The 72,089-nt window shown below is 36.0% G+C and overlaps 3 protein-coding genes and 3 pseudogenes across 3 annotated transcripts; 4 read left to right on the top strand and 2 right to left on the bottom strand.

Annotated features, from left to right (window-relative positions):
* Positions 1 to 17,702: 17,702 nt before the first annotated feature.
* Positions 17,703 to 23,598, bottom strand: LOC130932523 (uncharacterized; annotated as a pseudogene).
* Positions 19,798 to 22,250, top strand: LOC130932605 (uncharacterized; annotated as a pseudogene).
* Positions 23,599 to 30,979: 7,381 nt separating the features above from the next.
* Positions 30,980 to 31,593, top strand: LOC130979780 (60S acidic ribosomal protein P3-like). Its single transcript, XM_057903327.1, has 2 exons — positions 30,980 to 31,238; positions 31,487 to 31,593. Exons 1-2 carry the CDS (start codon positions 30,980 to 30,982, stop codon positions 31,591 to 31,593), a joined length of 366 nt encoding a protein of 121 aa, XP_057759310.1.
* A 4,899-nt stretch (positions 31,594 to 36,492) lies between these two features.
* LOC130979789 (uncharacterized) lies at positions 36,493 to 36,966 on the top strand. Its single transcript, XM_057903339.1, has one exon. The coding sequence runs from the start codon at positions 36,493 to 36,495 to the stop codon at positions 36,964 to 36,966; it is 474 nt and encodes a 157-aa protein (XP_057759322.1).
* Positions 36,967 to 37,425: 459 nt separating this feature from the next.
* On the bottom strand, positions 37,426 to 42,747 carry LOC130979799 (uncharacterized). The gene is made up of 2 exons (XM_057903350.1): positions 40,248 to 42,747; positions 37,426 to 40,193 (listed from the first exon to the last, which is right to left on the bottom strand). The coding sequence occupies exons 1-2, from the start codon at positions 42,745 to 42,747 to the stop codon at positions 37,426 to 37,428; spliced, it is 5,268 nt and encodes a 1,755-aa protein (XP_057759333.1).
* Positions 42,748 to 46,877: 4,130 nt separating this feature from the next.
* On the top strand, positions 46,878 to 49,330 carry LOC130961038 (uncharacterized; annotated as a pseudogene).
* Positions 49,331 to 72,089: the final 22,759 nt, after the last annotated feature.

Below are 72,089 nucleotides of genomic sequence, written 5' to 3' on the forward strand. Positions count from 1 at the left end.
ATTTTCTGTAAACCTAGGTTACTAGTTTACTATTTAAACAACTTTTAGAGAATTATTTTGTACCTCATGACATTTTCAGATCTAAATTACACACTTTTTGACGGCATGAGTCTCTAAACTCCATTGTTGGGGGTGAGGAGCTCTGCGGCGTCTCGATGATTTAATACAATTCCTTTGTTTTCCATTCAAACACGCTTGTTCTTATCTAAGATGTTCATTCGCGCTTAATTATGGAGAGGGTGATGATCCGTGACACTCATCACCTTTCTCAATCCATGAACGTGTGCCTGACAACCACCTCCGTTCTACATCAGATTGAATGAGTATCTCTTAGATTCCTTAATCAGAATCTTCGTGGTATAAGCCGGATTGATGGCGGCATTCATGAGAATCCGGAAGGTCTAAACCTTGTCTGTGGTATTCCGAGTAGGATTCTGGGATTGAATGACTGTGACGAGCTTCAAACTCCTGAAGGCTGGGCGTTAGTGACAGACGCAAAAGAATCAATGGATTCTATTCCAACCTGATTGAGAACCGACAGATGATTAGCCGTGCTGTGACAGAGCATAGGAACGTTTTCACTGAGAGGATGGGAGGTAGCCATTGACAACGGTGACACCCTACATAGAGCTTGCCATGGAAGGAACCTTGCGTGTGGGAAGAGGATTTCAAGGAAAAGTAGAAATTCAAAGGACAAAGCATCTCCAAAACTCCAACATGTTTCTCATTACTGCATAACAAGTAACACTGTTATTCTCTTTTATTTTTATAATCAAATCTGGTAATTTCACTTTTAATCCTATTGGCCTCCTGACTAAGATTAGTAAAATAAACATTGATTGCTTCAAGCCAATAATCTCCGTGGGATCGACCCTTACTCACGTAAGGTATTACTTGGACGACCCAGTGCACTTGCTGGTTAGTTGTGCGAATCACAAATTCGTGCACCAAGTTTTTGGCGCCGTTGCCGGGGACTATTCGAGTTTGAACAACTAAAAGTTTATTTTATTTCTTAGATTAGGAATAATTTATTTTTATTTTTATTGTTATAGAGTCATTAAATCTTGATAGGATAGTTTCTTTTCAAAATTTTCTTTTCAAAATTTATTATTTTTCTTTTAATTAATTGCTAATTTTCGTGAGTTTAGTGTCTTGTTCTAAGTTTGGTGTCAATTGCATATTTTATATTTTTCTTTAAAATTTTCGACTTGTGTTCTTTGTTCTTCATTGATCTTCAAGTTGTTCTTGTTTATTTTTCTTGTTTGATCTCAAGTTTTTCTTGTTTTGTGTCTTTTCTTGTTTTTCTTGTGCTTTTTTAAAACATTAACTTTCAAGAATTATACTTTTATCCATAAAAATAACACATCTTTAAAATACATTACATTTTTAGCTCAGTTGGGTATAGCGGGGATTTATGTTCTTAACAATTGGGCACTTTCTTTTTAAAATCCTTTTTCAAAAATAATTTTTCTTGATTTAATCTTGTGCCAAACTCTAAGTTTGGTGTTTTCTTGTTGATCTTTCTTTAATTTTCGAAAATTTGTCTTGGTTTTCTAAAAATTTTAAGTTTGGTGTTCTTTCTTTTGTTCTTGGTGTTCTTGTGAATCTTCAAGGTGTTCTTGAGTTATTTTTGTGTCTTGATCTTAAAATTTTTAAGTTTGGTGTTCCTTGGTGTTTTCCCTCCAAAAATTTTCGAAAATAAGGAGCATTAGATCTAAAAATTTTAAGTCTTGTGTCTTTTGTGTGTTTTTCTCTTTCATCATAAAATTCAAAATTCAAAAAAAAAAACTTTATTTTTTAACTAATTTTGAACTATTTTTTTCGAAAATTCTATACAAAAATTCAATTTTCAATTTCAAAATTTTTCCACCTTCTTTTATTTATTTCGATTTTATTTTATTTTATAAAAATTAATTTTTATAAAATAAATAATATCAACATATATACCATCTCTTTTATTCCAACATGGAAGTAAGTATGAATGAACAAGCCAAGAGAACTCTGGGGTCATATGCTAACCCCACTACTGCTTCATATGGGAGTAGTATCTGTATACCCTCCATTGGAGTTAGTAGCTTTGAGTTGAATCCTCAGCTCATTATCATGGTGCAGCAAAACTGCCAGTATTCCGGTCTTCCACATGAAGAACCTACAGAGTTTCTGGCACAATTTTTGCAAATTGCTGACACAGTACATGATAAGAAAGTGGATCAGGATGTCTACAGATTATTACTGTTTCCATTTGCTGTAAAAGATCAAGCTAAGAGGTGGTTAAATAACCAGCCTAAGAACAGCATAAAAACATGGAAGCAGCTGTCAGAAAAATTCCTGAATCACTATTTCCCTCCAAAACGGATGACACAGCTAAGGCTAAGCATCCAAGGCTTCAAACAAGGGGATAATGAATCTCTTTATGATGCCTGGGAGAGATACAGAGAGATGCTAAGAAAATGCCCCTCTGAAATATTTTCAGAATGGGTGCAATTAGACATCTTCTACTATGGGCTTACAGAAAAAGCTCAGATTTCTCTAGACCACTCAGCTGGTGGATCTATACATATGACAAAAACAATTGAAGAGGCTCAAGAGCTTATTGATACAGTTGCCAGAAATCAACATCTGTACCTAAGCAGTGAATCTTCCATGAAAGGAGAAGCTAAAACAGTAACTGCTGAACTCAGTCCGGTGGATCAGGCTAATGAATTCAATCAGCAATTAGACTTTCTAACTCAGCAGCTAGCCGAATTCAAGGAAATATTACAGGAAACAAGAATGGCTAACAGGAACATGGAAGTACAATTAAAGCAGACAGAAAAGCAACTGTCAAAACAAATAACAGAAGAATGCCAAGCAGTTCAATTAAGAAGTGGGAAAACATTAAATACCTCACCTCAAGGCAGCAGGAAACCAAGAAATGAACAGGTGGATACTCAAAATCCCTCTGAGGACAATCAGAGCCCAGAGAGGAATAAAGTTGGCGCTGAACGCCCAGACCATGCTCATTCCTGGCGTTCAACGCCAGAAACAAGCATGAATCCGGCGTTGAACGCCCAAAGGGAGCATGGTTCTGGCGTTCAAACGCCAGTAACAAACAAGGAAGTGGCGTCTAACGCCACTCCAGCTCCCACCACTGGCATTCAAATGCCAGTGGGGAATCAGTCACATACAAGTGCTGATAACAACCCTTCTAAAAAGGCTTCCCAACCCACTTCTGTAGGTAATAAACCTGCAGCAACTAAGGTTGAGGAATACAAAGCCAAAATGCCTTATCCTCAAAAACTCCACCAAGCGGAACAGGATAAGCAATTTGCCCGCTTTGCAGACTATCTCAGGACTCTTGAAATAAAGATTCCGTTTGCAGAAGCACTTGAGCAAATACCCTCTTATGCTAAGTTCATGAAAGAGATCTTAAGCCATAAGAAGGATTGGAGGAAAACTGAAAAAGTTTACCTCACTGAAGAATGCAGTGCAGTCATTCTGAAAAGCTTACCTGAGAAGCTTAAAGATCCTGGGAGCTTTATGATACCATGCACATTAGAGGGTACTTGCACCAAGCAAGCTTTATGTGATCTTGGGGCAAGTATCAACCTAATACCTGCATCTACTATCAGAAAGCTTGGTTTAACTGAAGAAATCAAACCAACCAGGATATATCTTCAACTTGCTGATGGCTCCATTAAATACCCATCAGGTGTGATTGAGGACATGATTGTCAAGGTTGGGCCATTTGCCTTTCCTACTGACTTTGTGGTGTTGGAAATGGAGGAGCACAAGAGTGCAACTCTCATTCTAGGAAGACCTTTCCTAGTAACTGGCCGAACCCTCATTGACGTCCAAAAAGGGGAAGTAACCTTGAGAGTCAATGAGGAGGAGTTCAAGTTGAATGTTGTCAAAGCCATGCAACATCCAGACACCCCAAATGACTGCATGAGTGTTGATATTATTGACTCTCTGGTAAGAGAGGTTAATATGGCTGAGAGTATCGAATCAGAGCTAGAGGACATCTTTAAAGACGTCCAGCCTGATCTGGAGGAGTCAGAGAAAATAGTAGAACCTCTGAAAATCCCTCAGGAAGAGGAGAAACCTCCTAAACCCGAGCTCAAACCATTACCACCTTCCCTAAAATATGCATTCTTGGGAGAAGGTGATACCTTTCCTGTAATCATAAGCTCTACCTTAGAGCCACAGGAAGAGGAAGCACTAATTCAAGTGCTAAGGACACACAAGACAGCTCTTGGGTGGTCTATCAGTGATCTTAAAGGCATTAGCCCAGCTAGATGCATGCACAAGATCTTGCTGGAAGGTGACGCCAAGCCAGTGGTTCAACCACAAAGGCGGCTGAACCCAGCTATGAAGGAAGTAGTGCAGAAAGAGGTCACTAAATTACTAGAGGCTGGGATCATTTATCCTATTTCTGACAGCCCCTGGGTGAGCCCTGTCCAAGTCGTCCCTAAGAAAGGTGGCATGACAGTGGTTCATAATGAAAAAAATGAACTGGTTCCTACAAGAACAGTTACTGGGTGGCGTATGTGTATTGATTACAGAAGGCTCAATACAGCCACCAGAAAGGATCATTTTCCTTTACCATTCATAGACCAGATGCTAGAAAGACTAGCAGGTCATGAATACTACTGCTTCTTGGATGGATATTCAGGTTATAATCAAATTGCAGTAGATCCCCAGGACCAGGAGAAAACGGCGTTCACATGCCCATCTGGAGTATTTGCATACAGAAGGATGCCATTTGGCCTGTGCAATGCACCGGCAACCTTTCAGAGGTGCATGCTCTCAATTTTCTCTGATATGGTGGAAAAATTCCTGGAAGTCTTCATGGATGACTTTTCAGTATTTGGAGACTCATTCAGCTCCTGCCTTAACCATTTAGCACTTGTTCTGAAAAGATGCCAAGAGACTAACCTGGTTTTAAACTGGGAAAAATGTCACTTTATGGTGACTGAAGGAATTGTCCTTGGGCACAAAATTTCGAACAAGGGGATAGAGGTGGACCAAGCTAAGGTAGAAGTAATTGAAAAATTGCCACCACCTGCTAATGTTAAGGCAATCAGAAGCTTTCTGGGGCATGCAGGATTCTATAGGAGGTTTATAAAGGATTTTTCAAAAATCTCCAAACCTCTGAGCAACCTGCTAGCTGCTGACACGCCATTTATCTTTGATAAAGAGTGTCTGCAGGCATTTGAGACTCTGAAAGCTAAATTGGTTACAGCACCAATCATCTCTGCACCAGACTGGACTTTACCATTTGAGTTGATGTGTGATGCCAGTGACCATGCCATTGGTGCAGTGTTGGGACAAAGGCATGACAAGCTTCTGCACGTCATTTATTATGCTAGCCGTGTTCTAAATGACGCACAGAAGAACTACACAACCACAGAAAAAGAACTACTTGCAGTGGTTTACACCATTGACAAATTCAGATCCTATTTAGTAGGATCAAAAGTGATTGTGTACACTGATCATGCTGCTCTTAAATATCTACTCACAAAGCAGGATTCAAAACCCAGACTCATCAGATGGGTGTTGCTTCTGCAAGAGTTTGATATAGAAATAAGAGACAGAAAAGGGACAGAAAATCAAGTGGCAGATCACCTGTCCCGAATAGAACCAGTGGAAGGGGCATCCCTCCCTCTCACTGAGATCTCTGAAACCTTTCCGGATGAGCAACTGTTTGCCATCCAGGAAGTGCCATGGTTTGCAGACATTGCAAACTACAAGGCAGTGAAATTCATACCCAAAGAGTACAGTAGGGTGCAATCAAAGAAATTAATCACAGATGCAAAGTATTATCTTTGGGATGAACCATATCTCTTCAAGAGATGTACAGACGGAGTAATCCGTAGATGTGTGCCTAAAGAAGAAGCACAGAAGATCCTTTGGCATTGCCATGGATCACAGTATGGAGGACATTTTGGAAGTGAACGAACAGCCACAAGAGTCCTCCAAAGTGGCTTCTACTGGCCTACTCTCTATAAAGATTCCCGAGCGTTTGTGCTTAATTATGACAGTTGCCAAAGATCCGGCAATCTACCTCACAGTTATGCCATGCCTCAACAAGGGATCTTGGAGATTGAGTTGTTTGATGTATGGGGCATTGACTTCATGGGACCTTTCCCACCATCATACTCAAACACTTATATTCTGGTGGCAGTGGATTATGTATCCAAATGGGTGGAGGCTATTGCAACACCCACTAATGACACTAAAACAGTGTTAAAATTCCTCCAGAAACATATCTTTAGCAGATTTGGTATCCCTAGAGTATTAATCAGTGATGGGGGCACTCATTTCTGCAATAAACAGCTTTACTCTGCTCTGGTACGTTATGGAGTCAGCCACAGGGTAGCTACTCCATATCACCCACAAACTAATGGGCAAGCTGAAGTCTCAAATAGAGAACTTAAAAGAATCCTGGAACGGACTGTAATTAACCGTAGAAGGGATTGGGCAAGAAGCTTAGATGATGCTCTGTGGGCATACAGAACAGCATTCAAGACCCCCATAGGGACCTCTCCATACCAGCTTGTGTATGGAAAGGCGTGTCACTTGCCAGTGGAACTGGAACACAAGGCCTACTGGGCAACCAGGTTCCTGAACCTTGATGCCAAGTTAGCTGGAGAAAGACGATTGCTCCAGTTAAATGAGCTAGAGGAATTTAGACTCAATGCTTTCGAGAATGCAAAAATTTACAAGGAGAAAGCAAAAAGATGGCATGATAAGAAATTGTCATCCAGAGTCTTTGAGCCAGGACAGAAAGTTCTGCTATTTAATTCAAGGCTCAAATTATTCCCTGGGAAATTAAAATCCCGGTGGAGAGGTCCATATGTCATTACAAGTGTATCCCCATATGGATACATAGAGCTTCAGGATAATGACTCTAACAAAAAGTTCATTGTTAATGGACAGAGAGTTAAACATTATCTTGAAGGTAATTTCGAGCAAGAATGCTCAAGACTGAGACTTAATTGAAGATCAGTAATAGTCCAGCTAATGACATTAAAGAAGCGCTTGCTGGGAGGCAACCCAGCCAATCACAAAATTTAATTTTATTCGTATTAATTAGTTAATTGATTTTTACAGGTATATGTCAAGGTATCTTCAAGGTAAAATAGCAATTGGTTGGATTCACAGAGTTATAAGGGAAATTGGAAGCTCACTGGCGTGAAAAAGCCAGTAAGAAACATTTTGGGCGTTGAACGCCCAAAAGAAGCACCCACTGGGCATTCAACGCCAGTAAGGGTAGCCATCTGGGCGTTAAACGCCAGAAAGGAGCATCTTCTGGGCGTTAAACGCCAGAAAGAAGCACCTTCTGGGCGTTTAACGCCAGATTGACAGCATCTTGGGCGTTCAAAAAAACGCCCAGTGACAAAGGACTTCCTGGCGTTCAACGCCAGAAAGATGCATCAGTTGGGCGTTGAACGCCCAGGAGAAGCAACATTTGGGCGTTAAACGCCCAAAACATGCAGCGTTTGGGCGTTTAACGCCAGGATGGTGGGGAGGAGGTAAAATTCGTTTTTCTTCACAAATTTTCTAATTTTTATGTTTTAATTCATGATTTCTTGCATAAACATGTTTCAAAATATCATCCTTCAATTCTAAAAATTTTAATCCTAATTTCTAAAAACCCTAATTTCTAAAATCCCTTTTTCAAAAATATCAAATGTATCTTAATTTATAAACACAAATCTTTTTCCAATCCAATTCTTTTTCAAATCTTTTTAATTTCTTCTCATATCTTTCTCAACTCATCTTATTATTTTTTTTCGAAACTGCCTCTACTTCTATTCCTCTCCTTTCCTTTCTTTTGCTTGAGGACAAGCAAACCTCTAAGTTTGGTGTGATTTGCCATGATCACTGAGCTAAAACTCATCAAGATCATGGCACCTAAGGGAACAGGAAGAGCAAGGATGTGAACTTAAGGGAGCTGAAACGTCAGAAATTAATTCTTGAAGGCACCCCACAGACTAGAGGAACATCCACTTCCCAAAATAAAGGTCGTTGAGTTCTAATCTTTGCCTTAACTCTGTGATAACTGTTCTTATTAGAAATTTACCTTAGAAGTTATATATTAGTAGTAGTAATTAGTATCTCTACTTTGATTTTAATTCCAATTAAGTTATAATTTATTTTTCTCATCATCATCAAACATGAATAAAATAGTAGATTTTTAGAATAAAGAGGCAATATTTTTTTCGAGTTCTTAATAAGAAAAATTCTAATTATTTATATGTGGTGGCAATACTTTTTGTCTTCTGAATGAATGCCTGAACAGTGCATATTTTTGATATTAAATTTTATGAATGTTAAAATTGTTGGCTCTTGAAAGAATGATGAACAAGAGAAATGTTATTGATGATCTGAAAAATCATGAAATTGATTCTTGAAGCAAGAAAAAGCAGTAAAAAAAAATTTCTTGCGAAAAAAAAAAAAGCAAAAGAGGTAGAAAAAGCCAATAGCCCTTTAAACCAAAAGGCAAGGGTGAAAAGGATCCAAGGCTTTGAGCATCAATGGATAGGAGGGCCCAAGGAAATAAATCCAGGCCTAAGCGGCTAAATCAAGCTGTCCCTAACCATGTGCTTGTGGCATGCAGGTCCAAGTGAAAAGCTTGAGACTGAGTGGTTAAAGTCGTGATCCAAAGCAAAAGTGTGTGCTTAAGAACTCTGGACACCTCTAATTGGGGACTTGAACAAAGCTAAGTCACAATCTGAAAAGGTTCACCCAGTTATGTGTCTGTGGCATTTATGTATCCGGTGGTAATACTGGAAAACAAAGTGCTTAGGGCCACGGCCAAGACTCATTAAGTAGCTGTGTTCAAGAATCAACATACTAAACTAGGAGAATCAATAATACTATCTGAATTCTGAGTTCCTATGGATGCCAATCATTCTGAATTTCAAAGGATAAAGTGAGATGCCAAAACTGTTCAGAAGCAAAAAGCTACTAGCCCCGCTCATCCAATTAGAATCTGAGCTTCACTTAAAAATCTAAAATATTATTGCTTTTTAATTTCTTGTTATCCTATTTTATTCATCTAGTTGCTTGAGGACAAGCAACAGTTTAAGTTTGGTGTTGTGATGAGCGGATATTTTATACGCTTTTTGGGGGTAATTTCATGTAGATTTTAGCATGTTTTAATTGGTTTTTAGTTAAATATTATTATTTTTTAGGCAAAAATCATATTTCTGGACTTTACTATGAGTGTGTGTATTTTTCTGTGATTTCAGGTATTTTCTGGCTGAAATTGAGGAAGCTGAGCAAAAATCTGACTTAGGCTGAAAAAGGACTGCTGATGCTGTTGGATCCTGACCTCCCTGCACTCAAAATGGATTTTCTGGAGCTTCAGGAGTCCAATTGGCGCGCTCTCAACGGCGTTGGAAAGTAGACATCCAGGGCTTTCCAGCAATATATAATAGTCCATACTTTGCACGAGAATAGACGACGTAACTTGGCGTTGAACGCCAAGTACATGTTGCTGTCTAGAGTTAAACGCCAGAAAAACGTCATGATCCGGAGTTGAACGCCCAAAACACGTCATAACCTGGAGTTTAACGCCAAGAAAGGCCTCTACTCGTGGATAGCTTTAGTCTCAGCCCCAGCACACACCAAGTGGGCCCCAAAAGTGGATTTCTGCACCAATTATCTTAGCTTACTCATTTTCTGTAAACCTAGGTTACTAGTTTACTATTTAAACAACTTTTAGAGAATTATTTTGTACCTCATGACATTTTCAGATCTAAATTACACACTTTTTGACGGCATGAGTCTCTAAACTCCATTGTTGGGGGTGAGGAGCTCTGCGGCGTCTCGATGATTTAATACAATTCCTTTGTTTTCCATTCAAACACGCTTGTTCTTATCTAAGATGTTCATTCGCGCTTAATTATGGAGAGGGTGATGATCCGTGACACTCATCACCTTTCTCAATCCATGAACGTGTGCCTGACAACCACCTCCGTTCTACATCAGATTGAATGAGTATCTCTTAGATTCCTTAATCAGAATCTTCGTGGTATAAGCCGGATTGATGGCGGCATTCATGAGAATCCGGAAGGTCTAAACCTTGTCTGTGGTATTCCGAGTAGGATTCTGGGATTGAATGACTGTGATGAGCTTCAAACTCCTGAAGGCTGGGCGTTAGTGACAGACGCAAAAGAATCAATGGATTCTATTCCAACCTGATTGAGAACCGACAGATGATTAGCCGTGCTGTGACAGAGCATAGGAACGTTTTCACTGAGAGGATGGGAGGTAGCCATTGACAACGGTGACACCCTACATAGAGCTTGCCATGGAAGGAACCTTGCGTGTGGGAAGAGGATTTCAAGGAAAAGTAGAAATTCAAAGGACAAAGCATCTCCAAAACTCCAACATGTTTCTCATTACTGCATAACAAGTAACACTGTTATTCTCTTTTATTTTTATAATCAAATCTGGTAATTTCACTTTTAATCCTATTGGCCTCCTGACTAAGATTAGTAAAATAAACATTGATTGCTTCAAGCCAATAATCTCCGTGGGATCGACCCTTACTCACGTAAGGTATTACTTGGACGACCCAGTGCACTTGCTGGTTAGTTGTGCGAATCACAAATTCGTGCACCACGTAGCTTGGATCTTGATGCCATGCATGAACTGGAATTCTCCGAATATGCAAACATAGGTATGTGATGAGGGAATAATACGTTTTTCTTAATTTATATTTTGGATGGATCAATGAGTGACGATTTCTGTTTTGTGTAGGTGTTTCTGATCCCGAGGATGAAGAGTTCAGGATCGGAATGGAATATAGTACTAGAAAATCTATCGTCGCAGCAATTAGAAGTTACACTATCTTTAGAGGAGTCGACTACAATGTTTATGAGTTCAAGTCACAGACGTTCTATGCAAAATGCAAGATGTATGGGCGTGGGTGCAAATGGCTTATTCGAGCCATCTTGATACAGAAAAAAAATTGTTAGGAGATATGGAGATACAACGGTAGGCACACGTGCACTATGGGAACGATTTCACAGGATCATTTCAAGTTGGACTCGGACACAGTTGGTGAGGCTATAAGGCCATTGGTTGAGACCGACCCGTCCATCAAGGTAAAATCTATGATTGCGGAAGGTCAGTCAAGGTTCAATTATACCATCAGTTACCAAAAGGCTTGGTTGGCAAAGCAAAAGTCCATAACCAAAGTTTTCGATGGTTTGGAGGATTCTTACTAGGCTTTGCCATGGGAGTTCTCAGTCATGGTTTAGAAGATGTCTGGCTCAATTGTCCAGATAGAAACACGACCCCAGTATAACGGAAGTGAGAAGGCGGACGGTGTCAGGATATTTCACCGCGTATTTTGGAGTTTCAATCTATGCATTAGGGCGTTCAAGCATTGGAAACCTCTAGTTCAGGTTGATGGCACACATCTTGACGACAAAATACAAAAGTACACTTTTGATTGCTCTTGCATAAGATGGGAACCAAAACATTGTGCCTATTACTTTTACCCTCGTGGAAGGAGAGACAGCTGATGCGTGGCACTTTTTTCTCAGAAATTTACAAAGACATGTTGTTAGAAGAGACGGTGTGGATATGATCTCATATTGACATGAGTCCATCCGGGCAGCAGTAAATCGTTCCGGAGGTGATTGGCAACCTCCAAGAGCATGGTGGATGTTTTGTATAAGGCACATTGGTAGCAACTTTTTAAGGGCATTCAAAGTCCCGCACTTGCAAAAGCTTATTGTCAACATAGGGTATTCAAGGACGGTGGAAGAGTAAACCATCAACTATAAGAGGTTGCAAGAGCGAGGCGAGGCATATGCCCCGTGGTGTGATGCCATTGAACTTAGAAACTAGGTATTGGCATTTAACGAGGGACATCGATGGGGCCACATGACGACGAACCTTGTCGAGTGCATTAATTCAGTGTTGAAGGGTGTCCGAAACCTCCCTGTGTTGGCACTCGTCCGAGCAACATATTATCGGTTAAACGAGCTATTTACGCAGAAGAGTGCCGAGGCTCACGATCACAAGCGTGCTAAATTTACTTACTCTGTATTTGCACAACAGCGGATAGAAGTAAATATGCAATGTGCTGGGAATATAGTTGTGCACAGATTTGATAGACGAAATGAGGTGTTTAAGGTGCGTGAAATGTCTAATGAAAAGGTGTTGGCAGTTGATCTTACACGACAGGCGTGTGATTGTGAGCACTTTTAGGTGCAACGACTACCATGTCGCCATGTTATTGCTTGTTGTGCTAACCAGCGTCTCGATTGGCAGCTGTATGTGAATGATGTGTACAAGATGACAGAAATTCGTAAAGTCTACAAATTTGAGTTTGTACCATTAGGTGATCCAGAGACATGGCCTAGTTACCCAGGACCCACATTGGTCGCTAATCCCGACTTGAGGCAAACGTCGAAAGATCATCCCAAATTGACCTGATACCTGAATGAAATGGATTCATGCGAAATGCGTGGTCCTCGGATATGCCATCTCTGTGGTAGACAGGGTCATAATCAGAGTCGATGTCCTCAGCGTGCTGGACCGAGTGGAGTTGGTGATGATGGTGGTCCTTAGATCTTTGTTGGTCTCTGTGTTTGTATTTTTAGGTTAATGTTTGGTGATGATGTTCGTTGTGTTTGTATGTTTAAGTTAAAATTATCAACTAATATTTTTTATGTTCGTCGTGTTTGTATTTTTAAGTTAATTTTATCAATTAATGCTATGTGAGTTATTACAGTTGACAATTTTTGAGATGATAATTTAAAATTTGATAAAGTAAACTTACAAAAGATTAATTTAGAAATTATATTAACTTAATTTAAAATTCGATAAATTAAAGTTACAACAGATTAATTAAAAATTCAACTTAATTACTAAACCCATGCTCACTTCTTTTCAGTCATCCAATGCAGTCCCTTGCCCATCATGCCTTGACCGAACCGCGACGGAGTAAACCTATTAGGTGGATTTCTATCTGTCTGTAGGTTATATGGATGACCCCGATCTGAATCACTGACATTCGGAGTGGCAGACCCACCTGCCTCTGTCGGAGCAGATGGACTGGGGTTATACTCATCAACAACCTAAAAAAAGTGCTCGACCCAGAAGGTGGTAGATTGAGACGAGTAGTATCGAATCCTATATGCGGAGCGATGAAACCACTCTGTCAGGAATCACACGACGCCCTCCCTGAGCTGTGATAAGAAGTAGGTGCCTGTCGAAAAGAGGCCATATCTACTGATGCCCGACGTGGATGAGCCAACTCTGACGGTAAAGGGACAATGCTGAAATCTACAAAACCACCCACACCAGTATCAACCCATTGCTGTATATGATCATCCACATCCCCATCAACGGGCATCTGCGTTGGGATTGACAGAAAGTCAACCAATTGCTGTTCGGGATGAATGTGCTGTATGGGCTGAATATGCTGGCTGGACTGACCCTACCAGCTGTGCTGACTGTGACAGTTGTGCTGACTGCGACAGCTGTGACGACTGGGCTCGCTGTGGTCACTAGACTGGCCGTGGTGGCCGTGCTAACTGCGACGGCTGTGACGACTGGGCTTGCCGTGGTCGCTGGACTGGTCGTGGTGGGAATACTAACTGTGGTCTAGTTGTTGTACGAGATAATAAGAAAATTGCTCAAACACTACATACTGTGGTGGTCCCTGATGTGCTAGTAGCTATGGTGCTGGTGGATGAGTTGGATATTGAGGAACTTGCTCCAACAATCTTAGCAGACCTCCGTACAAACCCACGTACCAATCACGATACTCAGCCGACGGTCTAAAGTTCCAAGTCTGAAGGGGGTATAGATCCGGTAACCGAGTGTTACGGCAGTTGTCCTATTCCTCTATCCATTTCGCATGTCAAACTCTCCAGTCATGAAGTTACACTCCACGAAGAGTTATGCAATGCTCTGAATAGACTCCAAAGTGTCCAATGGCTATGCGTCTCTGATACGGCGAACCCATGACAGTTTTATATAAGATTTGGAGGAACTACTCATAACGGGTTCGCAGCCAAAAATCGCGATGCTCTGTCTCTGTAGGAATTCACCATTGCTATTTGTCTAGCCGCTCACCACCTGTCTATCAATGGGTAGGCCATATATATGAGCGACATCTTCCAGTGTCTTGGTAACCTCACCCATCAGCAATACAAAGGTGTGAGTCTCCGACCTCCACCTTTCCACCAGAGCAGATAGTAAATGGTAAAATCCTCTTATCACCCCAATTCTAGAAACGGGGTAGAATCCCGTTGCTTGTAAGGTGTCTTCTACCATCAGATTCCATGTCTCAGGCGGATCCAAAGTACGAACCATAAAATTCCTGTTAAACTGATACAACAAAAATATATTTATTCATTAAATATATTTATTAGTTTAAATGAATGAAGATTATAACAAATAAATATTTATATACTAATTTACATCAACATAAATTTTTTATTACTAATCATAAATAAAAATTATTTATTTATTTAAATATTTATTAAAATACAAGAAAAAATTAATATTTATTAATAATATCTATTAATTAAAATATTTATTTTTAAAATATTCAATAATATTTATTAATAAATATTAACATATTTATTTTTTAAAAATAATAATATTTATTTATTAATATTTAAATTACTTATTAAATGTACAGAAAACTAATCACATTATAACAAAAAATTTATAATTTTCACATTTATATAAAATAAAATAATATTATACTGGACAAATAAAATTATTATTAGAAAATATTGTATTATTTATTAAACTTAATAAATAATAAAAAATACAAATAAAAATAATAATATTAAAATAACAATGTTATATCATTATATGATACTAGCAATAATAAAAATTAAAAAAATTTAAATACATAAAAAAATTGTCAACTTATATAAATTGAATGATCCAAATAATTGTTAATATGTTCTTCAAGTGTCATATAATTACGAACCATTGTTAATTAATACAAACTTACAATATTTTTTTATGTATAAAATCACTTTTTTTTTTCAACACTAATTCTCTTCTTCTTCTTCGTCAGATGTTTCTCCCCAAAATTCCTCTCTTCCTCCCCAAAATCTCTCTCTTGTTTGATGAATGAATGCTTTGGAAGAAGGATTGAACTCAATTTAAAAAGTTTCAACCTTGCATTACTTGTTTTCGGAAGAGGAGATGTCCTCTACATGCCAACAGCTACTCTAACACATTCTCCTCGTGTTGAATAGGGCTCTGCAGCTTCTAAAAATGTGCAAAAATTTTTGTAAAAATTGGATGAAATCTCTACTTAGCACACCCATCCCGTGTTAGTATGGAGCCTCCATATGTGCGTTGCAGTCTGCAAAAGCTGGTGACCATCTATGCTCATCACGTCTCGTGTTGTTCGAAAATTCCACATCGACAAAGACCTTTAGCTTACTCTGATGACTCTTTGCTAACATACCTCCTGCGTGTTTATCTGACTTACAATTTAGCAAAACACCCCAATTGTTAATATTAGACTAAAATACCATTAACGTTTCCATAAGAAAAATAACTTCTGGTAATTACAATAGCGTTAAAGCAATTGTTTATGTAGTTATGCTTTAAATTGAAAAATGTTCACATCTTAAATTCCTTATTCGATAAGGTGCTTTTCTTAGAAATACTAAAAAGATAAAAAACAATCATCTTAAATTTATTTTATTTAATATTTATTTATTATAAAATATATTAAATAAAATTTAAAATAATTCATTTTAGTAGTTTTTAGTTAATATTTTTTTATTATCAAATATTTTTTATAAAATGAAGTTTTATAAATATATACAAAATTTAATATTTTAATATATTTATATATATGTGTTTAATTTTGATGTGTGATTTTTAAGTAATAAATTTAAAATTAATGATTTTAGTAATATATAATATATAATTAATTATTTTTATAAAATTTTTATAAAATTTAAATTTTTTTACATATTTATTAGAATAAAAATTTTAATTTTTTCTAATAATAATAATTTTTCTATATACTCTTAAAAAACGTATTAGTTAAACTCAAGTAAAATAAAAGTAGGTTTTACTTTGTCCAAGGAGTTGTGGCAGCTAAATCTGATAATGTTGATAAAACTGTAGAACCAATAGAATCCGGAGGGGGAGGGTGGTGTTACTCTTTTATCAAGGGTATCTAACCTAAAAAAATAATTGTAAAAATCGAAGTTGGAGCCAAAAAAAAAAAAAAAGCAAGTAAGAACATCGTACTTGAGCAAATAAAAAAATTCTACATGCTATGGTGAAGGAGAAAAATAATGAGAGAATTTTTTCTTTAATACATAATTGAATTATTATTATATGAAATATATTATTTTATTTTTATTTAATTTTTAAATAAAAATAATTAAATAAATACTTTTTTTATTCTATGCATCTAAAAGTCTTTCCGTCATAGAATTTGTCATAAAAAATAAACATAAAAAACAAGACCAAGATTATTAGTAACCTCTCTGTTCTTTCAAGAATAATTATTATTTTAATTTACTTTTTTTAATTTAAATTTTTAATTCTTTTTTTAATATTGATATTTTTAACTTAATTTTTTTTTTATGGTGACTATTCCATTAAAAGGAGTAAAGGACTTCTCTTTCTTAACAAGTCTCAGAAACTAAAATTTTTACTCATTAATTACAAGATTTAAGCCAAAGGACTTTTACACCAAAAAATAAGAATTTTTTTGTCATATCTAACAATCAATAACGGAATATATTCCAAAATCATTAACGCCTTCTTCACAACATCCAATATCAATAGTGAGTTATTCATATCATTCTTGAAGAAATGGGTAAACCTTCCATGGTTAATTAATGGGTTTATTTTCGATTTTTTTAATATGATTATCAGATGCATGTAATGCGAGAAAATGATGGTAGAATAGTGTAATACACAATTATGATGGTTGATAATGGACTATGGTTTAACACATGTTGTTAATTATGATTTAATACAAATCGTAAGTTACGATTTATTTGTAATAAGAATGCTTCACATATACCGTTAGATCTATAATCAACTAATGAAGAAGCATAAACAAATTGGGAGCATTATAATTTAATACAAATCGTAAGTTACGATCTGTGCATGCATGCAAGTGATTGCTATGTGGTTTGTGATTCAAATTTGAAACGTAATAGGTTCTCTCTCTTCTTCTGTCATTTAGATTCTCTTTCTGTCACACACTCTCTCGTATGACATCTCCACTTACTCTCCACATATTCACACACTCTTAAGTCTTAAGCCTCACTCACCACAATTCTCACGCACTTTCTCTTTTACAAGCCACTCACTCAAAACACACACTTTAAAATCTCTGAAAGTGTTTAAAGTTGAAGAAGAAAATTTCATATATATATATATATATATATATATATATCACCTTTTTTGGTACATGAGAATTTATATTTTGGCAAATAAAATTCTTAAACTCCTCGAACGATATTGTAAGGAAAACAAACAAATATATATGAATTATTATACATAAATATTACACATTTAGACAGTGGCGGAGCTTGAACCAAAATTTTGGGCCGAAAATTTAACATAAAAATTTAATAATAATATTTATATCAAAATAAAATTTATAAATATAATTATTCTTTAAGTTTGTTACTAATAAGATAATAAATAAATAATTCTACAGATAAAAAATATAAAATAGTTTATAATGGTTCTCTTCGAGTTTTTAATGACTTAAAATCTTCAATAATTGAGTCAGAACTAAACTTTTCAGCAATTTCTTTCTCAATGTAAATAACCAAACTATCCACAAGAAAGTCGTCCTCCATCTTGTTTCTTAACCTTGTCTTTATTATTTTCATTGCTGAAAATGATCGCTCTGTAGTAGCTGTAGAAACTGGAAGAGTTAATATCAGACGAATCAATCTATCAATCAAGTAATACACTTTTGACTTTTTTGTTTCTGCTAAACATCTACACAGTTCATGAATAGTTGACAAATTCTTCATTTCTGGATGCTGACGAACATCAAGAATAAAATGCTGAAGCTGAAAAGGCAAATTAATCTTCTCTTGTTCAGTAAAGTCTTCGGGATAGTAGCTATCAACAAGAGTAGAAATCTTAGCAATGTCAAAATTTTTGTAAGTATCCTTAGGCATGAGAGTAGAGCTCAGACTTAGTAGATCCATTGCTTGATCATTAAATCTGCTATTTAACTCTTGTAATTGCTTATCAATTGTGACTAAAAATATCTCCACTCTAAAATAATGCTCAACTGTAATATGATCTTTTTGGTGACGCGAGCGTCCTTGCCTTGCAACATAAGAAGCAGTTAAATCAAGAATTAGAATATCATGTTGCTCACAAAATGATTTCACATTTTTCAATAATTCCTCCCATCTGTCATCTCTCATGTTTTGGATAAGTGTTTTTGTAGAATGAACTAGTTGCACAGCATTAACTATGTCTTGAGACTGCTTTTGTAAAGCTTGACAAAGAATATCAGTTATTCCCATCATATCTTTCATCAAATGCAAGATCAATACAAACTCAAATGAGGTCAGGGTATTGTAAGCACTATCTGCATCACCACGCTGAGAATAAGTTGATCCATCAACAATAATCTTTTGTAAAACAGTCAACGTTGCACCATACATATTTATCAAACTACAAACAAAAGAGAAATGAGAACTCTATCGAGTATCACTTGCTCGTTTTAAAGTACCAATTTGATTTGCCCCTTTACCAGTTTCAAGTTCATCAATCTCTAATAAATGGACAATTTCATCTGTCTTGGCAGCATGTAACTCATCATGTTGCTTACTAGAAGAACAAATGATGTTGACGATGAAAGTGAATTTTGAAAAAAACTGATGCACAGGAATAACTTCTCTTGATGCAGCAACTAATGCAAGTTGTAATCGGTGAGCAAAACAGTGGATATAGTAAGCATAAGGACAATCTTTTAAGAATAATGCTTGTAACCAGTGGCGGAGCTTCACTCAGACAAGGGGGGGCTATGGCTCCCCCAAACTTTTTATAAAAAAATTAGTAATACTTCATTAAAAATGAAAAATAGTTCAATTGATTTAAATGCTTTATTATAATTTGAAGTATCCAAGTTCAATTCCCATCTCATACATTTATTGTATAATAATTTTTAGTGAGTGGGCCTTTGTTAACTTCACAACACATCAAAATTAAAAGATAAAATCAAATCAAATCAAAAAAATTATCTTACAAAAAAAAATAAAAATAACAAAAATCATCTAATAATCAAATCAAATAAAAAAAGATCATCTAATAAAATAAAAGATATCTAATAATCAAATCAAATAAAAAAAGATAACTATAAAAACATAAAAGATAACCTTTGCTTCTCAAAACACGCTACTGCTACTACTACTGCCTTTGCTTCTCAAAATAGTGAAACACGCTACTGTTTGCTTCTCAAAATAGTGACGCTACTGCCTTTGCTTCTCAAATAGTGAAACACGCTACTGCCTTGCTTTGCTTCTGTATTCAACAAGCAACACTCCCTTTACCTTTGAGTTCAAATATAAAAAATTAGGTATTTTTTATTTATTTAATTTAATATTATTTTATATTTTACTATTTATTTAATTTAATTTTTTATATGATAAAAGTATTATAATATTTAATAAGTATTGATATTATTGTATTTTGATAAATTCATAAAAAAATTCAATAAATATTATAAATTTTAATATTTATCCTTCTAATTTTTTTTTTATATATTTTACAGAATATATATTCAAATTTTTATACAAAATAATGATGAAAAATAAAAAAATTGATGCATTTTTTAAGAGGAAGGCTAATATTCAAGAAGGGGAACATATAACTTCTACAATATCAACACCTGTAGATAGTTCTTCTACTATAATGAATCACGAAAAAAGTGAGATACAACCTTCAAAAGTTCAAAGAGTTGCATCTGATGAGTTTGACCTTAATTCTTTGGAACGAGACCCTGGAAAACGACTTCAAATTTGGCAATATCACCCAAACCAGAGAGATGAGGTTAGACGAGCTTATCTTAAATGGGGTCCATATCAAAAGCATCTTGACAATTATCCTTTATCTGGTACGAAGCATCCAAGATGATTTCAATATGCTTGGTTTGGTATTTTTTCTTCATGGTTAGAGTATTCACCTTCTGAAGATGCTGCATATTGTTTATTTTGTTATTTGGTTAGCAAAAAACCCAGTGGACGTAATGGGTCAGATATTTTTATTAGTAAAGGGTTTAGAAATTGGAAAAAAGTTAATGATGGAAAGAATTGTGCTTTTCTTAAACATATTGGAGATCCTTGCTCACCACACAATAATGCAGTTGGAGCATGTCTAGATTTATTGAATCAGGCAAGTCACATCCAAAATGTAATTGAGGATCATACTTCTGAGGAAATTCAAAAGAATCGATTGCGTCTAAAATCCTCCATTGATGCAACTCGTTGGCTTACATTTCAAGCTTGTGCTTTCAGAGGCCATGATGAGACTCCAGAATAAAAAATCGAGGTAATTTTCTTGAAATGATAAAACTCATAGCATCTTACAATGATGAAGTTGCAAGAACTGTGTTAGAAAATGCTCCAAATAATGCTAAATATACTTCACATCAAATTCAAAAAGAAATCTTGCATATACTCTCAAACAAGGTGAGAAAACATATTTGTGAAGAAATTGGAGATTCCAAGTTTTGCATTGTAGTAGATGAAGCTCGTGATGAATCCAAAAGAGAACAAATGGCACTTGTTTTGAGATTTGTTGATATACATGATTTTATTCAAGAGCGTTTTCTTGATCTTGTACATGTCAAAGATACTACATCATTAACTCTAAAACAAGAATTGTGCGGTATTCTTTCTCGACATGGTCTTGATGTCTCTAATATTCGTGGTCAAGGATATGATGACGCCAGCAACATGAGAGGAGAATAGAATGGGTTACAAGCATTATTCTTAAAAGATTGTCCTTATGCTTACTATATCCACTGTTTTGCTCACCGATTACAACTTGCATTAGTTGCTGCATCAAGAGAAGTTATTCCTGTGCATCAGTTTTTTTCAAAATTGACTTTCATCGTCAACATCATTTGTTCTTCTAGTAAGCGACATGGTGAGTTACATGCTGCCAAGACAGATGAAATTGTCCATTTATTAGAGATTGATGAACTTGAAACTGGTAAAGGGGCAAATCAAATTGGTACTTTGAAACGAGCAGGTGATACTCGATGGAGTTCTCATTTCTCTTCTGTTTGCAGTTTGATAAATATGTATGGTGCAACGTTGACTATTTTACAAAAGATTATTGTTGATGGATCAACTTATTCTCAGCGTGGTGATGCAGATAGTGCTTACAATACCCTGACCTCATTTGAGTTTGTATTGATCTTGCATTTGATGAAAGATATGATGGGAATAACTGATATTCTTTGTCAAGCTTTACAAAAGCAGTCTCAAGACATAGTTAATGCTGTGCAACTAGTTCATTCTACAAAAACACTTATCCAAAACATGAGAGATGACAGATGGGAGGAATTATTGAAAAATGTGAAATCATTTTGTGAGCAACATGATATTCTAATTCCTGATTTAACTGCTTCTTATGTTGCAAGGCAAGGACGCTCGCGTCACCAAAAAGATCATATTACAGTTGAGCATTATTTTAGAGTGAAGATATTTTTAGTCACAATTGATAAGCAATTACAAGAGTTAAATAGCAGATTTAATGATCAAGCAATGTATCTACTAAGTCTGAGCTCTACTCTCATGCCTAAGGATGCTTACAAAAATTTTGACATTGCTAAGATTTCTACTCTTGTTGATAGCTACTATCCCGAAGACTTTACTGAACAAGAGAAGATTAATTTGCCTTTTCAGCTTCAGCATTTTATTCTTGATGTTCGTCAGCATCCAGAAATGAAGAATTTGTCAGCTATTCATGAACTGTGTAGATGTTTAGCAGAAACAAAAAAGTCAAAAGTGTATTACTTGATTGATAGATTGATTCGTCTGATATTAACTCTTCCAGTTTCTACAGCTACTACAGAGCGATCATTTTCAGCAATAAAAATAATAAAGACAAGGTTAAGAAACAAGATGGAGGACGACTTTCTTGCGGATAGTTTGGTTATTTACATTGAGAAAGAAATTGTTGAAAAGTTTAGTTCTGACTCAATTATTGAAGATTTTAAGTCATTAAAAACTCGAAGAGAACCATTATAAACTATTTTATATTTTTTATCTGTAGAATTATTTATTTATTATCTTATTAGTAACAAACTTATAGAATAATTATATTTATAAATTTTATTTTGATATAAATATTATTATTAAATTTTTATGTTAAATTTTCGGCCCCCCAAATTTTTGGTTCAAGCTCCGCCACTGCTTGTAACCCATTCCGTTCTCCTCTCATGTTGCTGGCGCCATCATATCCTTGACCACGAATATTAGAGACATCAAGACCATGTCGAGAAAGAATACCGCACAATTCTTGTTTTAGAGTTAATGATGTAGTATCTTTGACATGTACAAGATCAAGAAAACGCTGTTGAATAATAAAACCATGTATATCAACAAATCTCAAAACAAGTGCCATTTGTTCTCTTTTGGATTCATCACGAGCTTCATCTACTACAATGCAAAACTTGGAATCTCCAATTTCTTCACAAATATGCTTTCTCACCTTGTTTGAGAGTATATGCAAGATTTCTTTTTGAATTTGATGTGAAGTATATTTAGCATTATATGGAGCATTTTCTAACACAGTTCTTGCAACTTCATCATTGTAAGATGCTATGAGTTTTATCATTTCAAGAAAATTACCTCGATTTTTTGATTCTGGAGTCTCATCATTGCCTCTGAAAGCACAAGCTTGAAATGTAAGCCAACGAGTTGCATCAATGGAGGATTTTAGACGCAATCGATTCTTTTGAATTTCCTCAGAAGTATGATCCTCAATTACATTTTGGATGTGACTTGCCTGATTCAATAAATCTAGACATGCTCCAACTGCATGATTGTGTGGTGAGCAAGGATCTCCAATATGTTTAAGAAAAGCACAATTCTTTCCATCATTAACTTTTTTCCAATTTCTAAACCCTTTACTAATAAAAATATCTGACCCATTACGTCCACTGGGTTTTTTGCTAACCAAATAACAAAATAAACAATATGCAGCATCTTCAGAAGGTGAATACTCTAACCATGAAGAAAAAATACCAAACCAAGCATATTGAAATCGTCTTGGATGCTTCGTACCAGATAGAGGATAATTGTCAAGATGCTTTTGATATAGACCCCATTTAAGATAAGCTCGTCTAACCTCATCTCTCTGGTTTGGGTGATATTGCCAAATTTGAAGCCGTTTTCCAGGGTCTCGTTCCAAAGAATTAAGGTCAAACTCATCAGATGCAACTCTTTGAACTTTTGAAGGTTGTATCTCACTTTTTTCGTGATTCATTATAGTAGAAGAACTATCTACAGGTGTTGATATTGTAGAAGTTATATGTTCCCCTTCTTGAATATTAGCCTTCCTCTTAAAAAATGCATTAATTTTTTTATTTTTCATCATTATTTTGTATAAAAATTTGAATATATATTCTGTAAAATATATAAAAAAAGTTAGAAGGATAAATATTAAAATTTATAATATTTATTGAATTTTTTTATGAATTTATCAAAATACAATAATATCAATACTTATTAAGTATTATAATACTTTTATCATATAAAAAATTAAATTAAATAAATAGTAAAATATAAAATAATATTAAATTAAATAAATAAAAAATACCTAATTTTTTATATTTGAACTCAAAGGTAAAGGGAGTGTTGCTTGTTGAATAGAGAAGCAAAGCAAGGCAGTAGCGTGTTTCACTATTTGAGAAGCAAAGGCAGTAGTGTCACTATTTTGAGAAGCAAACAGTAGCGTGTTTCACTATTTTGAGAAGCAAAGGCAGTAGTAGTAGCATGTGTTGTGAAGTTAACAAAGGCCCACTCACTAAAAATTATTATACAATAAATGTATGAGATGGGAATTGAACTTAGATACTTCAAATTATAATAAAGCATTTAAACCAATTGAACTATTTTTCATTTTGGATGAAGTATTACTAATTTTTTTATAAAATGTTTGGGGGGGCCATGGCCCCCCTTATCTGAGTGAAGCTCCGCCACTGCATTTAGATATTTTTTTATAAAGTTTGACCATTATGATAAATTTTTAAACTAATTTTATTTTTCATTTTTTGCTTAATAAAAAATCAAAATTCTCTTTCAATAAACAAAATGAACAAACTCAATATTATAATGATAAAAAAAATGAAGATACAACTTAGAACAAGAAATGCAATAAATAAGAAAAATAAGAAGAAAGAAGCAAGGAGAAGAGGAGAAACAACATGAGAGAAGACACTCAGACTCACAAACTCTCTTTATATAGGAAAACAATACACAAACCGTTACTAACATTTACAATTAAGAAAATTTCGATTTCTATTTTTCAGAGCTTCCTTCACAAATCGGTAATGCCGATTTCATTTTAGACAAAATTTTGTCCTTTTTTAAAATTGTTAGTCACGTTTTCAATATATTTTTGTCACTACTTCAACTCACATTAACACTACACATCAAGAACATTAAGATAACAAGATTCAAGAACTCAGCTAGTCAAGGGCAGAAAATTGATTTTCTGTTTCTAACCTGTTTTTCTGTCTTACTGTGTAATAGTATTAGAGCAGCCGCAATAAGTATGTGCTATATAAGGAGGGTCACCCATAGTTAAAATGTGGTTTTTGCTGTTGAACAATTGAGTTCTATTCTAGGGTACAAAATTTTGATCACAAACTCTCTCTGTCTTTCTTATTGCTTCTGCAAACTACTCTGATTTCTAGAAGTGTTCATTTTGATGAAACACATTTTTCATATTTTGAATTATTCACTAATAATTTTACTGAAAGGAATGTAGCTCATGCCATGGATAATCATGACTTTGCCTCTTCCTTCACCAAACATACTTTACAGCATATAGCTCATCCTGTTCCTATTGAGAATAACACTTCTAAATCAACGTAACCAGTGCTACTCTACCTTCTCACACTAATTGTTTAGATAATTTTGAGCATGATACTACTAATACAAACCATTGTTCTGATTTACCAGTAAAATCATCCTCAATTCCTATTTCAGGCATAGATATACAACTCCCTCACATAGATACTGATGCTACTGTAGTACATTCACCTTCCATTGAACATTCTGCACTTAATACTAATAGACATTCTATGATTACTAGATCTAAGCCTCAAAACAATACTACCAAAGTTCTAAATTCTATCATTGCAGCCCGTGGTTACACACAACAACCACCAAAATCTGCTAAATTAGTTGTTCCTTTACCTCATTGGCATAGAGCCATCATAAAAGAACATCAAGCCCTTATAAAAGCTAATACCTGGACTGTAGTGCCATCACCACATAATGCCAAAATTATAGGAAGTAAATGGGTTTTTACTATTAAGAAATATCCCGATGGAATTATACAAAAGTATAAAGCACAACTTGTTGCTCAAGGATTTCATCAAGAAGGCTGGTGCACGAATAACCACACTTTCGTACAGCTATACCAACAAGTGCACTGAGTCATCCAAGTAATACGTGAGCGAATCAGAGTCGATCCCATGAGGATTGTGGATTGAAGCAAGCTATGGTTATCTTGCAGGTCTTAGTCAGGCGAATCAACAGGTTGATAGATAAATATTTGTGAGATCTAAACTAAATTGGCATGTAAATAAAGAAAAAAGGTAATCAGTAATAGGAATATAGTTGAGTATTAGAGTTGCTTTGTCTTTCTGAATTAACTCTGGTATTACTGTCTTCTTTTCTTGTGAGTGATTTCTTCAATGGCAGGTTGTATGTAATCAACGCCATGGGTCGTGGTCATTGATCTCCTCTACTACAGATTGAAAACCATTGGCCGTGGTCATCCAATCTGATGAAGGATGAAGCTCTAGCAGTTCATTCTCCTGGCGATCCTACTCAAAACGCCACAAACAATGTCGAATCTTCCGGATCAGAGAATGTTACTTCTTTGGATTCTAGCCTATACCATAGATACCCTAATCTCCCTAGAAATCGGCTGAACTGGTGTCTCGAGAAGTCCCCAACGAAGTCATGGATTAGCCGTATGAGAGATGTATAAACATAGTTGTTGGCTCGCGCTTTCCAGTCACGTATTCACATGAACCCAAGTAGACGCGGGTGTTTGTCAGGCACGCTCGTCTTAGTATGATGAACAGAGTTGATTGTCACTGATCATCCTATTCACCATGTTGAAGAACGAATATACGTCTTAAAAGTAAATCAAACACGGATCGAAGAAGAAACAGTAATACTTTTATTAATTCATAGGACTCAGCAAGGCTCCTACCCTCAACCTAGGAGGTTTAGAAACTCATACTGAAAGGAAATACAATGGTAAAACGAAAATAATGTGTGTTCTCCTTTTGGAGAATGTAAAATAACACTTAAATACTAAACAGATGACTAGTAAGGGTAAAACAGTCTATTTAATGCTAAAATCCACTTTTGGGGTCCACTTGGTGAGTGTTTGGGCTGAGCTCTGATGAGATCCACGTGCTAGGGGACCTCTAGGACATTGAACGCTGGCTAGGGGTCCTCTTTAGGCGTTTAGACGCTAGTTTCTGCTCTTTGGGGCTGGACGCTTGGAAGGGGGTAGGAAGTTGACGTTGGACGCCAGTTTTGAGCCTTCTAATCTGAAGCAAAGTATAAACTATTATACATTTCTGGAAGGCTCTGAAAGTTAGCTTTCCATAACCGTTAAGAACGCTCCATTTGGACTTCTGTAGCTCCAAAAAAGCTCTTCCGAGTGCAGGTAGGTCAGATCCAGACAGTATCATCTGCAGTGTTTTCTCTGTCTCTGAATCAAACTTTTGCTCTAACTCCTCAATTTCAGCCAGAAAATACCTGAAATTGTCCAAAAATATACAAACTCAAAATAAAATCTAAAAATGTGAATTTAACACTAAAACCTATAAAAAACTTAATAAAAACTAAACAAAATATACTAAAAACTACATGAAAATAATGCCAAAAAGTCTATCAAATATCCGCTCATCAAAGATTTTGATTTTGAACAAGTCTTTGGTCCTGTGATCTGGCCAGCTGCAATTCGATTAGTCTTAAGTATAGCTTTATCTAAAAACTGGTCTTAGGCAATTTGATTTAAATAACGTTTTTCTAAATGGTGATTTAAATAAAATCCTATATGTGCAACAACTAGTTGGCTTTGAACAAATTCCTTCCAACTATGTATGCAAATTGCATAAATCCATTTATGGAATAAAACAAGCCCCTAGACAGTGGTTTACAAAATAAGTTCTACACTTCACTCTTTTGGTTTTCATAACACAAAATCTGACACTTCTTTATTTGTTAAGCAAAATTCTGGTTTAATTATTTACCTTTAGTGCTATGTAGGTGATATAATCATTACAGGGAACAATGCTACTGAAGTCCAAACACTAATTACCTCAATGGACAAAGTATTTTCTTTGAAGGACTTAGGCAATTTAAATTACGTTTTGGGCATTGAGATTCAAAGAACCAATTCGGGACAACTGCATCTATCCCAAACAAAGTATATCAATGATTTGTTAACAAAATTGGAGATAGTAGAATCCAGTTCCATGCCAACTCCAATTATTTCTTCTCTTAAACTCCTCTCCACAGGCTCAGAAACCTTTGGAGATCCAAAGCTCTACAGAACAGTGATTGACTCTTTACAATACTTAACTATCACAAGACCTGATGTGACATATGCAGTGAGCAAGATTAGTCAATTTATATATTCACCTCTCTTGCTCACTGGAAGGCAATAAAACGAGTTCTAATATACCTACAAGGAACTGAAGAGCATGGTCTTATGATACATAGATTTCAAGATTATAGATTATAGAATTTTTTGGATTCTGACTAGGCTGCTGATCTGGAAGATCGCAAGTCTATTTATGGTTTTTGTGTATTTTTAGGCACTAATTTGATATATTGGAATTGCAGGAAACAACATACTATTAGCCAATCCTTTACATACAGAGGCAAAAGTTTGAAGCCTTGCATCCTGCGAAGCAGAGTTGGAGTGGCTCAAAAACTTGCTCCTCGAGTTAGACATTCCACTTAAGACAGCTCCTACAATTTTCTGTGACAACATGAGTACAGTTTTTCTCATGGAAAATCCTGTACTACATGATCGAACCAAGCACTTTCAAATGGAGGTGCAATTGATTCGTAACAAAATTCAGAAGCAATTTCTACATGTGGTTCACATCCTTGGCTCTGATCAGATAGTTGATGTGTTGACCAAATCATTATCAGCTACCACTTTTGTAAAGTTGAGAGCCAAACTTCGAGTTTTTCAAGGCCCCACTCGAGTTTGAGAGGGGGGTATTAACACTACACATCAAGAACATTAAGATAGCAAGATTCAAGAACTCAGCTAGTTAAGGGCAGAAAATAGATTTTCTGTTTCTAACCAGTTTTTCTATTTTACTATATAATAGTCTTAGAGCAATTGCAATAAGTATGTGATATATAAGGAGGGTTATCCATAATTAAAATGTGACTTTTTCTATTGAACAATTGAGTTATATTCTAGGACACAAAATTCTAATCACAAACCTTCTCTGTCTTTTTTGTTGGTTCTATAAACTACTCTGATTTCTATTAACTCGTTACAGTCGTTAGTGACGATTGGTTAAGACAATAATTGAATCCCTAGATCAACATATTACTCCAAAATTTACATAACATTATCATATTACACTATTAACTTTACAACAATGCTAGGGAACCAAGATACTAGCCAAAAACCAGCCAAATGCCTCTAGATAAATTTAAAACCTCTACGTAGATGGTATTTATGTTAGGCATTAGGATGTTTCTTCTACTAAGTATTAGAATTTTTTTCCATACTAAATGGATGTTTTTTTATATATTTTTTGAATGATTTACTGCAGCCGTGGAGAGGAAGTGAGTTCCGTAGAGATTTCACCGTGATTCTAGCCAAGAATACCTCAACATATCTCTTCACACTTGAATTTGGCATTAAAACTAATTAATAACAAATATTTTAACATATAAATAAATAAAATTAATTAAAATCATTATAAATAATTAAGTTGTTTAATTTTTGGTTGATCACTCCTTAGTTCCATATAGTTTTCCTTAATTTTATAATATCCAAAAAATATAGCCGTTTATTTTAGTCAAAATTATTTTAAAAGATTATTAATAACCCTTATCATGGAGGGTTACCAATCCTTAGCCAGGAAAAAAGTTTGTAGTAACAAAAAGCAAATGAGAACCTCTTTCATGGGTCATAACTCATAAGATCGGGCGCGAGCGATCATCTGCTTTTGAGGATTTGTTTACACTTTGCTTGGGAGGGAAGCTTCTGACCTTCTGTGCAACTTGGGGGCAGGGGGTGTTGAGTTGGATTGGGCCACACATGTTGTGATCTAAATCTAATATATAGCTTTTACACGTGTTAGGTGAATGGTTTTATTTTTATTAATTATTCTTGCCAAAGTATAAGAATCGTGTTATTGAAAATACAATTAATATCAAAGAATTGTGTTTATTTTTCGTAATTCTGAAAATTGGATCAAACTGAAAAAAGTCGATTTTAAAAGGTAAATTAAAATAAAATTATTTTTAAAATATATTTTTATATATAAATATATTATTTTATTATAGTTAATTTAATTATGATTAAATTTTGATTAAATTTTTAATTTTTTTAATTTTTAATTTCATTGTTAGTTATTTTTTTTGGATATATTTTTTATTTTTCTAAATATTAAATTCAATACAGATGAAAAAAGATTGAAAAATTTATATATCAAAATGATTTTGGTGAAATGTCAAAAATTGGGGCTTGAGGGCAAATTCTGAAATTATGAGTTTTGGCTTAATGAAAAACTAAGGATAAAATGATAATTTGAGGCAAAAAAAATTTGAATAGATTTTTTTTAAAAAAGAATGAGACAGACTGCAACATAATAGGATAAATTGAGATAGACTAAAATAGAATAAGACAAATTTCGACAAAATGAAATGAAATAAGATAGATTGAAAGACAGAATACTTTCTAAAGAATATATAATCCTAAAAGCTTTATGATAAAATGATGACAAGTAAATGTCTCAAAAATGATTCAATGTTCATTTGGCAAGGTTGAGACTTCCGTTCCGTTTACCTAGTGCACGAAGAATTATATGTGTGGATTGTGATTTTATCCCACTTACAAGCTGTTTTATTGAATGCGGAGATGCGATTGACTGCTAATTACTGTTTTTCATTGTGTGTATAATATGACGTTAAATTTTGTAACGATTGTTGGTTGTGACGGACAAATGGTATTCTTAACCATTCGACACATATACACGAATTGACGAAATTGGGAAGCCATATTTTTTGAAATTTGTCTTAAGGTAATGTCGGGTTGCGGATAATAAACTGATACGTGAGTTCATGGTTTGTGTAGGACAAACATACATTATGATTGTTTATAACATACTCTTTGTGATATTGTATTGTACTTGATTCTCTACTATTGTGTTATGTGATTTGTCCGTGTTTTTGATTGTCTGCCGTTATGACTAACTATTATGAAATTAACTACAGTACTAAGCATAAATAAAAACTGTAAAAAAGTATAATAACCGCAAGGAATAATTTTAAAGGAGATTAAGACTAGGAGCTTTCTTGGGTGGGAAAAGTATCTTCTAGACCTTGATGGACTAGGTAATCAAAGAAATTAATAAAAAATTATGAGATCGGTTCACAAATATAAAAAGTAACGTGGGGTAAATTTGGAGAAAATATAATTTGTTATTGTTAGAAACACACACAGAAGCCATCAGCCATCAGTCATGGAAGTATTCACATTCGTTCTCCGCAAATCCGGCGCCGAGTGGACTGTGAAGCAGCACTCTGGCGACATCGAGGACTCCGCCTCCTCCACCTACGACCTTCAACGCAAGCTCGTCAATGCCGCTCGCGCCGCTGATTCCTCCGGCGCCGTTCAGTCCTCTTTCTCTTTCGTTTCTCCCTCCTCTGCTGTCTTCCAAGTGGTTGTGGGTGGTGCAGTCTTCGTTGGAGGTGGTGCTGTTGCTGCTGCTCCTGCTGGCTGTTAACAAAAAAGTCTTTAATCTTCAATGCTATTCATTGTGTTATAATAGTACCATTTTTTGTGTATTGGCTTGCAACAGATTTTGATACTCTTCGATCAAATATTTTTGCTGTGATCCTAATATATTCTAACAGTTATTTACCATATGTCAAAGCTAAACATATCAATTCACAAGCTTTCTGGAGATTATGATCTTCCATTGCAGCAGATATTTCTAGTTCTTACAATTATAAATTGATCTCTATAGATGCTGCTTACTACCATCCTAGACCGGAGGGGACGGCGTGGCTGATGAGGAAGACGGCACGGCACTGCGAAGAAGAAGATTGCGTTGGGGTTTCTTTCCAGTTGTAAATTGGGAGGGTTATATTTGACCCGGGCCTGTTTGGCCATGATTAGAAAAAAAAACATGCTAACTTGCGCAATAATAATAATAATATAAAAATAATTTTTAATAATAATAATAATAATAATAATAATAATAATAATAATAATAATAATAATAATAATATATTATATTATTATTATTATTATTATTATTATTATTATTATTATTTCAATATTTATTTTTGTTAGGAGTTAGATATTAAACAGTATAATTGGTATAATATTGGATGATGATTTGGAGAATTTTTACTCATAATCTGAATGCTCCACAATTTTTATTGATTTTTTGTTTGACTAATTTTTTTATTAGTTTTGTAAAAACAAAGAAAATACTTTTTTATTTTATCAATAATTTGTGTTATATTTTATTTTGTTTATAATTATAAAATATTTTGATAAAAATTATATTGTGTGTTTATTCTGGTTGATACCGAATTTATATACATATTTTTACTACTCACATATTGTTTAATGAATATATATGTTTTGTTAACTAAATATACAAAATATTAATAGTATATCTTTTGTTGTAAAATAAAAATAAAGGGTGAATATAAATTTATATGTAACAAGCCCAAACACAATTATTTTTTAATATTAAATTTTTTTATGGTCCAATATTCATTCAACCCACTAAACCAAACATCAACATTTTTTTCAAAAAAAAAAAAAAAAACCTGTCATAATGTCATCGGTCCAACCAAACCACACAATATACTGGTTTGCAATTAGAGTAAGTATTGAGTCATATGTAACATTATAGAAAATTTATATATAGAATTGATCTGAACCACACATTGAGAATATTTCTACTTGGTCCATTAAGATTCAAAAGATACTTTCCCCACCAAAGACATTCCCTTAAGACTATACTAGACTGAAAAAGGCTAAAGTTGTCCTGGAATGAAAGAAACTAAAATTGTACAGCTTAGGATCGAAATGATCAAGCGTACGAATGTCTTACCGTTAGAGACTTGTCCTAGGACGATTGATATACGAATAAATTTTTCTTCGTTAGTATCCTATTGAAAATCGTAAGTTCTCACCCCTTTTCTCTACTGTCCTTACATGTGAAGCCGAAAATAGCGTCCTTTAGGTAGCGTTTAGTGGAGAAACAGAGACAGAAAGACTGATACTGAGAGACAGAGACTAAGAAACAGGGATTGAAATAAATCTCAGTATTCTGTTTGGTGTAAAATGGGAGACAGAAATTAAAACAAGAATGAAACTCTAATTTAATTTGCACAAAGGGTAAAATTGGAATTAATTAATTGAAATGAAAGTATTTTAGGTATAAAATGTTATTAAAGTTTTAGTCTCTATCTTTAAAAATTTCAGTCCCCTGTGTCCCTACTTTTTGGAGGTACTGAAATACTGAAATTTTAGAGATAGAGACAGAAATTTTAGTACCAGTCTCTGAACTAACAAACATGATACTGTGTCTCAGTCTCTCAGTCTCTGTCTCAGTACTTCAAAACAAACGCTACCTTAAACCGATGAAGTTGTCTTTCCGATTTTTTTTTTTTTTTTTTTTTTGCTTTCAATAGCATTTTGCAATTTACAAAAAGGTTTTTTATTTTATTTTTTATATTTTTTTCTTCTCGCAGTATGCGAAAAAGGATTGAAATCACATATCAACATTTTTCATATGAAAACTATGTATTCTTTTTATTCCATTTTTTTGAATGCCTAGAAATGATTTTGATACGCTACTTTCAAATTAATAGTATAAAAAAGAACAATGCATAGTCCCTCTCTTGAAAGTCAGCAAAGAAGATGGGTTGGATAATTAAATTCTGATTTCAAAAGCTTGCGAATGAAACGTTGCTATCGATACATAATTCGGCCCTGTTTCTAAATTCTTAAAAGAAAAATTCATGGGCAACACACAACTCTACAAAGAAACAAGGTGGTGGTCAATACTGATGGTGATGTATGGTGTGAAATACACATGCATAGCAACAACATCACACACCGCCACGATTTACTTCCTTTATTCGTGCCACCAATTTTCCCTTATTCGTTTTTAACAATTTCTCATATTTTATTTATTTATTTGAGATTAAGTTAGATATCTATTGGATGCATGAAAAAAGTTAGGTACAAACTATTTTTTTTCTAAATTATTATCCTTTTATATAAAATCTAAAAAATATTATATTTTATTATATCTAAAACTTAAACCTAACACTTTCTAAATTAGAGTATAAAACATTTTCCATCTTAGTTAATGCTACATTTGTTAACTTTATACTTATTTAATAAATAAACAGGTGCATATTATTATACTAATAATTTTAATATAAGTTGCCACGATTTTCCGGGGCTATTGGTTAATTTGTATAAATACATATACATACACAAGCAATTAGTCTTTAATTCATTATTAAGAGTAAATTTGTTCGGTTGTCGGGTTCCGGACAGGTCGGGTGTGCAAGTGAGGGGGTGAGGACGCCTTAGCTTGGGTCGCACTGGTTGCGGGTTAGTTGAGCAGACGAGCACTTGTCCTGGAGAGAGGATGAGGGGGGTGCCACCTGCAAAGACACTCCGACGCTCAAGTCAGCGATGTGCAGGCGGGCAGAATAGCGAGGTGAAAGGATATGACGTACCTCGGGGGAAGAGCCAATCTTCCCCTTATATACATGTCAGTAGTGGGCCCCCCCCCTCATGGGGACGGGCCCATATCCTCAAGGACGCTGTCCTATGGCTACGTGTGAGCCGTACGGGACGCGTGTCCGGGTCGGTTGAAGGCTGCGTGACCGGGCCGGGTGGAGTCCGGGCCGGGTTGACCCGCGGGGATCCCGGACCAGGCCGTAACAGTGCCCCCACGCGCCAGTGGTAGTCGTGGGAGCTATCAATGGCGTGTCGTCTCGTATCTCGTTTGTTCTCGTCAGGTCGGCCGCTCGTAGGAAGAATATGCCCCCAACGCGCGTGTCCCTTGGTTGCATAAGCAACCGTTTCATCGCATTGTTTCTTGCGCCGAGCATTGAATGCTCATAATGGGGTGGAAAAACCCTGTTCGAAAAGACTATTCTGCCCCCAGGTGTTTCGCGTTTTTGGGGAAGCAGTTTTTTAAACGATCGGTTTTATGCTTCTGTATTTTTCCACACTCTCCATTTCTCTCCTTCTTCTTCTCTGTTACAAGATTTCGGAGTGTTGCTGCGGTGCCTTCGTTCATCCTTCTTGCATTTTCCCAGCCTTGCAACTCCATCTTCTTTCCATCAATTTAGGTAATTTTCCTAACTTCTTTTCTTCTTTGCTTCGTTTTTGCATGTTTGTTGTCTGGTTTTGTTGCTGTTGTGTGGCCTTCCAATGGCGGTTATACGTGTTAGGGGGGAGTCATTCCAAGGTAGGCTTTTCCCTGTCCACCTCTAGTGTTTTATCCTTAGTTGGGGAGTAGTGGTGTGCTTGAACTGAGCAGCCGATCTACCGATCTCTTAGACTGACTGGATGATCCCCCCGTGTAGGTATGGCTCGCACGGTCTCCCGGGCTTCCGTTAACCCCGCGGCGTATGATCCTTATGCCTGGGTTGTTTCCGACGTGAAGGATTCACCCAACCAAATGGGCGAGGAGGAGCTCACCGAGTTCCGACAAGCCGAGTACTTGTGTGGAGGGACTGACGAGGAAGCCAATTATGACGTTTTTGTCCCGGCCCCTCATGAGCGCTTGTATGAAATCAACTTCCAACCCCGCCAAGTCGCCGACTGGATTTGGTTCTACAAGGCCATGTTCACCCAAGTCGGAGTTCGTATTCCGTTCTCAGCCTTTCAAATGGCGCTTTTAAGTCGAATTTCCGTGGCACCGTCGCAGTTGCATCCGAACAGTTGGGCCTCGATCCGCTGTTTCGAGATGGTTTGTGAATACCTCGAGCTGCCGGTGTCCGTAGATGTTTTTCTCTTCTTTTTCACCCTCACGAACCCTTCAAAGGAGGGGAAGCACAAAAAGGGGTTCATGTCCTTCCGGTCTGCCCAGGGTCGGAGGATTTTTGGTTTGTTTGAAGATTCTTACCATGGGTTTAAGGACAAATATTTCAAGGTCCGCCCTGTCAAAGGTCGTCATCCCTTTTGGTTGTCGTTGGAGGGGGTACGGCTCCTCCCGACCTATTGGAGCTTCGGGGCAGGGTCCAATACCTTTATTAAGGTAACCTATGGGGGCATGTCGTCGGTGGATAGGCAGATTGTCGAGGTGTTGATGGCAGTCTTTGGGAAGAATCAAGTAAATCTCCACCTCCTTATGGGTGACCGGGAGTCCGGTCGTAATTATATTTGTGAGAAACTTTTTCCTTACCCTTTATCTTTTTGCTCTTACTGATATTTTGCAGCGATTAACCGACCTTCTTTGCTTTCCTGCAGTGGAGATGTCTGCGTCGGTGACGGGCCTTCCCGACTTATTTCAAACTTTCCTCTGTGCCAGTGACGACGAAGGGGATAAAGAAAAATCTGTTGCCGAGAAGCCTGCAGTTCCCCCGGAGGACAAGGCTACTTCCGAGCAAGAAGCTGCGGTTGATGGAACCAGGGCCTCGACCCAAGCTCCCCAGGTCGAGGGCGACACAACGGCTCGCACTTCCCCCTTTTGCGAGGTGATAGGCACCGGGGGTTCGACGTCTAACCCGGATGTTGATGACGAAGTGGAAGAGGTCCCTAGCCTCAAGAGGAAGAAGAGGAAGACGTCCTCCAGCCCTGAAGGGGGTTCTTACCGTTATGGAGAGGAATTTTGATGCCGGGAACTTTATAGATTCCCAGCTGATCCTTGGTACTGAGGAGCACTTCCATGAGTCTTCCCTTGCCGGTCAGGCGAGGTGGATGTACCGTACCCTTTTGCGTGGCGCCGTGATAGCCCGGAAGGCCGAGTTTGAGCTATCCGGGATGGGGTCCCTCCGCAGAAGGTTGGAATCTACTGGGAAGGCTAACAATGAGCTAAAAAGTGAAGTTGAAACTCTTCGGGAGCAGTTGACCCAGTCAAATGAGAAACTCGATGCCGCCGAGAAAAAGGCTACTGCTGCCGAGAAGAAAGCCGCCACTGCTGAGGAGAAGTTGAAAGAGTCGGGCGCCACGGTTTCTCGACTTGTCGAGCGTGAGATGACTTTGGAGAGCCAGGTCGGCGCAGCGCAGAAACGGGTGGCCGAGATGGAGAAGGAAAAGCAGGCCGTGGAAGTTGAATTAGCAACGTGGAAGGCCAAGTACAAAGATGTCTTGAAGCAGGGGAAGGGTGCGATTTTGGCGACCGAGGAGGCTCTTAAGGCTCAGGTCAAAGTCATTGCTCCCGAATTTGATACGTCGGCGATTGGTGTTCTCAAAGTCATTCAGGATGGCAAAGTCGTCGACGCCCCCAAGAAGTGAACCCCTGTTTGGAGTTTTTTGTTTAGCCGTTTTGTTTTGGCTTACGAACAATTTTGATTTTGGCCGTTTTATTTTGGGCTTGTGAACAATGACATTTTTAGTCGTTTGCTCGTGTTGTCGTGACAATCTTTTTCTTATTCGTCTGGTCGTGTTATCATTTCTATTAACCGTTTTTGGTTTATTGTCGTCGTTTATGTTAATGGCCCATGGCCTTTCGCGTAGTCGTTATGGCGGGGTTGACAGGTTCCCGGGGTGATCAGTCCCGGGGTCGCGCGTCGTCGCTGGTTGTGACGAGATAGTTTATCTGGAGAATTGAGTGACAAAACAGAAGAGGAAATTTGCACAAGTATATCTTATTCGGTAATCGTATAAAGGACTCGTAAGTCGCTTTGATAAGTTCAAAAGTTAAATTTGCAAATTAACTACTTAGCTAGGCTGGTCGGCTCGTCGTGCCATCCTCTAGGAGTAGAATCTTCTTAGATTGTTCGCGTTCCATGTTCTCGGGACTTCCTTGCCGTCAAGCCTTTCTAACTTGAAGGCTCCTTTTCCCATCACTTTTTTGACCCTGTAAGGGCCTTCCCAGTTTGCCGCTAGCTTGCCTTCTCCAGGAGTCGGCAGGCCGATATCATTTCGCCTCAGGACGAGGTCGTTTGGCTCGAATTCTCTCTTGAGCACTTTGGTGTTGTAGCGCAGAGCCATTCTTTGTTTTAGCGCCGTTTCTGTCAAATGGGCCATTTCCCTGGCTTCATCTATCAGGTCTTTTTCTACGGTTTCCTCCACTCCTTTCAAAAGTAACCGCGGGCTCGGCTCACCGATCTCTACGGGTATTACTGCGTCCACCCCGTACGTTAGTCGGAAGGGGGTTTCCCTAGTGGAGGATTGTTCAGTTGTTCGGTAGGACCAGAGAACCGCTGCTAGTTCATCGGCCCAAGCACCCTTTTTACTGTCCAACCTCTTTTTTAGCCCTGAAAGGATAACCTTGTTGGCGGACTCCACTTGTCCGTTCGTCTGAGGGTGTTCTACCGAAGAGAACCTTTGCCTTATACCCAGGCCATTGAGGAATTCCGTGAACTTTTTGTCAGTAAATTGGGTGCCGTTGTCCGAGATGATGACTTCCGGTATCCCGAATCGCGTTATCACCTGCCTCCACATGAATTTCCTGCAATTGGACGAGGATATGCTAGCTAGCGGTTCGGCTTCTATCCATTTGGTGTAGTAATCAATTGCGACTATGAGGTATTTGACTTGCCCAGGGCCGACTGGGAAGGGCCCTAAGAGGTCGACTCCCCATTGAGAGAATGGCCGGGAGGTCGTTAGCAAGCTTAACTCGGAGGCCGGCGCCCTGGCAAAGTTGGCGTTTTGTTGGCACTTTACGCATTTTTTGACAAACTCTTTGGAGTCCGCCATCATCGACAGCCAATAGTATCCGGCTCGGATTAGTTTCCTCGCTAGGGCCTTGCCTCCGATGTGGTGTCCACAGCAGCCCCCATGGACTTCCCTGAGGACGTAGTCCGTCTGGTCGGGGTGTAGGCACTTCAGTAGGGGTTGGTTGAGCCCTTTTCTGAACAGCTGTCCTTGGATGACGGCGTATTTGGCCGCTTCCCTCCTCAATTTCGCCGCGTCCTTTTCATCACTAGGGAGTTTGCCGTGTTCTAAGAAGTCGGTGACGGGGTCTAGCCATGAAGAACCTAGGCTTGTCATGTGCAGTGTGATCGCTGGTTCTCTCGTCATTCCTTGGATGAGAGACCGGTTCCCCTCTCCCGGCTTTGTGCTGGCTAACTTTGATAGGAGGTCTGCCCGTGTGTTCCTTTCTCTAGGTACGTGGTGGACCGTGACCTCTTCGAACTTTTGGCTCAAGCTTTTAACCTTTTCCAAGTACTTCTGTAGCAAAGGGTCTTTGGCTTGGTAGCTACCGTTTACTTGGGAGGTGACGACTTGGGAATCGCTGCATATTTCTAGTCTTCTTGCGCCGACTTCTGCTGCTAGGGTTAGGCCTCCTATAAGGGCTTCATATTCTGCTTGGTTGTTCGAGATGGGAAACTCGAACCTGACTGACTGTTCGTATACAACCCCAATCGGGCTTTCCAGGATGATCCCGGCACCTCCGAAGGTCTGGTTGGAGGCTCCGTCCACGTGGAGCTTCCACCGTGTACCCACTTCTTCGCTTGGATCCCCCGTTACTTCTACTAGAAAATCCGCCATCGCCTGCGCCTTGATGGCTTGCCGGGGTTCGTATCGTATGTCATACTGGGAGAGTTCGATAGACCAAGTCATCATTCTTCCTGCCAGATCGGGTTTTTGGAGTACTTGTCGGATCCCTTGGTCCGTTCTCACGACAACTTGGTGACTCTGGAAGTACTGCTTTAACCTTCGTGAGGAGGTTAGAAGTGCTAGGGCTAGCTTTTCCAACTTGCTATACCTTAATTCTGCCCCTTGTAAGGCCCTGCTTATGAAATAGACTGGCTGTTGAGCTTTTCCGTCCTCCCGTACTAGAACTGCGGCTAGGGCTTCACCCGTTATGGCGAGGTATAGGTATAGTGGTTCCCCGTCCTTTGGCTTCCCGAGGACGGGTGGCGCCGCCAGGATTTCCTTGAAGTGCCGAAAGGCCTCTTCGCATGCGGGCGTCCATTCAAACGCCATCCCTTTCTTCATGAGGTTAAAGAATGGCAGGGCCTTTGTTGCCGAAGCTCCGAGGAATCGGGATAATGAGGTCAACCGCCCTGCCAACCTTTGGACGTCCTTGATACAACCCGGGCTCTTCATCTGGAGTATTGCCTGGCATTTCTCCGGGTTGGCTTCTACCCCTCTCTGAGTTATCATGAATCCCAGGAACTTGCCAGCTTCCATGGCGAAGGCGCACTTGAGAGGGTTCAACCGCATACCGTGTTGACGGAGGGACGCGAATACCCTTGCCAGGTCGTTCAAGAGGTCGTCAGGTCGTGTTGTTTTTGCCAGGATGTCGTCCACGTAGACTTCGACTGTTTTCCCTATGAGGTCGTGGAATATCCTGTTCATCAGTCTTTGATATGTTGCTCCCGCATTTTTCAGGCCGAATGGCATTACCTTGTAGCAGAAAGTTCCTCCTGGCGTTATGAACGCCGTCTTGCCTTCGTCAGGACGGTGCATCGGTATCTGATTGTAACCCGAGTAGGCGTCCATGAAACTAAGATACCGATATCCCGCCGCGGCATCGACGAGTGCATCTATGTTGGGGAGGGGGAAGCAATCTTTGGGGCATGCTTTGTTAAGGTCAGAATAGTCCACGCACATTCTCCACTTGCCGTTGTGTTTTCTCACCAATACCACATTCGAGAGCCATGTCGAGTAGTCCACTTCCCGTATGAAGCCTGCTTCTAGGAGGCTGGCTGTCTGCCTGGCCACCTCCTCTGCTCTCTCCGCCGACATCTTCCTCCTCCGTTGGGCCACCGGGCGTGCTTCCGTCTTGACGGCTAGATGATGTGAGATGATTTTTGGGTCTATGCCCGGCATGTCGGCTGGGGTCCAGGCGAACAAGTCACTGTTGGCTCTTATCATTTCGATCAAGGGCTCCTTCAACTCATGTGGGAGGTTCTTGTTAACGAATGTGAACTTTTCCACTTCGTCACCGATTCTGAACTTCTCCAGATCCCCTTCTGGTTCTGGCCTCGGCTTGTCGTCCGCTCTGGCATCAAGGTCGGCTAGGAACACACCGGATGCTTCCTTGGACTTCTTTCTAAGGGAGAGGCTGGCGTTGTCACAAGCGACCGCCGTCTCGAGGTCTCCCCTTATGATCCCTATGGATCCGTCATCGGTGACGAACTTCATGACTAGCAGCTTTGTGTTGATTATGGCTTCGAAATCGTTGATTGTTTTTCTTCCCAAGATGATGTTGTAGGCAGTGGAGTCTCGGAGGATTACGAACTCGGCCATCGCCGATCTTCGGCCTTGGGCTTGCCCCACCGAGATTGGCAGGGATATTACTCCGTCCGGTTTGATGAAGTGGTCGCCCAACTCGATAACCCCGTGCTGGTGCGTCGTCAGGTCGGCATCTTTTAGCCCTAGTGCGTCGAACACATTGCGGAACATGATATTTGAATCAGCTCCTGTGTCGACGAGGATCCGTTTGACGAGGCCGGTTCCCACTCTGGCCGTAATGACCATGGGGGGGTTTTCTGGGGCGTCGTTGAACCATTGGTCTTCCGGGCCGAAAGAGATGGAGGGAGGCTTCTTAGAGCTTTGCACCGGCGGGGACGAGACCGTCAAAACTTTAACGTCTTTCCTCTGTGCCGACCGGGATCTTGGCGCGGCGTTTTTGGATGTTACCACGTTTATCACAGTGAGGCCGTGGTCTCTGTCTTCGGGTTCTTGTCGCCGTTTGGCCGAACGGGTTTTGCCTTCTTCGTCTTGATCGCGATAGCGTCTTCTCGGCTCCCTGATAAGGTGGGAGAACGCGGCTAGCTTTCCTTCCCTTATCGCTTGTTCTAGTGCATCCTTCAGGTCAAAACAGTCCTGTGTTTGATGGCCATAACCCTTATGATAATCACAATAGAGGTTCTTATTTCCCCCCGTACGGTCCTTAAGTGGTCGGGGTTTCGGTAGGATTCCCTTCTCCGCTATTTGTTGATAGACCTCTACGATGGGGAGAGTGAGTGGAGTGTAGTTAGTGAATTTCCCGACCCGAGGGAACGGTCGAGGCGCCCTGTTTGATGCCTCCTCCCTGGCTTTTTCCTTTGCTCTCTCTCCGTCGCCTGGTTGTCGGGCTTGGCTGTAACCGGACTGCCGCTTATTGGCAGCCACGACTCGGCTGACTTCCTCGTCGTTTATATACTCCTTGGCTACCGTCTGGATCTCATGCATCGTCCAAACCGGTTTCGTGGTAAGGTGTTTTCGAAAGTTCTCGTTGAGGATGCCGTTTGTTAGGCAAAGACTGGCCACCGAGTCGGTTAAGCCGTCGATTTCCAAGCATTCGTCGTTGAACCGATCTAAGTATCTCCTCGTCGGTTCTCCTTGTCTCTGGGTTACCCCTAGAAGGTTGATAGGGTGCTTGGCCTTCGCGATCCGTGTTGTAAATTGGGCCAGGAATGCACGACTGATATCTGAGAAGCTGTATATGGAGCCTTGTGGGAGGCCGTTAAACCATCTGATCGCTGGCCCTGCTAGGGTTACCGGGAAGGCGCGGCATCTTACTTCGTCCCCCACTCCCTCCAGATTCATCCTGGCCTCAAAGGCCGTGAGGTGTTCTAGAGGGTCTTGAGTTCCGTCGTACCTCATGTCCGTTGGTTTGTCGAAGTGTTTCGGCAGCCGGACCTCGAGGATAGATCGGTGGAACGGGGTGACGCCCATTATCACGGGTTGTCGTGTTCTCTCGGATCTTCCTTCCCCGTCTCCGTGACCTCTTGCCGCTCGGCGGGTTGATCTGCCGCGGGAGTAGATGATCGTGTCATTTCGTCTTCTCATTATGGGTGACTCCTCCCGCGTGCTCTCCGCTTTCGTCCGGGATGCGGATGTACGCCGCGGGCGGCTTCGGTGAGAGTCTTCCTCTTCGCTCCCGGGAGATGGGGTATAACTGGGATCGGTAGACCGTCCATCCCGCTCCCGGTCGGCTAGCTGTCGTTCTAGGTTCTGGACTCTGTGGCGTAGCTCCTGCATTATTATGGCGCTATCGCCGCCCGTTCCCCCGAATGGTCGTGTTCTCGTGTGTTGTTGGGGGGATCTCCGCCCCCCCCTTTGTGAGGCGACGGAGGCTGCCCCCTCCGCTCCGGCTGCTCGAGCTCGGTCGCCGGGACCTAGCGCGACTTCCATTTAGGCAGGAGTCCCCACAGATGGCGCCAATGTTCGGTTGTCGGGTTCCGGACAGGTCGGGTGTGCAAGTGAGGGGGTGAGGACGCCTTAGCTTGGGTCGCACTGGTTGCGGGTTAGTTGAGCAGACGAGCACTTGTCCTGGAGAGAGGATGAGGGGGGTGCCACCTGCAAAGACACTCCGACGCTCAAGTCAGCGATGTGCAAGCGGGCAGAATAGCGAGGTGAAAGGATATGACGTACCTCGGGGGAAGAGCCAATCTTCCCCTTATATACATGTCAGTAGTGGGCCCCCCTCATGGGGACGGGCCCATATCCTCAAGGACGCTGTCCTATGGCTACGTGTGAGCCGTACGGGACGCGTGTCCGGATCGGTTGAAGGCTGCGTGACCGGGCCGGGTTGACCCGCGGGGATCCCGGACCAGGCCGTAACAAAATTTATCCAGGAAAAAAGGAATCATATTGTCATTTATTAATTATTTTTAGTTTATACATAAGATAGATAATGTAGCATTTATGTGCATGTTTTGATATCGATACTTTGATTAGGTGTCCAAATAATTTTTAGTTCTCGTTGTGGTTAAATAATAATAATAATTTCCTCTCAAATGTGTATCGTGAGAAGCAATAACAACAAACATATGCTTGACAACTCATTATAAATATATTTTTCATTGGAAAAAGTTTGGAACCAAAATAATTTATCTATAATTAACCAAAAATTCTTAATTTGACTTTATTTATATAATTTTTTTATATTTTAATTTTTTTATCTCACTTCTTTATCACATTATATTCCTAATTATTAGGATATAATATATTATATATTAATGAGATTTTTTATAATTTGATTTTTATATATATTATTATATTAAAGATTAATCATAATAATATACTTTAAGTATCACTAATGTTAATTGATTTTTTTTATAACCACTAATTTATTTTTTCTTTATTGTTTCAGTGCATGTACATAATATTGTAGAGGTTGGAGTAATCTAAATTTTAATTGCTATTAATTTTAATTAATTTTTTGTGATAACTAATTTATTACTTCACTTACGTAATATTTGTTTTATGTTTATTAAAGTGGAATAATAATTTATTCTGATTTTTTAACATAAATATTTTTAAATTTTATCATAATTGAATTTAGAAAAATATCAAATAGTTAAATTAATTTATTCAATTGACAAATTTATTCATAACATCCATAAGTTCATACATATAACATCCATAATTTTATACATATGATGTCTATAATTAATAAATTTTTATAATTAATATTATCAAATTTTAAATTATGTATCTTATTATATTTTTCAAATTATTATTTCATTTGCACACTAATGGGTCATAATTTTAATTATTTTAATATTTTTTATATAATATTTATATGTATACTTATTTGTTGATTTTAATATAATGAGTTAATAATTATTTTTAAAAATTTATTTTTTAATTTTTTTATATTTTATTTTCTATTTTTATTTTTAATAATCTATATGTAAAATATGAGTTGTATAGTAAAAATTGTTAAAATTTTTTAATTTAACATCCATAATTTTATATATATGTATAATATCTATAATTTTAAATATATAATATCTATAATTAATGAATTGGTGTTAATTTATTTTTTATTATTTTATTTTTTAAATTAAAAACTAATAATTTTAGACCTTTTTAATAAACAAAGACTAATCAAATACAAGATATTTTTATTTTTTATAAAATGTATTGAAATTATTTGAATTTTTTTAATATTAAAAATATTATAATTTAAAATTTTTATTTAAAAAAAATTTATAAAATTATAAATATAATAATAATAAAAAAATATTTTTTAAAATTTAGTTTACATTAAATTTATAATTAATTTTTAATGTAATTAAATGAGAGAAGATAATTATAAAAATATATAATTATGTCAATTAAATTAAAAAATAATTCACACTCTATTATAAATATAAATATTATTAATCATATATTTTTATTTATCATTTATAATATTTTAGCTACCTAACATTATTCTTTTTCATTAAGCCGCATAGTGGATATAATTGGAGTTGGACATCACTGTCTAATCAATTAAGTGAGTGAATGAGTTACGTTAGGTTTAATGTTTATGTAAGAATTTAAAGATTTGAAATACCAATTGCCCAATTAGATAGTTCGGCTTGTCGTCATGGATTTCTTGTGCATTTTATGTTGTGTTGTAACAGGTTGGTTACATTTATACTCGAATTTATTAAAAGAAAAAAAAAATACCAATAATCTTACTATTACACATTTTTGTGTTCTCTTTCCTCACATGTATTCGGCAAGGTATTAGTTAAAAAAAATGTAGTTGATTATTTAACATCTTTGGGTTGTATATATGAATGACCATGTTATATATAAGCTCAGCAATTTAGTAACCAATAACATGTTCAGAAGACTTGTCCTTAGCGTGGCGACGCATTTGGATCGGATTCGAAGAGTAATGCTTAGAGTCGTTATGTTGTTGTTACTTTTATATGTACTTCTTGTTTTCTAATTAGAATTATTATTGGCGATTTCTAGTTGGAATTACTGTTATGTGTACTTCGTGTTTTATCAAATGACTAGTCACGAATATTTAACATGGACCACATAAGTGACATAACTAAATACGTAAAAGTAATTGTAAAGCACAAAATAAATTAAAGAGTCATTTAGATAAAGGCATTTAAAACGTTTTTTTAAATATTTTTTAATAATTAAAATTTAATATATATAATCGATTAGACAGTATTATTTTTGTTATAATTAGGTCAGACAAATTAATTTGACCAAAAAAATAATGAATCAAATTTTAAACTGGTCTAAATTAATGTTATTTTTCATAAAAAATTACTATAATATCCTTATTATAAAAAATGACTAAAATACTTCTATTATATATATTAATTTTAATAATCCTAAATTATAGTCCTTTACTTCTCTATTGTCATAGGGTTAGAATTTAGAGTTTTCGATATATATATATATAATAAGAATATTTTAGTCATTTTTTAAAATAAGAGTATTGTAGTCATCTTTTATAAAAAATAATATTAATTTAGACCGTTCAAAATTTAATTAACTATTTTTTTGGTCAAATTAATTTATCTGGACTAATTTTGACAAAAATAACATACGGTTTAATCGATTATATGTGTTAAATTTTAATTATTAAAAAATATTAAAAAAAATACGTTTTGACGTCTTTATCTTGAGTAACACCCAATTAAGAAACCACAAAATACTTAAGATTACTGAAAAGCCCAAAACATGAAACTAAATGGAAAAACACAAAATACATCAACCCCTGATAATAAGCAAAACATCTATTGCATGCACCTTATCAGGTGGTTCCCCTAGGTGCAGTGGCGGAGCTTCACTCAGACAAGGGGGGGCTATGGCCCCCCAAACTTTTTATAAAAAAATTAGTAATACTTCATCAAAAATGAAAAATAGTTCAATTGATTTAAATGCTTTATTATAATTTGAAGTATCCAAGTTCAATTCCTATCTCATACATTTACTGTATAATAATTTTTAGTGAATGGGCCTTTGTTAACTTCACAACACATCAAAATTAAAAGATAAAATCAAATCAAATCAAAAAAATTATCTTACAAAAAAAAATAAAAATAACAAAAATCATCTAATAATCAAATCAAATAAAAAAAGATCATCTAATAAAATAAAAGATATCTAATAATCAAATCAAATAAAAAAAGATAACTATAAAAACATAAAAGATAACCTTTGCTTCTCAAAACACGCTACTGCTACTACTGCCTTTGCTTCTCAAATAGTGAAACACGCTACTGCCTTGCTTTGCTTCTCTATTCAACAAGCAACACTCCTTTTACCTTTGAGTTCAAATATAAAAAATTAGGTATTTTTTATTTATTTAATTTAATATTATTTTATATTTTACTATTTATTTAATTTAATTTTTTATATGATAAAAGTATTATAATATTTAATAAGTATTGATATTATTGTATTTTGATAAATTCATAAAAAAATTCAATAAATATTATAAATTTTAATATTTATCCTTCTAACTTTTTTTTATATATTTTACAGAATATATATTCAAATTTTTATACAAAATAATGATGAAAAATCAAAAAATTGATGCATTTTTTAAGAGGAAGGCTAATATTCAAGAAGGGGAACATATAACTTCTACAATATCAACACCTGTAGATAGTTCTTCTACTATAATGAATCACGAAAAAAGTGAGATACAACCTTCAAAAGTTCAAAGAGTTGCATCTGATGAGTTTGACCTTAATTCTTTGGAACGAGACCCTGGAAAACGACTTCAAATTTGGCAATATCACCCAAACCAGAGAGATGAGGTTAGACGAGCTTATCTTAAATGGGTCCATATCAAAAGCATCTTGACAATTATCCTCTATCTGGTACGAAGCATCCAAGACGATTTCAATATGCTTGGTTTGGTATTTTTTCTTTATGGTTAGAGTATTCACCTTCTGAAGATGCTGCATATTGTTTATTTTGTTATTTGGTTAGCAAAAAACCCAGTGGACGTAATGGGTCAGATATTTTTATTAGTAAAGGGTTTAGAAATTGGAAAAAAGTTAATGATGGAAAGAATTGTGCTTTTTTTAAACATATTGGAGATCCTTGCTCACCACACAATAATGCAGTTGGAGCATGTCTAGATTTATTGAATCAGGCAAGTCACATCCAAAATGTAATTGAGGATCATACTTCTGAGGAAATTCAAAAGAATCGATTGCGTCTAAAATTCTCCATTGATGCAACTCGTTGGCTTACATTTCAAGCTTGTACTTTCAGAGGCCATGATGAGACTCCAGAATAAAAAAATCGAGATAATTTTCTTGAAATGATAAAACTCATAGCATCTTACAATGATGAAGTTGCAAGAACTGTGTTAGAAAATGCTCCATATAATGCTAAATATACTTCACATCAAATTCAAAAAGAAATCTTGCATATACTCTCAAACAAGGTGAGAAAGCATATTTGTGAAGAAATTGGAGATTCCAAGTTTTGCATTGTAGTAGATGAAGCTCGTGATGAATCCAAAAGAGAACAAATGGCACTTGTTTTGAGATTTGTTGATATACATGGTTTTATTCAAGAGCGTTTTCTTGATCTTGTACATGTCAAAGATACTACATCATTAACTCTAAAACAAGAATTGTGTGGTATTCTTTCTCGACATGGTCTTGATGTCTCTAATATTCGTGGTCAAGGATATGATGACGCCAGCAACATGAGAGGAGAATGGAATGGGTTACAAGCATTATTCTTAAAAGATTGTCCTTATGCTTACTATATCCACTGTTTTGCTCACCGATTACAACTTGCATTAGTTGCTGCATCAAGAGAAGTTATTCCTGTGCATCAGTTTTTTTCAAAATTGACTTTCATCGTCAACATCATTTGTTCTTCTAGTAAGCGACATGATGAGTTACATGCTGCCAAGACAGATGAAATTGTCCATTTATTAGAGATTGATGAACTTGAAACTGGTAAAGGGGCAAATCAAATTGGTACTTTGAAACGAGCAGGTGATACTCGATGGAGTTCTCATTTCTCTTCTGTTTGCAGTTTGATAAATATGTATGGTGCAACGTTGACTATTTTACAAAAGATTATTGTTGATGGATCAACTTATTCTCAGCATGGTGATGCAGATAGTGCTTATAATACCTTGACCTCATTTGAGTTTGTATTGATCTTGCATTTGATGAAAGATATGATGGGAATAACTGATATTCTTTGTCAAGCTTTACAAAAGCAATCTCAAGACATAGTTAATGCTGTGCAACTAGTTCATTCTACAAAAACACTTATCCAAAACATGAGAGATGACAGATGGGAGGAATTATTGAAAAATGTGAAATCATTTTGTGAGCAACATGATATTCTAATTCCTGATTTAACTGCTTCTTATGTTGCAAGGCAAGGACGCTCGCGTCACCAAAAAGATCATATTACAGTTGAGCATTATTTTAGAGTGGAGATATTTTTAGTCACAATTGATAAGCAATTACAAGAGTTAAATAGCAGATTTAATGATCAAGCAATGGATCTACTAAGTCTGAGCTCTACTCTCATGCCTAAGGATGCTTACAAAAATTTTGACATTGCTAAGATTTCTACTCTTGTTGATAGCTACTATCCCGAAGACTTTACTGAACAAGAGAAGATTAATTTGCCTTTTCAGCTTCAGCATTTTATTCTTGATGTTCGTTAGCATCCAGAAATGAAGAATTTGTCAGCTATTCATGAACTGTGTAGATGTTTAGCAGAAACAAAAAAGTCAAAAGTGTATTACTTGATTGATAGATTGATTCGTCTGATATTAACTCTTCCAGTTTCTACAGCTACTACAGAGCGATCATTTTCAGCAATGAAAATAATAAAGACAAGGTTAAGAAACAAGATGGAGGACGACTTTCTTGCGGATAGTTTGGTTATTTACATTGAGAAAGAAATTGCTGAAAAGTTTAGTTCTGACTCAATTATTGAAGATTTTAAGTCATTAAAAACTCGAAGAGAACCATTATAAACTATTTTATATTTTTTATCTGTAGAATTATTTATTTATTATCTTATTAGTAACAAATTTAAAGAATAATTATATTTATAAATTTTATTTTGATATAAATATTATTATTAAATTTTTATGTTAAATTTTCGGCCCCCAAAATTTTAGTTCAAACTCCGCCACTGCCTAGGTGCCCCAGGAATTTTGTGCTCCCAAAACCCATGCCAAATGGCAAGAGACCTGAGGAATTAACAATCTCTTCCTCTACTATCATTTGACATAAGAAAGTCTATGTCAAGAGTCCTATGAAGCCGATATCACACCTCATTAAATTGTGGTATATGTTCGGGCATAAATTTTCACAATATCCTTGTTGAGGATAGTGATGTAATTAGTGCTAAAAGAGTAACTGAGAAACATCGATCATTAGGTAGTAGTAACGAGTGGAGATTAATTTGTTAGTTTTTTGTTATGGTTCAATACTATATATATAAGGCAACCTTGCCTTGTTTCTAGGTTTTGAGAAGTCAATGTATTCTTTCAGTTTTAGTTTTGTAAATCATTCATTCTTTTTTTCTTGGTGTTCTCTACTTTCTGTAGCTAGCTTCATAGAATCTTGACATGGTATCAAGAGCTTTAGGTATATAATCCATGGTCGACTCATCCACTTTTGCTACATCCACCATCAACAAATACTGCAGCATAGTCTTCTTCCCCCAACTCAAAACTTTAGGTGATCTTAATTATTTCTTAGGTGTAGAAATTCAGAAAACTATTACTGGTCAACTACACTTATCTCAAACCAAATAGATTAGTTATCTATTATCAAAATTAGGAACCAACCCCAATGATCTCTTCTTTACAATTGACATCTGCAGGATCGGAAGATTTTAAAGACTCGAAGCCCTACAGGCTACAGATCGGTTGTTGAGAGCCTCCAATATGTGACTATTACAAGACTTGATCAGTCCTTTGCTGTTAGCAAAGTCAGTCAGTATATAAGCCACTTGTGTCCCATTGGAAGGCAGTAAAGAGGTTGCTTCGTTACCTACAAAGCTCAGACTTGTGTTTGTATGGTTTTCTGATGCTGACTTGGCCTCAGACTTGCAAGAATTACAAGTGAATCTTCAAACAGTCCAACTATTTTCTGTGATAACATAAGCACAGTAATACTCACTGCAAATCCTGTCCTCCATGACAAGAACAAGCACTTTCAACTTGACTTACAATTCGTTCGTGAATCAGTCAATGGCAATAGGCTGCATGTAGTTCATATTCTGGGGATAGAACAACTGGCTGACATTATTCTGACTAAATCGCTTTCGTCCTCCACTTTTGAAGGCTTCGACACAAATTTAGTGCTAAGTTTAAAGGGGGGTGTTGAGGATATTGATGTAGTTAGGAGGAGTGCTAGAAGGCAGCACTTTTATTAAATTCTGGCCAGCACTTTATTATAGAGAAATTGAATGATTTTATACTATTAGATATATTCCCACACCATTACAAATATCATTGATGGCTAAAAATCATAATATCTGCTAGTCTCTAGACTTTCTTTTTCTGTTATGATTCAGTACTATATATATAAGGTAATCTTGCTTTGTTTCTAAGTTTTAAGAAGTCAATGTATTCTTTCAATTTTAGTTTTGTGAATCGTTCATTCTTCTTTTCTTGCTATTCTCTACTTTTTGGTAGCTAGCTTCATAGAATCTTGACAATATAATCCTCGCTAAAAATTAAAAAAATGAATAATAATATACTTATTGATATACATGTCAGGAGGAAGTTCAGCAAATAATAACTCATGGAAACAAATCCATGCTGGCTTTCTGCCATACAACAACTATTGAAAGTTTGAAATGCAATCACCCACAGCCTTATTCATACCAGTTACCATATATTAGAAGACTAAACTAATATGCAACCTCCTGTAATGTGACTATCTCTACGTGGCATGTGAAAAGTATGCATCTTTATAAGCCATCATTTAATGAATGCACTAGTAGAAGCCTCGTTGAGCTCAAATTAATGCTCATGAAGGCCAATGACATGGTATAATCGTGCTGTCTAAAGGTAACAGATGATGTGATCATATAAAAGAATTTTCTACCACCTTCTCACACTAGTAAAACAACTAGTAGGCTACAGAAAAAAAAATTTAAATTTTACATTTAAAGTTTTTACATCCATGAAATATTTAAATAGTTTATTCACATTAGTCTATTTACATGAATTTTGCATGTGTGCATTCACACAATTTATGTTGGTTACAATTATATATCTCTCAACCTATGCTATAATCTCAACCAATCATATATACTATACTAATAATCTAACATATCCTTATGCCAAAAGCACCATTATCAACGTAGTATAATATGTTCTATAAATCTAATGAATGTAACAAAACATTATTTACTCGACCAACCTCTTGGTTTATGAATTCCGCTACATGAACAATACCATTTAACCAGTACAATTGATCTATATAATTCATCACTTTGTTTTCATTTCTTTTCTCGTGCTTGTGGTTGTTTTCTTTCTTGGAATCAAATGCTAACTCGTGCCTTTATAATATGATTTTATCATATTTCCTTTATCCTAAATCATGGGAATGCCTTGGGTTTCAGCATTCCTTTACACATACTAAATCGTGATATGTGCTAGGATAAGATCTTAAGAATATTATTTCTGAAAATATCCTTTTCAAATGTGTTGTTTAATTAGTGAACTTATTTTGCGAAACTCTATTTTTATATAAATAAATTTTTAATCTTAATAAAATTTTTTACTTTTTAATTTGATCCCTATAACTTTTTATAGTTTTAGTATTAGTTTAATAAACTTAAAACTTGTCTACTTTAATGGTTGGTTGTTACTTTATTCCATTAAATACTAATACATCAAATTAAAGACTAAAGCTCTAAAGTAGTCATTAAAATTGGTCTCGTCCATTAAAATTATTTTCGACTTTAATTGCATAAAAAATATCTTTGAATTTGGTTGTTGTGATTTGCGTTGCTCCTCAAGGCATTTTTCATTAACGATTTTCTTATGTGCCTTGATGACATAAACTATTAATACATATGTCACATCATAATTTAAGTACATGAAATAATGTGAGGACAAATGAATCAATAACATGTGGCATGCTTATGTGAATAATAACTTTTTATATACTATATTACAATAATAGTTATCTGCGTATTAATTTAATGTGATATGTTACATTATAATCTGTCCACATGTCATTTGATATATCATTATTGTGAGTGTATTAAATTAGTTTTAAACTATACAGTAATAAAGTCTCATTTTAGTATAATTATTGAATAGCGTGAATCAAATTAAATCTGCACCAATTCTTTTATTTTTAAATTTAAAATTTTTAATATTTTTTAAATATAGTTATTTTTTTATTTATTCACTTGTTTAAATACAAGTATTTTTATAAATATTTTTAAGTTTATAGTTTTAATCATACAAATTTCTTTTAAGATAATTAAATATTAATAAATTTTATAATATATAAATTTTTTATTTTAATGAAATAATTATATGATCAATTAAGAAAATAATATTTTAGTCCAAAAGAACACATTTCATAAAAATTGAAAACTTATTTAAACTTTATTTTTTTTGTATCTTAAAAAAAATAAAAAGAACAATTTTAATCTAATGTCAAACTTTAATAATTTAAAAGCTTAGCTAAATTTTCAATAATTTAAATAAAATTAGCTATCTTATTTAAGTTTTCAATAAATTTATTTTGAAAACTATAATTGTTTTATGTCTCGATATGTAGTTATGCATTATACTTGTAGCTAAATTTTCTAATTTTGTTGAAATTAGAACAAAAATTATTGTTTTTATTTTATTATTTTTTATTAAGATAAAAAATAAGGTTTAAATAATTTTTCAGTTCCTATGAGGTATATATTTTTTAGACTAAAAAAATATTTTTAATCAAATATATTTTTTTATTAAAATAAAACAGTTATATTATAAAATTTATCAATATTAAATTATTGTAAAAGATATATATGACTAAAACAAAAAATTTAAAAATATTTATAAATATACTTATATTTGAATAATATGTAAAAACTAGAAGATAAATTAATTAGTACATTAAAAAATATTTAAAATTTTAAATTTATAAAAAATGAAAAATATCTTGTATAAAAACTAATTTGGTTCACACATTTAATTTTAAGAATAGGAACTAATCAGATGTATCTACAATTATGATATTTTAGATAATACATGGATAAATTATGTTATAACACATAATACCAAATAAATACGTAAACAAATAAACAATATTATGATATATGATACTATTATTTTCATCAACATACGATATATTACTGATTGACTCATCATTATATCATTATACATAGTTAAATTATAGTATGACACATGCTATTAATAATGGTCCATTTTATCAAATTAAATCAGTAAGTCGTTATCGAAAAATAAGTGAGAAACTAACATAAATCATATTAGCCAATCTCACACGTTTTTATGGAATTGACATATTAAAAACGCTTTTAGTATGGCGTATCAAATCTTAGAAATACTAATACTAATGTGATAAGTTCAAAGTGTTCAAACATTAACATAACTAAAATGTCACATTATTTTACCTATTATATCGATATTTAGAGAAATAAAAAAATTAAATAAACAAAATTTTAATTTTTTTTTCCAAAAAAAAAATTTTTTATAAAAATTTTAGAACAAAAAATAAATATTTTATGAATTTAGTTAATATGTGCTTTTAAGGCACATGATAAATTTACTACTAATAAAAAATTTTAAATATTTTAATTTAATAAATATAAAATGAATATATTAAAAATTTAAATTTTTTTTTTGTTTTATAATCTTAATATGTATTTTTAGAACACTTATAGATAAATTTATATTTTATAAAAATAAAAAACTTATTTAAGTTTATATTTTTTTTTCCTTCAAAAAAAGACTCTTGACAAACCTATATGGGTGACGGGTGAGCAGTGGTCAACCGCAAGTTAGGCCGGCCAACGGCGAATGGTAATTGGAATTAGGAAGCGGTGGAGTGGGATGGATGGATATAGACGGTGAATATTTGACTTTGTCCTCATGGAATTAAATGTTAGACTCATGTAATACTGTTGCGTAACAAGTAAGCAACTAACTAACGCACTCAAATAAAGTAGGAACACATGGCATGAGGCTGATGATTGTGATGGTATTAATATTATCATTCTGTTTGTGAAGAAGCAGTGGAATGCATGAAACAGTTGTCAAAGCCAATAACCAAACTTACCTTTGACCTTAGGTAAAGACCCAAATCATTGTGTCTATATTCTGTATGCTTTAAATGAAGAAAATATATATTAGACATAGGATTCTCATGACCCTCTCCCCTAGGCCCTAGAGATGCTGTTGCTTGCAGTCTAGTAGTTACTGGGGGCATGCCATGCCATGCATGCACCATCCCAATTCTTTCCTTCTTTCTTTTACAGTTTTCTTCCTTTATTTGGTAACAGAGTCAGTGTCACCCCAGTACTGTTTTACTTTATGCTTCAATGCTTGCATCTTTAAATTTTGAGTAATTGTCCAAATAAGTTTTAAGGATTTTTAAAATTAAATATTTTATTTTTTTTTATATTTTAAGCATATAAAATAGTTTTTAATATTCATTTTTATTAGCTTTTAATTTAATTCGAAAAATAAAGTTTAAAATAATTTATAAAAAATTTAAAAATTTTCAAAACAATTCCTAAAATTTTAAAAAATTTAAAAATAGTTATTTCAATTAAACAATTTAAAATAAAAGGGAACTATATTGTATAATAAAAATAAATATTAAAAATTATTTTATATATTTTCAAACATGAAAGACTAAAGTGTTCGATACGAAAATTTTCAATGACTAATTTAATTAATTACTCTTGAATTTTTTTACTTTAGTCCTTAGGTGACATATTTTATTTTTATTTTCTAAAAATTACATTTTAACTCCATAAATTTTACATATTCATATTACTTTACCTTAAAAAGATTTTATCTCTCATAACTTATTCTGCGGTGGGAGCAAGAACAAATAACAATGTAAATTAAAGGTGATAAAACACTATAATTTCTAAAAATAAAATACATACATATATAACAAGGAGAATATAGCTAAGAGCCTTGAAAGAAAATGGTCCGATCAAAACAAAATCGAAGATGCATCGCTCACGAAAAACGACAAATCAGAAAGCTTATACAAAAAACCAAAAGGCAGATATATATAAAATTTCAACTGATAAGTATAATTAAGTCCTATACTCGACCTGTAAAACAAAGGCCAGCCAGAATATATATATATATATATATATATATATACAACCTAAAAGATAAATACAAGTCCTAATTCTCCAGGTCAACCTCTAGGAGGGACAAATACAAGTTTAATATATATATAAAAGCTAAGTACATAGTATAAAAATCCCATAAAAGTAGATCTTCGCTTCCGAAAGAGTCATCTAACATGCTCAGCAAGGTGCTTCGCATCCTGCATTTAAAAAACAATATGTATGAAATGAGAATAGAAGGTTTTTAGTATGGTAAAGGTGCCCACATAGATAATATATAAGGTCCCAGAAAAGTTAGAGGCATTCATAAAACTATTACACTCATATTCAAATCTAAAACTTATTCTAAACTAGTAATATCGATAATCTATCTAAGAAAATTCTAATTATAAGCTAACACTGCACCTTCTATCTCACCAAACCTCCTATTCACTGGTGGAACTATCCTCAGCGTCACCTCCGTCAGCATAAGGGATCTCTCAGTTGCAAATACACACAAGACAGGAAAAGAAAACACAGATAGGATACAATTACAACAAGTATGAAAATAGCAGATAAACATGGCTAATCAATTAGGCAAACCAAAGTAATGCACACTCAAACAAAACATACAAATGCACATGATGCATGTCTGCCCCATGGTCGATGAGTCTTATCTGTCGATTATCTAGCCAAACCTGACATGTCCGGTAGCTAACCCTAGACAGTCCCTGCGTGCGCGCATCCCTAACCTCAAAAATCATAATCATATAAGTAGCGTTGTGTAGAGGTCTAACGTGTGATTTTTGCTTTTTAGTTGGCTTTTTGAAACATCACAACTCTTCATCTTCACATACAAAAGCAAAAGCCTCTTCATCATCTATATCATAATCTTCACTCAAGTCCCCTTCATATTCTCCCAAATACTTGGTTGGTATAATAGAAATAGTGCTCACCATTTTCTCACCTCCTTCATCAAAGTATTCCTCATCCAAGTCAGCATTTTTTTCTTTAAAATCAACTGGGATTTCAGCACCAGCCTTGCCTTTCCCTAACTTAATTGGGGAAGGAATAATTTTGGGAATAGTTTTCCCATCAGACGAGAAAACCACTTGAGTGTGAACAGACGAAGTTGCCCCCTTGTCCGTCGAAGTTGATGGTCTTTCCTGTATCACCTGACGTACATACCTTCCACCCCGATTTTCTCTAGCTCTTCCTCGAGGATAGGGGCAACGTCCTCGATTATAACCCCGATGACCCCTTTGAGGATTACGCCTATATTGCATATTTCGATTACGGAACTCTTGATAGATTTTTATCTATTGAACTCCCAAGGCTTGCGAGCGACTCATCGAAGGAGCAAAATTCCCTTGACGATTTCAAGAACTCTGTCCTTCCATCCTTCAAGAAGAATTTCTTTGACGAATTTATTCCTTCTTATGAGCCAGCTCTTTCTTTATTCTTTCCTTCTCAGAGATTATTGCGGCCTTAGCATCGAATACAACATTGCATCAAAGACACAAAGAGACATCTCAATCTTTCAATTTTTGCTGTAAAAAAATTCTAACAATCCTTCGCCCACACTGGGATACACTAATCGCACATTGGCCTCGAAATCCTCCAAAGCATAATCAAATCCATAGGAAGTAAAACCAGCCATGTTAACCCCCAAGAACTGAGGCTCAGCAAAATTCGCGCTAGCGTCGAAAGGATCAGTATTGACCTTCGTGTCTTTTTACTATCATCAAACTTTAGTCTACCTTCCATGATCGCTTCTTGAATCATGTCCCTGAAATGAACACAATTATTAGTTGAATGCTAGTTGCTTGATGAAATTTACAATAAGATTTTTCTTTCAAATCTTTATTGAAAGCAATGTGTTGCTTTCTGGCAAAATCAATTATTTATCCTTAAGCAAAACATAAAAAATTTGTTCCGATTTTGAAATATCGAAACTATATTTCTTACTACTCTTATATTTTAAATGACATATTATAAGGTGGGCTTTTCTTTAGTTCAGCCAAATCGACTTCAAGAAAATCATTATTAGATTCTTGACTTGAAAATTCCATTTCAATATATGAGACTTTTTCTTTTCAAGCAAAAGACTTGCCCTTATATTGTTTCTCATTGTTAAACTTCTCCTTTTCTTTTTGAAGGAGTTCTATCTGATGAATCTTTCAGCTAAATGAGCCAAATCAGGTATATGTACATTAAGTAATTTTTGTCGCATATATAAACCCAATCCCATAGTTGCCATTTTTACCACCTCGCTTTCAGGAAGTGAAACATAACAACGACTTTGAACATTTTTAAAGCGAATCATGAAATCATCGATTGATTCTTCATCACCATGCTTTAAAGCAACCAAATCAATAATTGTTACATTCAATTCACCTCTATAAAATTGAGCATGAAAATTAATTTCCAACTGTACCCAAGTCACAATCGAATTAGACATTAAATTTGAAAATCAAGTAAAAGCATTCTTCGTTAAGGAAGAAGCAAAAAATTTCATTTTCAAATTTTCATCATTCGCCAAATTGTCTAATTCGACCATGTATCGGGTAATATGCTTAGTAGTCAATTCTTTAGCTTCCTCTACAAATTTTGTTACTATTTTAGGCTTTTTTACACCTTTGGGTACCGTTGCTGACTGTACTACAGCAGGGAAAGCAAACTCTAAATCTTCTTGATTTTCCCCAATGTTATGTCAATCAGCCTTATCATAATCAATAATTTGAGTGATTCTTTTGACATGTCTAGCTAATCGCTTAAATTTTATTTCATGATCGGTCATTATGGGGTTTAAAATGGTAGTCATTTGTTGAGTTAACAAATTCACCAAGTTATGATAACTTTCCTCGATATATTGTCAAAATTCAGCCATCGAATTCATACTATTCGAAGATGACCTACTTGATAATCTCGAGCAAACTCAGGATTATATGGTGGCTAATTATTAACTGCCCCAGGTGCATTTTCAAATATAATTGGAGGCACAAAACCACTCATTGATGGGGTATAACCAGGAGGAAGGCCATAGGCAGGACAACTAGCGGTTACGGCAAGTTGTGTTGTCGCTTGAAAGATTCGTGGGTGTGTATTACGCCCACTATTTCCACCAGGCACATTACTAGTTGTCACATTTTCTCCAGATCTAACCCCTGGATTCTAAATATTACCCTCTATATGTGACGTTAAATTCGCGGATGAATGTGCAACTATTATCGGGTCGTTATCATTCATAAATGATCCCCCATTAGTATTTGAAACTTCATCTGCCATGTTTATAACCCTTCCACTCCTAAGTTGCATAAACTAAATCATTTGACAATAATCTTTTGACACACTTTAACTCAACTATCCCACCGGGCATGCCAATTTGTTATGCAAATTTTTCTCGAATATGGGTTGGTTCGATATCTATTATTTGGGAGCAAAACCTACTTCTCTTTTGTGAGTACCAATTTTTGAATGTGTATCAAAGATTTTATCACTTAAGTATAATGACAAAGAAAAGATTTGAAAATATAAAATAAAATGACTTAGAAAAGAAAGAAATAGGTGAGATGAAGAAAATTTCAAATACAAATACTAAAATTTTAAAGGAAAGCGAAACAAACTTTGATAAGAAGTAAACTTTTAGAAAAGAAAATATTACAAAAAATTTAAAAGACATGAAAGGAATCCTACAGAAAAGAAAGCTCTTTGCAGACTCAATAAGTCGCTGGGGATATGAGTGTGCTAGAGTATTTTCTGAAGACAAATTCCAACCTTTTTTTCTTCCATCATTTAACTATTTATAAGACATTTCAACCAATCAATTATTTTCCATGTGCGTGAATTCTTGAGTAACTGTTCCCGAGCTTTGAATAATGCTATAATTGCCATTAATTGTCTTTATTTGTCAACTTTTCTACCATTTTGATTACCTCACCTTTCTTCGATGAGTCCTATCGATCGAACCTATCTCTCTTGTTGATAAGTCCTTTCCGATGAGCTTCATTATCTTCAAAGATACCAAATGAGTTCCTGCCTTGATATTCCAAACTTGTTTTATTTTGACTAACAGTTGCATAATCACAAAATTCAGTTTTTAACCCTAAATTTTAAACGCGCATAACTTTTTAATTAAAAATTATTTTTCATCCGTTCTCTGAACGTCATATACTACTCAGACCCGATTTTCATTTAAAACAAGTTTACAAAATTTGAAGGTCCGAGAAACAAGTTACGGCACGTGAAAGTTGGTTAAAAACTGTTTTTTTACCAAATTTAAACCTTTACTCATTTTTATCAAAATCTCAGCTCAATTCAAACCAAACTATAACAATGCCATTTCCAAACATTATAACCCTCATTCATGATTCCACAATCATTCAATACTTAATACACAAGGTCTCAACCAAATAATCCTTATCAATTCAATCAAACCTTTATCACACATACTCATACAACAATATATCACAACCAACTCAACCAATCATCATCATTGCATCAATTTCAACATAATCACTCCACCATTTACCTCTACTTACCAAAAGGGGGACTCCTCACCCCATCACAGCCTCCGGCCCAATATTAACATCAATTAATATCATAACACAATTCAACTTATGTATATACACATTCATACCAATCAATAACCACTCAATTCACAAAATCACAACTAATCAACACAACATCAACCAAATTTCATTCAATCCGAAAGGCCATTAACCTACTCGAAACTAAAACCCGTACCTCTAAGACAATGGTTCTTCCAACACTTTGATTTCTTCTGAGCTACACCAAGGCTATCCTTAGATCTAATTTCGCACCAAATTCCCCGGGCTAGTTCCGTTTCACCCCAAATCTAATATAATCAAGCTCTATGACATCTAATCACATAATTTTACATAATTCAACCTAAATTGATAACTCAAATTTGTGCAAACAATGGAGAAAGGTTTTATTACCATATTTCTCATAGTTTTGGCTTAAAATTCCACTAGAACTCATAATTGGGCCTCCTCTGAACATAAAAAATTCAAGATTTTCTCAAAATCAAAACCAAAAATGCAAAATTGAATAGGGCAAAGAACTGGAGGAGAAATTTCGAGTTCCTTATGGTTTTGTTTAAATACAATCAAAGAGAATTCCAAGACAAATGCGTGGCTATAAACGGCTCGTTGATGAATCCACATTTCAAGATATTTATTTACTCTATTCGGGTGGATTTCATCAACTTTTCTTGCACTTATCCATTGAAATAGCATAGTTTCATGATTTCTTCCTAAATTGTGCTTGAAAGTGAAAATATGCTTTTTAGACCTTTTAATTGTTAAATTTTATTCACTTTAATCCCCTTCAGTGCCTTGATGTATTTGTTAAGTGATTTCAGGTTTCTAAGGCAAGTATGGGTTGAAGAAGTGAGAAAAAGAACTTGCAAAAGAGAAGAAACCATGAAGAAATGGGGTTTGGAAGATTCAGCAGCCGTACGTACGTATAGTAATGCGTGCGTACGCTCAGGTGTGAGCTCATAGCGACGTGTACGTATGACCCACGCGTACGCGTGACCCTTGTCACGTGAGTTCATTAATTGCAAATTCCTGGGGCGAATTCTAGGCCTCCAAAATCCAGTCCAACTCATTTCTGAAGCTATATCAAACCAAAGTGATGCCTTGCTTTTTAGATGATCCTTATAGAAAAAAAAGATTTTTACAAATATATGTTTTTTTTCTAGTTACTTCGTTCTCTATTTCTATTTTAAAGAATCTTTAGGAAATGAATCAAATTTCCATCGAGCAAAAACTTCGAATTGGGAGGGCGATCCTCTCGATGAACTGACCATACCCCAAACCGATACAGGTGAACAAGTAAAGAATGGCTCTTTTGGGTATAAATCTATAGATTTCTATCTGACTGGACAAAGAAATAGGAAGGGATGGTTCTTTCATTGCATTGATAGAAGTCTAACTAGAAAAAGATCTTTCTATTAAGAAGAGAATCGTAGGAAGAGGAATGAATAGGGGAGTAATTAGGTTTAGCTTAGTATAATGTTGTAGGTCATTCTAGAGAGAGAAGCTCCCGCTTCTCTCTAGAAATTAAGGTTATTAGTTTAATTTCTTTGTAATTTCTCTTTTTAATTCTTGTTTTTATCTAGTTTCTTTTACCTTTCTTTGTTCTATTGTCTTAATTTCCTTAGTTTATCTTGTAATTTTCTCAATTTTGCCACTTTTATGTATTTGCACTCTTTGTTAATTTTAATTTTTATTAATACAATTTATGTTTTTATGTTCATTTAATGCTTGTTTGAGTTATTGTCATTATTTTCTTGCTTTTGGTAGTTAGATTTTATTTTATTTTCATGCACACCAAGTGTTTGATAAAATGCTTGGCCTAGTATTTACCTAGTTTTTCTTTACTCTTGGCTTGGAATTGAGGACTTTGATGACCCTTGAGTCATTGATGTCCATTCTTGATTGATATATTAGAGTAGTTAGTTGATTTGATTTCCACTAACTCTAAGTCTTCCATTAATAGAGTTGACTAGGAATTGTGGATTGAAATCAATTAAGCCTATTTGACTTATCCTCGATGTAGGGTTGACTAAGTAGGATTAACGCTTCATAATCATCATGTGTTTGTGGTCAATGGCTAGGATAGGTAACCTTAGCTCTCAATCCTTGCCAAGAGGTTTCTTAGCACTTGAATTTCCCTTTCTTTTGATCAATTGCCTTTAATTGCTTTGAACATTTAGTTATTATTTGCTTTTTGAATTCCATGCATGCTTGTTTTATTTCTTGCTATTTACATTCCTTGCCTCTTGCCATCAAACCCCATTCTCCCTAATAGCCAATAATTGAGCATTTCATTGCAACTCATAGGGAAGACGACCCGGGACTTAAAACTCCCGGTTTATATTTGTTTTGAATTGTGACATCTTTGAATTTAAAATTTGATTGAGAGGACCCATTGCCGATTTGGACTATACTTGCAACGGAAGAAATTCCGTTTTATCTAAATTTCGAATTGGCATAATTCTGCAACTATCAAATTTTTGGCGCCGTTGCCGAGGAGTTACAATGGTGTTCTGTTATTGGCTATTGTAAATATGTTAATATGTAAATAGCTTGCTTTTTGGTTGTCTTTTGTTTTTGTTAATGGTTAGGATTGGGATCCCGGAGGACATTGGAAATTCAAGTATTGGTGGGGAAGTCAAGCACAAGCCAGCATAGTAAGGGCTCTCCCAATTGTCTAACTTAAAGACAATAAATAAAAGTGCTAGGTGGGAGACACCCCCACCTTGGTAATATCTTTCTAACTCTCTCTCCTTTAGCATTTGTTTGTTGAATTTTTGCTTCTTTTAGTTAACTTAGTTTGGTAGAACTTTGGTGTTGATCTTGTATTTTGAGGGTTGAATAAGTTTTGAGGTTGGAAAAGCTATTTTAGATGTCATGTTTGGTGCCTTAGAACACTAATTTTTTTTTAGAAAAACAGAGCATGTGCGCGCGCACACACCTGTGCGTACGCACACCTCCCCAAAATCTGCATTCTATGCGCACGCATCCAAATGTGTGTACGCACACTCCTTTGCACAGCCCCTGTTGGGAGCGCTCGCACACCTTGTGCGTTCGTGTTCCCCTCTTTTTGCCTCTCATGCATACGCACGGACCTGTGTGCGTACACACAGATGGCGAATCAGGCGTTAAATTTTGACGTTTCATATTCTTAAAAAAATTAGAAAAATAAAATAAATAAAATAAAATTTTGACTTTTTTTGCGTGGGCACAGGCCTATGCGTATGTACATTTCAATTCAAGGCCCCTGCCCAAGGCGTTCACACACATAGTACGAACGCACAATCTCTACAATTTTGCCCATCACACGTACGCGTCCCTCACGCGTATGCGTCACCTTCCATTTTCTCGCTTTCAAGCGTACGCTTGCTCCACGCGTACGCGTCGATCTCCATTTTTGCCAAGCACCACGCGCACGCGTCCCCCACAAGTACGCGTGACCCCCTCCCCTTTTTCACACTATTCTTTTCTCCTCTTCTCTCTACTTCTTTTCTTCTTTCCTCTTTCCCTCTCTTCTTTCTCTTCTTCAACCATCATCCACCACTATCATTCATCACCCACTACACTCCCCTTTAGTTGGTTATTTAGTTAGTTATTTAGTTAGATAGTTTAATTTTCTGTTTAATTTTCCATTTTGGTGCTAAGTGTTGGACAATTGAGTTGATTTGTTAATTCTGTTGCGATATTGATGCTGAATTATTGTTGCTAATTACTGTTGGATATCTTTATTGAGGTCATACATTGTTGCTTGGTATTGTGTTCTTGATGGTTAATTTTGTGCATACCAAGTACTCATAACATTGCCTTTTTAAATGTCTTTGGATTTCTAAATTGCATGTTGTAGCTACCATGTAATTTGATTTCATTATCTTTCATTAGGCAATTTGAATGTAGTTGATTGTTAGGTGATGCTTGTTTATGATTGATTTTTATTTAAGTCACCTATTTGATGCATTAACATTAAGAATTGTGAATTGGATCATAAGCTTACCTAGTGACAGTTTTTTTTTTAGCTTTTTAAGTTTTATGGAATATGCTTGCCATGTTGTTCACTTCATGTCAATTAGTTGTTGCAAATAAACTTTTCTCTTTTATCCAATTCACAATTCTTTGATTCTTGCTTGAATAATTTTATGCTTCTTTATTACATGTTTGCTTATCTTAACCTACAAGTCTCTTTTAAGTATTTCAATCACATTAGAATGAGTGAAGTGCATGCTTCTTTGGTGTAATTGTGACCTAGCTTTTCATGTTAGAGTGTGTGTTCTAAATCGTGCACAACTTAGAATTCACACACTTGTTTTCTTCATGTCACAAACTTATTCACTCACTCATTTTAGTGAATATCACCTTATTCCAACAATCTATGCTTCCTTGTTTTGGCATTCACTCATCTTACTATCCTATCTTTTATATTTCATGAGTGATCCACCATAAGCGATAAGGGAAGCGGGAAAAAGCATACGCAGCAGCCAGTTGACCCACCAGCTGAAGGTGGCAACTCGTGAAGTCGCCATACCCCCCTTGGTCACCTTTGAATTCACGGAGGACTGTGCAACCCTTTAAGTGTGGGGAAGTTGTCACTGATCGGCAATTTTGAGTGACAATTTAATATTATTTTATTTTCATGCACACCAAGTGTTTGATAAAATGCTTGGCTTATTATTTACCTAGTTTTTCTTCACTCTTGGCTTGGAATTGAGGACTTTGGTGACCCTTGAGTCATTGATGTCCATTCTTGATTGATATATTAGAGTTGTTAGTTGATTTAGTTTCCACTAACTCTAAGTCTTCCATTAATAGAGTTGACTAGGACTTGTGGATTGAAATCAATTATGCCTATTTAACTTATCCTCGATGTAGGGTTGACTAAGTAGGATTAACTCTTTATAATCATCATGTGTTTGTGGTCAATGACTAGGATAGGTAACCTTAGCTCTCAATCCTTGCCAAGAGGTTTCTTAGCACTTGAATTTCCCTTTCTTTTGATCAATTGCCTTTAATTGCTTTGAACATTTAGTTATTGTTTGCTTCTTGAATTTCATGCATGCTTGTTTCATTTCTTGCTATTTACATTCATTGACTCTTGCCATCAAACCCCATTCCTCCTAATAGCCAATAATTGAGCATTTCATTGTAACTCCTAGGGATGACGACCCGAGACTTAAAACTCCCGGTTTATATTTGTTTTGAATTGTGACATCTTTGAATTTAAAATTTGATTGAAAGGACCCATTGCTGGTTTGGACTATACTTGCAACGGAAGAAATTCCATTTAAGCTAAATTCCAAATTGGCATAATTCTGCAACTATCACTCGTCAACCGAAACTCCGAATCAAAAGTCATGAGTGATTGAAGTTGAAAGTGAATAGTGAGTTAGAGTTCCTCACTTTGTTTCTCTCTTGTAACCATGCCCCTCAGTCTTTCAATGTGAAATTCTGAGTTTTGGTGAAGTGTGTGGGTGTTTATATATGTGGGCTTGAGTTCTTGGGTCCAATATGGGCCCGGTTCAACCGTTTTAGTCCGTTGGCCCAATTTTAGGTCAAAACCTTTAAAATTAGCATTTTAATTTGTATTCTAATTATTTTTACTTCCTCAAATTATAAATTTAAATTTCTTAATATATTTGGCTCATAATTAATTTATTACTCAATTATTTGTTATTTAATTGGGATTTACACCTACACACCTAATTAAAAATTTTGTCCTCAAAATTTCAAGACAACTACCTATAAACAGGTGAGGATAATCCTTCCTCATGTTGGATTCTAGTTCCCATGTATGCTCCTTTATACCGGCTCAATCCAAGCCACTTTTACCAACAAAACTTCCATCTCGTGTAGTTTTTTGATGCTAGCATCATCAATTCTAATCGGAGCAACTTGAAACGTCAAATTTTCTTTCAACTGAACCGACTCGGGTTCAAGAACATGAGTTACATCAGAAGCATACTTTCAAAGCTGCGTGATGAGCGGATATTTTATATGCTTTTTGGCACTGTTTTCATATAGTTCTTAGTATGTTTTGTTTAAGTTTTATTATGTTTTCATAAAATTTTGTGCAAAATTCACATTTTTGGATTCTACTTTGAGTTTGTGTGTTTTCGTGCAATTTTAAGTATTTTCTGGTTGAAATTGAGGAGTTGGAGCAAAAGTCTGATTTAGAGACAGAGAAAGCACTACAGATGTTGTTAGGATCTGACCTCTGTGCACTCAAAGGAGCTTTTCTGGAGCTACAGAAGTTCAAATGGAGCGCTCTAAACGACTATGGAAAGCTAACATCCAGAGATTTTTAGAAATATATAATAGTTCATACTTTATTTTGGAATTGAAGGCCCAAAACTGACGTTCAACGTGAGCCACCAGCCCCATTCTTGGTGTCCAGCACCCACAGGGGAGCAACTGGAGTTCAATGCCCAAAAGGGGTTTCCTAGTCAGCGTTCAACGCCTCTAAGGGACATTAGCACATGGAAAACACTTAAGCTCAGCCCAAACACTCACCATGTGGGCCCTTGAAGTGCATTACCGCACTATCAACTTAGTTTATCATATTCCTGTAATCCTTAGTCATTAGATTAGTATAATATAGGAGAAGCTCACCCATGTTTAGGATCTTCTTCCTTCCTCGTTATTTTCGAACACTATTATGTATAGTATGAGTCACTAACCTCCTAGGTTAAGGTTAGGAGCTCTGCTTTGTTTTATGGATTAATAAAAGCACTACCGTTCTATTTCAATTTGTGTTTGATTCTCTCCTAAGATGTATCTTCGTTCTTCAACCTTATGAATGAGTTGAGCCATCACAAGTTATCTCTATTCTACATGGGTTCAGCAAACATCTTTCATTGGATATCAATGAACCACTAGCTTGAGGATACATCTCTTAGATGGTTAATCCATGACTTCGTTGGAGACTTCTCGAGACATCGGTTCAGCCGAGGTATGGGGAGATTAGGGTCTTTGTGGTAAAGGCTAGAATCAAGGCGCAATATTCTTGTTGCTTAGATTAGGTATTCTTTAGCTTTATTTGCTCTTTTGTTTGTGTCTTTTGTTTTCTTTTCAAAAAATTTTTTAAAATCTTTTCTTTTCTTTAGTAATCTTTGTCTCTTGTTTGAGTCTTGTGTCAGTATTTAAGTTTGTTGTCCCCTATGTTTTTATCTTTTTTTTTTTTAAATTTTTGAAGGTGTTCTTATTTTCCCTTCTTCATATTCGAATTGTTCTAAGTGAATTTTCTCGGTTGATTTTAAAAATTTTCAGTTTTGTGTCTTTTAGTTATTTTCCTTTAATTTTCAAAAATTAGTGTCATTTGATCCTAAAATTTTTAAATTTGGTGTTTCTTTGTGTTTTTCTTTTTTTTTTAATTTTTAAGTTTGGTGTCTTTTTGTGTTTTTCTTCCAAAATTTTTAAAAATTATAGCCTTTAATTTCAAAAATTTTTAAGTTTTGTGTCTTTTAGTGTTTGTCTTTTTAATTTTTCAAATTTCAAAAATTCAAAATTTAAACTTTCTTGTTATCTTTTCAAATCTTTGTTTTATCTTTCTCTTTAAATTCAAAATTTAATCTTATCTTGTTTTAAATTCAAAATCTTTTTCAAATCTTTATCTTATCTTTTTTTATCTTTTTTTGAATTTCAAAAATCCTATCTTATCATTGGTGCACGAAATTGTGATCACTACTTTTTACAACTCAAATAATCCCCGGTAATGAATCCAAAAACTTGGTGCTCAATACCATGGTATAAACATAATTTCACAACTTCGCACAACTAACCAGCAAGTGCACTGGGTCGTCCAAGTAATAAACCTTAGGCGAGTAAGGGTCGATCCCACGGAGATTGTTGGTATGAAGCAAGCTATGGTCACCTTGTAAATCTTAGTCAGGCAGATTCACATGGTCATGAATGATATATGAATAAAGCATAAAGATAGAGATACTTATGTAATTCATTGGTGAGAATTTCAGATAAGCGAATGGAGATGCTTTGTCCCTTCCGTCTCTCTGCTTTCCTACTGTCTTCATCCAATCCTTCTTACTCCTTTCCATGGCAAGCTGTATGTTGGGCATCACCGTTGTCAGTGGCTACAGTCCCGTCCTCTCAGTGAAAATGTTCAACGCACCCTGTCACGGCACGGCTAATCATCTGTCGGTTCTCAATCAGGTTGGAATAGAATCCATTGATTCTTTTGCGTCTGTCACTAACGCCCAGCCTTCAGGAGTTTGAAGCTCGTCACAGTCATTCAATCATTGAATCCTACTCAGAATACCACAGACAAGGTTTAGACCTTTCGGATTCTCTTGAATGCCGCCATCAATTCTAGCTTATACCACGAAGATTCCGATTAAGGAATCCAAGAGATAAACATTCAAGCCTTGTTTGCTTGTAGAACGGGAGTGGTTGTCAGGCACGCGTTCATAAGTGAGAATTATGATGAGCGTCACATAATCATCACATTCATCAAGTTCTTGAGTGCGAATGAATATCTTGGAATAAGAACAAGCTGAATTGAATAGAAGAACAATAGTAATTGCATTAATACTCGAGGTACAGCAGAGCTCCACACCTTAATCTATGGTGTGTAGAAATTCCACCGTTGAAAATACATAAGAACAAGGTCTAGGCATGGCCGAATGGCCAGCCCCATGATCTAAGAACTAGATGTCCAAAGATGAAAATACAATAGTACAAGGTCCTATATGTAGAGAACTAGTAGCCTAGGGTTTATAGAAATGAGTAAATGACATAAAAATCCACTTCCGGGCCCACTTGGTGTGTGCTTGGGCTGAGCATTGAAGCATTTTCGTGTAGAGACTTTTCTTGGAGTTAAACGTCAGCTTTTGTGCCAGTTTGGGCGTTTAACTCCCATTCTTGTGCCAGTTCCGGCGTTTAACGCCGGGCAGTTTTGAGCTGATTTGGAACGCCGGTTTGGGCCATCAAATCTCGGGCAAAGTATGGACTATTATACATTGCTGGAAAGCCCAAAATGTCTACTTTCCAACGCCGTTGAGAGCGCGCCAATTGGGCTTCTGTAGCTCCAGAAAATCCACTTCGAGTGCAGGGAGGTCAGAATCCAACAGCATCTGCAGTCCTTTTCAGTCTCTGAATCAGATTTTTGCTCAGGTCCCTCAATTTCAGCCAGAAAATACCTGAAATCACAGAAAAACACACAAACTCATAGTAAAGTCCAGAAAAGTAAATTTTAACTAAAAACTAATAAAAATATACTAAAAACTAACTAAATCCTACTAGAAACATACTAAAAATAATGCCAAAAGCGTATAAATTATCCGCTCATCACAACACCAAACTTAAATTGTTGCTTGTCCTCAAGCAACTGAAAATCAAATATGATAAAGAGAAGAGAATATGCAATGAATTTCAAAAACATCTATGAAGATCAGTATTAATTAGATGAGCGGGGCTTTTAGCTTTTTGCTTCTGAATAGTTTTGGCATCTCACTCTATCTTTTGAAATTCAGAATGATTGGCTTCTATAGGAACTCAGAATCCAGATAGTGTTATTGATTCTCCTAGTTAAGTATGATGATTCTTGAACACAGCTACTTTATGAGTCTTGGCTGTGGCCCAAAGCACTCTGTCTTCCAGTATTACCACCGGATACATACATGCCACAGACACATAATTGGGTGAACCTTTTCAGATTGTGACTCAGCTTTGCTAGAGTCCCCAATTAGAGGTGTCCAGGGTTCTTAAGCACACTCTTTTTGCCTTGGATCACAACTTTATTCCTTTCTTTTTCTTTCTTTTTCTCTTTCTCTTTTTTTTTTCGTTTTTTTTTCGCTTCTCTTTTTTTTTGTATTCACTGCTTTTTCTTGCTTCAAGAATCATTTTTATGATTTTTCAGATTCTCAGTAACATGTCTCCTTTTTCATCATTCTTTCAAGAGCCAACATTCATGAACAACAAATTCAAAAGACATATGCACTGTTTAAGCATACATTCAGAAAACAAAAGTATTGCCACCACATCAAAATAATTAATTTGTTATAAAATTCAAAATTCATGCAATTCTTCTCTTTTCCAATTAAGAACATTTTTTATTTAAGAAAGGTGATGGATTCATAGGACATTCATAACTTTAAGGCATTGACACTGAGACACTAATGATCATGTAATAAGACACAAACATAGATGAACATAAGCATGATTTTTCAAAAAATAGGAAAATAGAGAACAAGGAAATTAAAGAACGGGTCCACCTTAGTGATGGTGGCTTGTTCTTCCTCTTGAAGATCTTATGGAGTGCTTGAGCTCCTCAATGTCTCTTCCTTGTCTTTGTTGCTCCTCTCTCATGATTTTTCGATCCTCTCTAATTTCATGGAGGAGGATGGAATGTTCTTGGTGCTCCACCCTTAGTTGTCCCATGTTGGAACTCAATTCTCCTAGGGAGGTGTTGATTTGCTCCCAATAGTTTTGTGGAGGAAAGTGCATCCCTTGAGGCATCTCAGGGATTTCATGATGAGTGGGATCTCTTATTTGCTCCATCCTTTTCTTAGTGATGGGCTTGTCCTCATCAATGGGGATGTCTCCCTCTATGTCAACTCCAACTGAATAACAGAGGTGACAAATGAGATGAGGAAAGGCTAACCTTGCCAAGGTAGAGGACTTGTCCGCCACCTTATAAAGTTCTTGGGCTATAGCCTCATGGACTTCTACTTCTTCTCCGATCATGTTACTATGGATCATGATGGCCCGGTCTATAGTAACTTCGGACCGGTTGCTAGTGGGAATGATTGAGCATTGGATAAACTCCAACCATCCCCTAGCCACGGGCTTGAGGTCATGCCTTCTTAGTTGAACTGGCTTTCCTCTTGAATCTCTCTTCCATTGGGCGCCTTCTTCACAGATGTCTATGAGGACTTGGTCCAACCTTTGATCAAAGTTGACCCTTCTAGTGTAAGGGTGTTCATCTCCTTGCATCATGGGCAAGTTGAATGCCAACCTTACATTTTCCGGACTAAAATCTAAGCATTTCCCCCGAACCATTGTAAGCCAATTCTTTGGGTCCGGGTTCACACTTTGATCATGGTTCTTGGTGATCCATGCATTGGCATAGAACTCTTGAACCGTTAAGATTCCGACTTGTTGAATGGGGTTGGTAAGAACTTCCCAACCTCTTCTTCGAATCTCATGTCGGATCTCCGGATATTCACTCTTTTTGAGTTTAAAAGGGACCTCGGGGATCACCTTCTTCAAGGCCACAACTTCATAGAAGTGGTCTTGATGCACCCTTGAGATGAATCTCTCCATCTCCCATGACTCGGAGGTGAAAGCTTTTGCCTTCCCTTTCCTCTTTCTAGAGGTTTCTCCGGCCTTGGATGCCATAAATGGTTATGGAAAAACAAAAAGCAATGCTTTTACCACACCAAACTTAAAAGGTTTGCTCGTCCTCGAGCAAAAGAAGAAAGAAGACAGTAGAAGAAGAAGAAATAGAGGAGATGGAGATGGCTTTGTGGTTCGGCCAAAGGGGGAGAAGTAGTGTTTAGGTTGTGTGAGAATGAAGGAGTGAAGATGGGTTTATATAGGGGTGGAGGGAGGGATAGGGTTCGGTTATGAATGGGTGGGTTTGGGAGGGAAAGTGGTTTGAATTTGAATGGTGAGGTAGGTGGGGTTTTATGAAGGATGGATGTGAGTGGTGAAGAGAAAGATGGGATTTGATAGGTGAGGGGTTTTTGGGGAAGAGGTGTTGAGGTGATTGGTGAATGGGTGAAGAAGAAGAGAGAGGGTGGTGGGGTAGGTGGGGATCCTGTGGGGTCCACAGATCCTGAGGTGTCAAGGAAAAGTCATCCCTGCACCAAGTGGCGAGCAAAAATGCTCTTCATGCCAATTCTGGCGTTAAACGCCGGGCTGGTGCCCATTTCTGGCGTTTAA

The sequence above is a fragment of the Arachis stenosperma genome, chromosome 1, assembly GCF_014773155.1.
Source record: "Arachis stenosperma cultivar V10309 chromosome 1, arast.V10309.gnm1.PFL2, whole genome shotgun sequence".
Lineage (NCBI taxonomy): Eukaryota > Viridiplantae > Streptophyta > Magnoliopsida > Fabales > Fabaceae > Arachis > Arachis stenosperma.

Coding starts and splice junctions, on each gene's coding strand:
- LOC130979780 (XM_057903327.1), top strand. CDS start 30,980: ATGGAAGTATTCACATTCGTTCTCCGCAAATCCGGCGCCGAGTGGACT. Junction 31,239..31,486: donor TGCTGCTGCTCCTGCTGGCT/GTTAACAAAAAA, acceptor TGATCTCTATAG/ATGCTGCTTACTACCATCCT.
- LOC130979789 (XM_057903339.1), top strand. CDS start 36,493: ATGGGGTCCCTCCGCAGAAGGTTGGAATCTACTGGGAAGGCTAACAAT.
- LOC130979799 (XM_057903350.1), bottom strand. CDS start 42,747: ATGGAAGTCGCGCTAGGTCCCGGCGACCGAGCTCGAGCAGCCGGAGCG. Junction 40,194..40,247: donor ATTGGTGAGAAAACACAACG/GCAAGTGGAGAA, acceptor CATGCCCCAAAG/ATTGCTTCCCCCTCCCCAAC.